Below are 67,431 nucleotides of genomic sequence, written 5' to 3' on the forward strand. Positions count from 1 at the left end.
CTTGTCGAACGTGTCAAAATCTCGTTTAGGGGATTACCGGTAGACACACAAATCAACATATCAATCCGAGCCGAAGCCCTCTCGTCAAAGGTGGTTTTTGATTGGGTCACTTGAACCATCATGGTTGAACCTTTATTTTTTAACACAACTTTTAGTCGATTGAAACTTAGATGCAAACGAGTGTATTTTCAACATTTTCTTGATGAATAATCTATGAAATATTCCCACTGACGTTTTGGATTAATGTTACAAAAATCCTAAACCTTTTATACAAAGCACACGCCACGGACGACCTCACTATGTTATCCGTTCGGAAAACCTTATTCGACTGACCAGGTGCCGGTTTTCGTATGGCGCGCCCGCGAACACGCGGAACCAGAACCTGTTGTGGTCCATCGAATGCACACTGGGAAAGGAGAATGGTAGTGTCATAAAAAGCCCCCCAAACCTCCACACAAACGCACACAAGTAGCACACGTGGATCAGGGGATGAAAAGAAGAGTGAACATTTCGCCAACCAACGGTCGGTGGAATGGTTTTGCATTTTGCACCACTGCTGGCACCCCTTTGCCATTCATCAACCCTCGTTCTCCCTTGCACTACCTCTCCGCCTCAATCCTTGCTGAAAGGGAAAATGGGTAACGGAGTCCACAGGGCATCGGTTTATGTTGACAATCAGCTGTTTCCTTGTGCGACCTGAAGGATGAGATTTATGTACCCCTGGTCTCAACCCCTCCTGAACAATTTGAATTTCAAAATGGACCCGTTTTTCCATACGATAGTACACCGGGGTGCACTAAGAAGCGAACAAGAGAGAAGGTTGGAGACGTGGGGCGTTCGAAAGCGCGCGCCAAAATACTCAATAAACATGGAGATAAACCGTGCGTTGTTTGTGCTACTATTGCGTTTCGGTGTGAGAAAAACCCCCACACCACGGGTAGGGATCAACAAACAGAGTGATCTCTCTTGAAGAGCGACCACCACGACGACGTCGACGACGACGTCGACGACGACGTCGACGACGACGACGTTGGCCATACCGAAGTTCTAGTGTGGCGCCTCCACCATCGGCGAACCGACGACTGGGGTTGGCGGGATGGGCAGACGTCGTCGGAATAATTTGATGATCACTCGCGCTCTGCGCTGCGCTACGTTTGTTGCCCACTCCTTGCCTTCTGAACTCGCTCGCCACCCCTTCCAGCGAATGTCACACGGCGAAGCGGTGGAAAAACGCAGACCAATCGCGGGAGAGGCCGCGATCCATCTGGCGTACGTGGTGGAAAACGAGGGGGAGCCTTTGGGTCGCGCTGGGTTTTAGGGGGTGCCCGAACCGAATTTAGGCTCGGTATAAATATGGCCGGTCGGTTTTGGGAAGTCATCAGTCGGTCCTCGCACCATCAGCCTACCAGTTTTACGCCTAAACAGTTGAAAATGAAGGTGTGTGTTTGGCTTTCCAGAGCAAATATTAGTGGTTTTCTCACCTCTGAACCGTTTCGGTGTCATCCTTGTTCGAAGAGTGCGCTAGTGGATATCGGTCTCGAGAAAACAGTGACAATTAATCGTTTGCTTGATGTGTGATCTTTCTCTTTCTTCCCATTCTATCCGCAACGCAGGGATTCGTAGTGTTTGCGATGGCGCTTGCCCTGGCGGCCAGCAGTCCGGTGGAGAAGAGCGAGAAGGAAGCGTCGGCGGCGGCGGCACCAGCGGCCCCCGAGAGTGAGAAGAAGCAGGAGAAGCGTGGCCTGTTCGATCTCGGCTACGGCTACGAGTCGCACGGTTGGGATGCACCCAAGCTCTCGCACGGCTGGGACTCGCCGAAGCTGTCGCACGGCTGGGAGGAACCGCACCACACCGTTCACGTGAAGAAGGTGCACGTGCCGTACCCGGTTGAGGTGGAGAAGCATGTGGCCGTCCCGGTGAAGGTGCCGTACCCGGTCACCGTCGAGAAGCACGTCCCGGTCGTGGTGGAGAAGAAGGTCCCGGTCTACGTCGAGAAGCATGTCCCGGTGCACGTCGACCGTCCGGTGCCGTACCCGGTGAAGGTCCCGGTTAAGGTGGTCCACAAGGAGTACGTCGAGGTGCCGAAGCCGTACCCGGTGCACGTCGAGAAGCACGTCCCGGTGATCGTGAAGAAGCCGGTCTACGTCGAGAAGCACGTCCCGGTTGTGGTGAAGTCGCACGGCTGGGAGCCTCATTCCCACTCGTACTCCGAGTTCCACTCGTGGTAAACTCATCGGGGAGTGGTAACGGAGTAGGACCGGATAAGTCGTGGGCGCTAGGACGGGCATACTCTCACTCTCCTTCCCCTAGGAGGATTCAACTTCCTGTCTGAAGGCGCAGCCGACTTAGCCGGCCCTCCACTCTTCCTATCATCTTCAACGCACGGATCATACCCGTGCATTGATGTATACTCTCACTATAAACCAGTACTCGATTCGATTGTGATCACTCGGTTTGGCAACACAAGTTCCTCAATCATTCTGATATCTCATCTTCTTCAACGCCGATTTTCTTCCTGCGCATACATGACAATTATGTCCCTCGATCTCTCTCGACACGAACTAGCCCCAGCCACACAACTTTCTGCTTCCCAACTCCCACCTGAAGGCCAGACTACCTTCCGCGCTGCAAAACCGATTACCGCAATCCTGCTCATTTTTTCAACTTGTTGTCAAATGTAAATAAATTATTTTACACTACTTACACCACGCGTGTAAGTGGGCCTGTGGAAGAAACAGCTGTAAACATTACAAAGAATGTAACAAAACATAATAAAAACTATAAAAAATCTGAAACACACCGTTTTCGTTTTTATTGCAACCATATCCTACCGCATGAGATGAGTGGTTTAGCTAATGCAAACGACATCGTAGAGAAGACAAGAAGCTGATGTCCCTACTGGTTGCCACTCTCCAACGTGTACTATAGTCAAGGACGGGCAGCATTGAGTAAGCCACTCATTATGCTGCATTATGTTAATTATGTGCGCCTTCCACCATCTCCCCCGATCATAACGGTGTCCCAGTTTTGGTGCACCCGAATCCGCAGCCTCCCTCCTATGCGTCTCCGGTGACCCCTGACAAATGGTGTGCGAGTGGCTTAGGGGACAGGCACTCGAAGGGTACGCGAAATCGACAGCACAATGCCAAAGATGCCGGCCGAGAGATGGGAGCTCATCATCTGGAGCATCTGATGGATGGTTTCCGATGGTTTCGCTTTGATGCTGGACTGCTGCGTGTCGAGGTCAAGGTAGGGCATAGATGATGGATTTTTTGAAAGTGTATTGCGATGATCTCGCTTGCATACATTATGCCAAGGGCCACCGGATGAAAGGGTGATCGGGTGATGGTTACCGTTGCAACTCACGCTGCTTTCAAGGGTTATTCTAGTTGGTACTGCATCAGGTAAACGGGTTTCTTTTAATAAATCGTGTTTAAAAGTTCAAATCGGTTGATTGTGCTGTGGGAAGTACCGTATTATTAAACATTTACTTCCTGAGTTGAGTAATCTGTGAGTGGTTACTGTCATAAGATATTTACTTCATTATTCTATGGCAACAATCAAATTTCTGCAATCTGTAAGAAAGATAAAAACCTGCAATAAAGTAGTTTTTTTTTCGATAATACATCTATACCGAAAATAATCGAGTTTACTCGACATTTAGAAATATAGTTTTTCAGAGACAAACATTCAAATCCGTTAGTTGTACGAGGAATTATGTGAGTAGCTGTATCAATTGCATACATTTAGGGGCATTTACTTCAGCAAAATTTTAACCGTTATGAAACAAAGTGAAGAATTAATTCCATTCTATTCACTACTTAGAAAAAGTAACATGCCATTTAATTCTTTCTAGGTTGAGAAAGAACATATTACTCATTCATCAAACGTAAAGCACCGCTCCGGCAGATCATCGTTTCTTCGAGGGAAAATTCCCCATTTCGTGTGAACAAATTTTCACCGACGAACACAATGCCCCTTACAACAAAAGACGACCCAGCGGTTTTTTTTTTCATTCATATGTTCCACGAATTTCTAGGGACAAGTACTAACCATTGGTTGAGTCACGTCCATAACTACGTAGTAAAATTAGCATCATGATTATCGTTAAACGGAATCTCCATACGCTCTAATCATCGCAACTAAACGTTCTCTAATCGAGATGTGTATATTTGTTTACTCTTAGATTACACCGACCGATAGGTCTGAAAATAGATAAATGGTTTTATAGATCCGTTTTGAGCGCCGTTTGTTGATGGTGGAACCGATTTATGGTGCTAGCAATGTAAGGTGGTGTAGATCCGTCGATGAAGATAATAGCGTGCAATTATTGCGATTATATGCTTCGCTCTGGTAGGCAGTATGATTTTTTTATCGCTTGATGTTTGCTCATTACGCGGGTAATTAAAATACAAGAATCCGGAAAGTATCAGATAACGGATTTTGGTGGTTTCTAATGATATGTAAAATACCACATATGACTTTCGGTTGCAGTGATCTTTACTGTGATCAGTGTTACTTCACATTGAAGTGATAATACCGGAAGGTTGATGTTGCATAATAAAAATGTTTTTCTTCAATTTGAGGAAATAAATCACGGAAAGCCACACCTTAGGCTACAAGCCTGAGGCAGCATGGAAATGGGATGGAAATCTTTAAATATAAAACTAAAAGGGATAGGCAACTCTTATCAATTATTCATCGATCAATTTTTCCGAAGAGACCGGCCACTGGGCGAGCGTAAGGCTCGCAGCTTAGGAAGAGATTAAAGGTGCACATTATGCGGTTGCATATTATGCAGGTATGTGGACGTCAAACGATTAGTATATCAGTGACAAAGTGCAGTTCCGAACCGGTCTGGAAGTTGGGTCTCGAGGTACCGTAATTAGAGCGAGATTATGGAGAGTCGGTGGCGGAGGCATTTGGATGCGGGATCCTCACCGGGATGCTTGACCCTCGAAGCACGATCGCCGAATGAAGCACGGGGTTAGCGGAAAAACGTGTTTCCCTTTCCTCTGGAGGGCTTGTGATATAAGCTGCACGAACACTCGGCTCGTGGCGCTTCCTTTGTCCGTTGCGTGCCGTAAGGTGCTGGACAGTGGTTTTCAGTGCCGCATATCGATACCGCGACGGAGAGGCATTTTCTTTACCATTCCGATTTTCCCTCATTCCAATGGCCGACTGGCCCCAGGAGGGGTGGGCAAAAGCTGTGTGGCCCAGTTTGTACCCCTTTGCCATTCCGCCAGGACGAGAAGTCGTTGGTGAACAGTCCGGAATTAGCGCTCGTGTCCATATCACCAGTGGCAACAGCCTGATTTTGGATAATGGCTCAAAGGAAAATTCCGACGCCGTGAGGGCCACAAGGTAAAAGGCATCGTACTTTGGCAAAGGGAGTTGGGGTTTGCGCTTGAGTTGGCTGCGTTATCGTCGAGTTGGTCATTGCAAACTATGGTACTTAATTTGTTCAACAAATGTTTTTATAAGACAACGAATAGTTTCAAAGGAGAAAGATAATTAGGCCTTTGGGGAAAAATGTTGCGGTCTGATTGTGAGGTTAATAATTATTTAAACTCAAAAGTTCAAATAACTGTAAAGTCCTTCTTCATATTATGGATCATTTATTCATATTATTATTTGGTCGATATATTAAAGTTAAAGCTAATTGTTGATCATTCAGTCTTCTCCCTTCCATCGAAATCACTGTTTTATGCTAGCAGGCTTATCATGTCCTTTTATTTATTTTAATTTAAAGCCCCCCTTAGCACACATAAATTATTATCCATCTCAGAAAAGTCAACACAAATTCTGGAAAAGACCTAAACTGAGTATGAATTTCTTACACGTTTGGGTCTATTCTATGCTTTAATTTTTTAACAAAACAGATAAAGATTAAATTTCAGTAAGATTGCTAGAAAACATTTGCAGAGGTTTCAATTTCGTTTAAAGCAAGAAAAGTTTCGTCATGTCAAAAGGAAGTATAGGGTTGTATTTTGTTGAGCCATTCCTGTATGTTACATGCAGTTTAAAATACACATTCTAATCAAATGTCGGAAAATCTCCAATTTTTTTCAAACACTCATGAAATTACATAGCTCATAGCTTCGCGTAGCTTGATCTTATCATTCTATAATTAAAATTTATGAAGAATAAACAACAAAACTTTATAGTTTGTAGTGATCGTTTTCCATAGCATCAAAAACTATTCACTTAGGCTAAAAGTGATCAAACTGGATTGAACCATTGTCTGTGATGTAATGTGTTTTCCATTGGAATGTTCTTCCACTGAAAGTGCATTCGACTATTGCTTTTGAAACGATCCACCAGACGTGTAGATTGTCTGTCCAAATCAAATCGATAGCAATTCCATTTCAATCCTTCCCGGTGTGTCTGGCTGTCTTATCAACTTCCCTTTCACGCGTCCGAAAATGTGCAAACCTCGAAACGGGCCACTGCATTTCCGCCTAAAAAAAACCCGTGCCGTTGCGTAATTCGGGGTGATTTTCTGTTCCTTTCGATACGTTCCAATTGCTCTTACTTTCCCGAACCCCCTCCCCTCCCTGGGTTCCCCTTTTCTCCGAGAAGGGGTTGCGCCACGGTTCAACAAGTGGTTCAACAGTGGAGCACGCATTTGGCAAATTCGACCGACGCCAACAAAACTCCGTCCGATATGCGCGAAAACGCGAAACACTCGATCGATCGGGGCAGCAAACGCATTTTCCTTCTCTGCCTCCGTCTTCGTGGCGTGTCCGTAGCGCCAGGAGCGTCTTCCGTGGCATTCTTGCTTCCTCTGCCTCAAGGCGGGCCCGGGGGCTCGCGAACGCGATTCGTTTTGGACGCGCTTCCTGCAAACGCCATCAAACACAACACCAATCAAGGGTGTTTTTTTTTTGCTACCCCAGCCTAACAGCAACAACAAACACCACTGACCGGAGGGTGGCAATTTTCCCTTCGAGGCCCTTCGAAAGGGATGAGGACGTGGTGTCGGAAAATGTACATTGTTACGATGCGCGGGTGGTAGTCGAACAGGGGAAAATGGCACACAAATAGTATAAAAGAAAGTAGCTCCGATCGGCCAATAGACAGTGTGGAGTGTAGTATCGGTTCGAGCGGGTCCTATTGTCTCGACCGAACGCAAGGCTCGGCTGGTGTGACCGGGTGAAAGTGGCAAGTGGAAGTGAACGACCTCTGAACTCTGTGGTGAAGGAAAAGTTTGAAGGACGATTTATGAACTGATCTTCACAGGAATATCTGCTAATTGTGTTTGGCCGCCATCGGACGGTTGTGATTTTTCCCGCTGAAATTCAACGAACCAGTGCCACGTAAAAGGGAACCAGCGGAACACAATGATTAAGTTTGTAAGTGCTTCAAGTGATGTGTTTGTGTGTGTCGTTCTATTAGTGAAATCGTATGACAGTTGGCAGAGCACCAGTAACAAACGCTAGAGTCCAAATAGTGGGCAATTTAATGACTCGGAATTTTCTTTATCGAATACCTCAAAAACAACTCAAACAAGGCATTTGATTGGATCAAAAAATACTTCCAAAAATCATGTTTTGATGCACCAGTTTCAAGAATCAACGGGATCATATCCGAATCTCTTGGAGTTGATAATTTGAGCTATAAATATGAAACTGTTAGTCAAATGTGTGTGTTTTGTTTTTCTTTCTAAGCGTGTTTTTGTGGACAAACTTTTTTTCTTAAGACAATATTTACGTTAGAAGAATTGGATCGGTTCATCAGGAATTCAAATAAGTCAAAAAATAATCAACAAATGTACTACAAGCAGCCGTTTATAGTTCAGAATTCACTTTCAAAATGATAAAACTGTAGCGTTTTGCAAGCGAGATTTAAATTGATCAATCTAAAATCAAAGCAATGTATCGTAGTGTTAAGTGTCACCCTGTTGTCGATCGTTTACTAATTTCTGTCTCTCATTCTACCCCCCCCCTTTCTCTTTCTCTCTCTCTCTTTTGCTCTGCTTACTTGGATCCCGTTTTACCCTGCGATCCTCGTAGGTGTTCGTGGTACTGTGTGCGCTGCTGGTTGGCGGGGCGCTGGGTGATGCAGCGCTCGGTAATTACTACAAGGACGTCGTGCGAGAACAGCACAAAGTGATCAATGAGATGAATCAGAACTTTACTGAGCTCGAGAGGGCCAGCGAGAAGCTGATCGATTTGGGCTTCTACGTCGGCAAGCACACGCTACCGCCGAAGACGGTCAAGATCACCAAGACGGTGGCGGTGAAGGTGCCGGTGCCCTTCCCGGTGAAGGTACCGGAGCCGGTCCCGGTGCCGGTGCCGGTGAGCAAGCCCGTTCCGGTGCCAGTGCCGACGCTAGTCGCGGTACCGGTGACGGCCACCGCACAGACGGCGGCGGTGGTGGTGCAAACGGTGCCCGCCACCAGTGCGACCGCTCCGACGGTCGCCACGACGGTACCGTCGGATGCCGCCCCAGCGTCGTCACTGTTGCACCCGAGCACGGTGCAGGTCCAAGAGTACGTACAATCGTTTCCAATACACTCTGTATACGACGCTGGCGACGATTACAATCCCATGGAAGGAAACCGTCTCGCACTAGCGGAACACACTGCATCCCCTACTGAAACCACGTTCAGTAAACAAAGTCCTTCTTCACTTCAACAGTTGGAAGAATACCAGCAGCGACAGCACCACCACCAACACCAGCAGTATCATCGCCAAAAGTCTGCGCAAGCGGGATCGCATTCGAGCGGCGCGGAACAGTACCACCACCCGTCAGCCGGAGCAGCAACAGCACCAGGACAGTACTACGGTGGTGCTAAAGTTCAAGCCACTCCGCATCCGGCTGCAAAGTTCGGACCTGAGTCGCATGCTGTCCAAGCGACGGCCAAACCGTATGGCCAAACCGGGGTCGGCTACAAACTCCACACGCCCACGTTCGCCCGTTCCCCGGATACGGCGTATCCCGTTGCGTCAGGCTACGCCGGAGCAAAACCTGCGCCGTCTGCGCCGTCGGCTGAAGGGTACCGCTTCGCCGGAGAGCAGCTCCAGCTCCAGCTCCAGCGTGGAGGAGCAGCAGGAGGAGCTGGAGGAGGACAGCAGCAGTTCGGATCCGCTGGATCTAGCTTTGGTCGCGGCGGAACAGGAGGAACTGGAGCGGGAGTCGGAGCAGGAGTCGGAGCAGGAATCGGAGCAGGAATCGGAGGAGCTGACGCGCACCAGTCGTACGCCGTCCACTACGAGGAGGCCGCGGAAGTCCAAGCGACCCACGAAGAAAGCGTACCATCGCACTTCCAAAACCAAGAAACCGAAGCGCTCCAAGCCGTACAAGAAGCCGGGTCGGCTGGGCGCGAAGAAGAAGCGGAAGGCGTCCGGGGGTTCGGGATCCGACAAGCCGGACGACCGGCGGGTAAGGGAAAAGAAGTCAACGAGCTTACGCCACGCCCGTTCCAAACTGTTCGCGAATCGTACCCGCGGTATGAGAAGCCCGATTTTGCGCACTACCATGCGGCCGGTTCGCATACGCACCACCACCACCACCACGACCACCACACCCTACCCGCTGGTGTCGGAGGAGCAGGCGTCGGAGGAGGAAGCGCCACCGCGGAGGAGGGTGATCCTACCGGCAGCCTCCTCGCCGAAGGCTTCGATCATCCGGCATTTAAGCCCCTTCCACAGTCTACCGCCTCCGCCGCCGGAATTGGGGGTACCTCCGCTGGCAGCGGAAGCGCATCGACCGCGGCACACCGTTACCCGGTACCGGGGGGACGCACCCATCACCAGAAAGTATCCACCGCGGGCTACCATCATACGCATCCACGTCATCCGGAGTCATCGGGTGAAGCACATCAAAATCTTCGTCATCAAGCCGACGCCCCAGTCGGAGACCCATTTCCCTTCTACCACGCCACCAAGGACGATCCACACTTTGCTCGGGCAGGCGTCCAATCACATCGAGCAGTCGCTTCTGCCGGTGAATCACCATCCTTCCACCAGCAACGGTACGCCGGCAGTGCCAAGGAGTCCGCGGCGGGCCTCTCGCATCACCACCACCAAGCGAGCGGCTACCACACCTACACCGAGCACCACCCAGTCGCTCAGCAGCAGCACGAGCACTTTGGCCAGAAGTACCCGGGAGGCTACGGACTCTCCGGCGCCAAGCCCACCGTCTTCGGCGTCCCCAGTGATGCCCATCTCTACCCCAACTACACCCCTAGCGGTGCCGGTGGAAACCACCACTCCGACGACGACTCCGGTGGCCAGCACCACGATCACCATCACCACCAGCACAACGACCCCGCTTCCGGCAAGTTCCACTATCACTTCCACAATGTCCACGTCATCGGAGGAGACCACCAGCCAGACGCCAGTGAGCACCACTACTCCGTCCACTCCGGAGCCGATCACCAGCACGACGGAGCAAGCCACGTAACCTCGTACGATCCACCGGCCAGCGGCAACGCCTACCACTACCACGGTTCCGACACCGACGATCTGCTCGCGGGGGCTTCCGACACGCAAGAACAGCTACACCAACCTCCACCGTTCGGGGAGTCTTCCTCGTACGGTGCATCCGACTCACACTTCGAGTCCGGAACCGATCACAAGTGAAGCGCAATGACCGATCGATTCCAACGCACCACGCCCAGCGTAACCGCATCTACTACGTTGATCGACTTCCGGATCGCGGATAGACAGCCACTAATCCTCCCTTTTTTCTGCTGAGTTTGTCTTGTGGTTGACGGCTGAAATTATTTATTTTTTCCTCCCCCCAAAATCAGTCGTGCGCAGGATTGACCACGCGGAGTATCCGGAAAAGCAGGTGTATTTTCGACAACGCCCAATAGGCTCCTGCGCTGTTGGCGTGTTAGTACATGCGTGATTGCACATGGATTACGCATGTTCCTCTACTTGTTTTCCCTTTCTCCCTCGTACCACACCATTCTTCCTCTTCCTACCGATGAAACGATGCTTCCTGTGACAGACAACCCTGCGTAAACACCATTTTCCGGATCGCTAGTGGCGGTAGGAATGACACAAACAACCTGCTAAACATCGCCATAGGACATACTGCCGCTGCGATGGTGTAACTGACGCCGCAGAAAAGGGGAAAACAAATGGCTGAACACCCCAACGGAAGCGCATCGACGTTGTAGCGATCGTTGCGATTTTGATTGTTGCGTCTTCTAGTGTGTTAGCATGTGTTTTTTTAAACTGTTGTTATTGGTTTTTTGTTATTGCGTTTTTATTAACCACCGCACTCGTGAGTCGTGTTGTACCGCGTGTCTTATGTGTTGCCGATTTCACTGCCGTCCGAAGAACCGTACGATACGAGCTTGTGGGTTTTTCCTGATCGGGAAAATACCTGCGAGCAGCACAATACTTCACTAGTTTCGCGTTTTTTGCGCTACATTTACGTAGGTGTAAGCAGCAGTATCGGGTTGTTGAAAATCCGGTCTATATTTGAAATAAAGTTAACATTTTTAGAAACATAACCAAGCAGTGTGTTTTCGTCGCGTACAGGAAGGTGCATGAATAGGCACACAACATGAACTTTTTTTGCAGAAGTGGATGACAATTGTTCAATTGAAGTAATTTATTAATTTAGTAACCTAAATGCTGTGACTTAAAAAATTATGTCCACGTGTTCAAATCGATGGTCACGTGATCGGATAACGTTAAAAAACTGTTGTTTAACACATTGCGCCATTTACAATATTTTTGGTAATAGTTACTTATTTTGGACGGGCAGGCATGACCAAGAGGTCGTTGTGCCAAGAAGAAGAAGAAAAAGACTTATTTTGGTTCTTTCTAACGTCAACTATTCGAAAAAATCTCAATTGGTATTTTATAATATCAGAACTAGATTTTATTTGGTTAAATTACAGCGTTAATTTTATCAGTTTGTGTTTTTGAAACATATGTTTTGTTTCCACACTTTAACGGTTATTATTGGCAGAAACAAATTTAGCAAAAATGAGAGGCCCAGAGGCTTAAGAGTGGATATAATTTGGGCGAAATTAAAGTTGAACTACAGAACGATTTAATAAATGCTTCAACATGTTACAAACGTGTTGCCTAAAATGGATACAAAAAGAACTATATTTAATTAAAGAAAAAAACATCATTGAACATTTTATTTATTAAAAATGGCTAATATCTAGAAGATGGCTATGAGTTATACGAGTGCGAGATATTGCGTCTTCCAACATGAACCTGCTAAAGATGTAGCTATTTGTGTATTTCGGGGATGGGAGATTTGTCGCCACCCTTTGGTAGAGCTGTTTGGAGCCTCGTCGCCAGTCGTTACAGTTTAGCGCGCTTAACTTATCTAAAAAAAGTGTTCGCCCTAGTGATCGCACAACACTCCGGCACTCAGATGGCCCGATCCATAATGTCCCACCCCAGCTCCATAGTGCCCACCATAGTGTCCCGCTCCACCGTACGATCCACTGGCCCCGTAATGCACCCCGCTCCCACCGCTCAGTCCGTATTGATGCCCTCCGAAGTGACCGCCGGCAATACCCCCGTAGTGATGGGCGCCAGCTCCCGCGTACAGTCCAGCGGCACCGGAAGTGTATGCCTTGTACGCCCCACCGGCGGACGCGTAATGGTTGTGCGAGTGGTGCGTCTGGTGTACGCCGTGGTCAGTGACGGAAATGTGTCCGGCGCTGGTTACGATCGGTGTGCTGATAATGGGCGTACTGACGATCGGCGTGCTGACGATGGCCGGCGAGCTCACGAGCGGCGAGTAGGCGACGACGGGTTTAGCCACGACGACCGGGGTGGGGATTTTGACCGGCACCGGATGCGGTACGGATACCGGGTAAGGCTGTGGTACCGGGACGGCGACGTGTTTGGTGATGGGAACGGGCACGGCATGCGGCACCACCACCGGAACGGGCCGATCGATCGGGATGGGGATCGTTTTCTTCACGATCACCGGATACGGAATCGGTTTGTGGATCGGCACGGGTACGGGAATGTTTTTGCGCACAAACACCGGGTACGGTTTGGGGATGGCGATCGGGATGTGCTCCTTAATGGTGGCCGTTACGATCGGTCTGGCGTAGTGTGAGTGAAACCCATGGAAGCCACCGACGGACCCGGCACCATATCCTCCACCGTATCCACCACCGTAACCACCACCGTAACCACCGCCGTACGATCCGTATCCACCGTAGCCCCGGAATCGGCCACTGGTACCATATCCAAAACCTCCTCCGTATCCATAACCACCACCGTAGCCACCTCCATAACTTCCACCGTATCCACCGTAACCACCATCATAGCCAATACCGGAGCCGAGGCCTACTCCAACACTCGACCCGTAACCAACTCCGGCGCTCGATCCGTAACCTACTCCGGCCGAAAACCCGCCGCCATAGCCGTGTCCGAAACCGAACGAAAGATGACGCTTGGCGTTCTTCTTGTCTCCTCCACCCTGCTGAACGCCAACGGGTTCACCGGCCGCCGGTTGACTCTGCTCGACGGCTCGTTCCTGCTCCGTCGCCACCGACTGCTCTCCCGGGGCGCTGCCTTCTCCAGCAATTCCGGTGCAGCCTACGGCAAGCAGCGCCAAGAATATCTGCAGTCGGAGAAAAGGGGGAAACGGTCACTTTACTTTCACGACTTCACGGAACACTCCCGAAAAACGGGCACAAATTCTTTGGTACTCGCAACTTTGCTTACCCTCAGGTAGCTCATTTCGACCATGTTCCACAAGACACTGTGACACGCTGGAACGCACAACTCTTATCACCGACCTCGGCACGACTGATGACCAACTGCTGGCTGGCCGTCTACTTTATACATTCCCGAGACACCATCCGATGCCACACCGTCATCCGCCGTCATCTGTCACCAGGTTGCGGACAAGTAGGTCTGCACGGTCTACCTCTCTTAGTGCATAGGGCTAAGGCCACAGCAAACGCACGACGGGCGCTGGTCTTGACAGATTTGCATATAATTGCATCGATTTAATCAACCCACTCCCCCCGTAGACTCCCGGACCGGTGGATACCGGTGTCTGTCAAATGGCGCACGCACTAGACACGCCGCAGACAAGCCACCCTTCTCATGGGCAGGGCATCTAAGGGATCTGCGTCAGCTGTTCAGCCGGCGGACGGGTAATCGTTTTTCACTTACGCTTTCATGGAGCTCGGCTGGCCTTTGGCAAACGGGGCAGATTATGGTAGAGCCTGGTACGGTTGAAAGTGTATCTCGTCCACACTATTTACCTACTGAGGGTAGATCGGGCGAGCTGCATTAGATGATGACTTGGGACTTCCTACCGATAGCCCGAGGCATTCGGGCCTCATCGATACCCTTGTGCCGGTGTGCCTTCAAGTTGACCGAATATTAATCATATTTTACGCTCAATTTATTGCGTAATACTGGCATGAGTTGGGAAGTTCTGGACATCAGCGCAGACATCTGGGAAATTCCGGAACGATCCCTCGCGCAGGAAATGGCCTCAGAGTCCTGCTGTTGTGCGCTAATTTGGTATGATTACATCCCTTCGGCAAAACGTAAAGAAAAACAAACGAACGCTACGTGAATCCATGTCACTTGTCTGAGCCGGTTTGCAGACATGAGGAGACACGCGAGATCAACACCCATATTGGAATGTGTCGGTTACGTAAGTGATAAGCGGCCTACTAATAGAGGAACAGGATCGATATGCACGAGGCGGCTGGAGGCGCAAGCGCATAGGCAACAATGATGCGGCGCATGTGTTCATGCTCTGGACGGCAATTAATTAATGCATCGCACAATGCAAATTTCTACGTTACGCGTACCGCACGCGAATGCAAGGATAGGTGATAGTTAGATGAAAGTTGTCATACAGCCTCGCCATGAAACGGTAACATCATGCAGCAGCCCGGAAAACTAACACGTGCGGTGAAAGGATAAGGGTTATTATCGAATGAGTGCAAAAATGAACCGCCCTTAGCGAAAGTCTGGATGTTGATCTGTTGAGTCAACGCGATTTGAGTGCTTTAATCTCACTGGAGATTGGTAGTTAGTTTCAATCACATGCAATTTCGAGGTGTTTAAATTGGTTAATTTGACCCATGCGCGATATAGTTTGATGGTTTAAAGAGATAGACATATGTCTGTTACAAGAGATTTTTTAACATTCCATCCGTCCATTTCACAGCAAACAATGTTTTTCTGGAAGCGGTGACTTTTAGGTAGGAAGGTTAAAAGTGAAAAAACATACCCGGAAATGCAATCATGGATATGAAAGTTCATGTTACACTAGTGAAAGAAACGCAACCCGAGCTCGTTAAAGGAACGCGTTTAAATTCTGAAAAAAAAATTAAGAATTATCCAACAACACCAATTGTTTTTAATATAAATCTGGTAGGCCAGATTTGATTTTGAAAAAATTGATTAGGTAAAATGTATTTTAAAAACGATTATAATAATCGGCCACGTGTCCCACCGCTTCACAAACAAACTTGGACGACATTTTGTACATCTGTTATCATGTACATTTCAACAATTTCTTCTGAGCAGCGTTCATCTGAGCACACTGGTCTCCTACGGTGGCATGCAAACTAAACACGATATAAACAGCATGTGCCTTACTATTAAAATAACAACAATTTTTGAAAATAACAATAACTGACGAATTGAATACGTAAACAAAATAGGGAACGATTGTCAAAAATTTCCGTTATTTTTCTAATAAAATCAAGGCGATTTGTTCGAGATGAACCCACCTGGATAGTAGTCACTTTGGTTTGGGGTGCTAGGACTATAATGTTGTATTTTTTCACTCGGGTTAACTACAAAACATTTTAATTTTATTTTTGTTTTAAAACATACGATTTGAGATAGGTACAGCAGAAATAAAAACCATTAAAACTCATTCATTATCAGGATATTTTTAAAGATAATAAAAGCCTTAGCCGTTTCATAAATAAGATAAAATAATTCAGTTTCGCTGCGCAGCCAACAGGGTTAGCTGGCCACTTGACGTTTGATGTAGTTTTTCACCGGGCATTTTGATTAGCTCGTAAACAAAATAAAGAAAAGAAATCATCTCGTAGAGATTAAAACATTTTTACGGTTCTCGTCGTCATTGCGCTGTGACGATAACGGGCAGTTGTGAGGTAGTCTCTGGTAATTCCTGTTGCTGTTCTGAACTGTATTGAAGGTTTGCATTTTCCTACCGAAAATGCATTTCGTATTGTGATAGTCGGTAGCGTTGAGTGTAGTGGCAAAAGAAAACCCGACGCCCTACTGTTGATCAATCAATTAGCCTGGTCGGTGGTTACAAAATTGATCTTTGCCTTCACGGTGAACCCGCGTCAAAAAATGTCGTCGTCCAGACAAGGTCCGCTACAGCAGGAGGCCCCACCAGGCCCGGACGTGTTGTACATGGAGCGTGATTTCTACATCGGGCTGGCGTTAGCTCTGTCCAGCAGCATTTTCATTGGTTCAAGTTTTATCATCAAGAAAATTGGGCTTCTCCGGTTATCGCGCGTTGGTTCGGTGCGTGCCAGTGCCGGCGGGTTTGGCTACCTTCGGGACTGGATTTGGTGGGCAGGCCTTATCTGCAGTAAGTACGGCGGAATGTTGATTTGTTTATTAGTATTTTTACTTTTGTTGCTTCCACCACTAATGAGTCACAGAATCTCGTTTTCATCCCATTAGACGTGCTTGAATCCGACAAATGATTATGGTTTTGATAAGCCGCAGCGCTTGTATTAGCAGAACGAACCAAAACTGTACATCGTTTTTTTTCCTCTTTTGCTCGCTATCGTCTACAGTGGGTGTTGGAGAGGCGGCCAATTTTGCCGCTTATGCCTTCGCACCGGCCTCGCTCGTAACCCCGCTCGGTGCGCTTAGCGTGATCGTTGCGGCGGTGTTGGCCTCGAAGTTTCTCAAAGAGCGTCTGAACCTGCTCGGTAAGCTCGGCTGCTTCCTGTGCATGGTCGGCTCCACCATCATCGTCATCCATTCGCCGAAGGAAGGAGAAGTGGACGACCTGAATCTACTCATGGACATGCTGCAGGATCCCACCTTCATCACGTACGTCGTGCTGATTCTTTCCCTTTCGCTCTTCATCGGTTGCTGCATTGGGCCCCGGTATGGCCATAAGCACGTGGCCGTGTACATTCTGCTCTGCTCAGCCATCGGTAGCCTGACGGTGATGTCCTGCAAGGCGCTTGGGCTTGCGCTGCGCGACACACTTTCCGGCAAGTCGAACGACTTTGGCAACTGGCTCCCGTACTTCCTGATCATCGTGACGGTCGTTTTCGTCGGCATACAGGTGAATTACCTCAACAAGGCGCTGGATATCTTCAACACCAGCATCGTAACGCCGATCTACTACGTCATCTTTACCACGCTCGTCATCACGGCTTCGGCCATCCTGTTCAAAGAGTGGCGCCGCATGCGTGCGGAAGACATCATTGGCGATCTGTGCGGATTCTTCGTCGTTATCGTCGCCGTGATCTTGCTGAACGCGTTCCGGGAGATGGATATCAGTTTGAACGATGTAAAGGGAATTATGCGCCCCAAGCGGGAGCTGCTGCACTCGCACAAGAGCAGTGGTGGATCGTACGAGGACTATCTGAACGAAAATGACGAACGGGGACCGTTGAAACCGCAGTACGGAACAAATTATTTAAACGTGTAGATAGAGCAGGTACGGCGGACGAGCAACCGAACATCACTTTGTGAATAGAATTGAATTTCATTAAATTATAAAACGACCAAAAATTAACACATTTTTTTTAAATAGAGTTACAATACACGTTTATTAGTAATGCAATGCGAATGCGTAGAAACTGGAAAGAACCGGAATACATTTCAGCTTCTTTTTCTTCTCAATTGCACAAGGAATTTCGGGGGTTCAACTTACAATTGAATTGTTGGTGAGTGATTAGTGTTTTATGTACAAATCGGCTGTCCGGCCGGTTGGTTCAATAGTGGTCTTTTCTCACTCGCCCCAACCAGTGGCATCGTTACCTGAAGGATCTTTGTCGTTGTGTCAAAGTGCGCCTCAACCTGAGCGTCGTCGATTCGGTAGTCGACGAACACGTCTAGCAGGTAGCCTTTCTTGCGCGCCTCAAGGAAGATGCGATCTTCGCCAACGTCCAATGTGATTTCACTGGAGGAATTCTATAACACAAAAAGATATAAAACATTTTAATATAGCAGTTGACACCAAAGTGAAAATGGTCATTTCTTACACATTCCGGAAGGTGGAATTCCCCGATGAGCCGCTGCGCCTTTCCTGCCGGCGGTTCGCGGAATAGTTTACTCTCCGGTTTCCTTGAGGTTGCCTGTGAAATCGCTACCTTTGTCGGATCCGGCACGTATGGGACTTCGGCAACGGAGGACGGAGGTGCACCGGACACAACGGACGACCGGGTACTGTTGGTTTCATTCTTGGCCGATTTCATCGTGCCCGCATCGATTTCTTCGATCAACGGTTTCTTCACTGGTTTCGCCGATCGCGATAGCGGCGGTTCCGGATGATCCAACCTGTGATAACTCTCAATCACCTGCTTTACGTCGCGGTTCTGAATGTTGTGCGGAATCAGCTTATCGATGAACTTTTTGTTCTTGAGCTTGCGAAAGTTGCGCTCATCCAGCGTCACGCCGTACTTGTGCTCGATCCCGTCGAATATGACGGTAACGAGAAACTCGTACTTCAAACCGCCGGCCTCGATCTCGCGGAAAAACTTGCTGTTGATCGCGATATCGCACACCTGACAACCTTGGCTGGACTTGTCGAGTGTTTCCCGCGGATGCGTAATGCTGAGCGGGACGCGGAAGTTGCTCATTTCACCATCGTTCAGAATTCGGATCAGCTCGTCCTCCGTGATGTCGCGCGGTGGCGGAATGCCGTCCGTGTGGCAGACATTGATGAAAAACTTTTCCTCCGTGCCCTGTTTGAAGGCTTTGATACAAAAACCTAAAACGAATCGACCGGATGCAATTAATTAGTTTCAGTTTAAGGATATATGAACGTCACTCCTGGTGGAGCTTGTGGGCCGAAAAGCCGTTAATGAATTAAATAATAAAATATTTAAAGAACGTGTGATGGGGAAGTAATGTATAAGCCTTCCACCAACCCAACCATTAAGAACTGGACATTTTTGTCCCTAAAATAACCAAATGAACCCATCAATCAAACTTGGGAAAATGGTCATTTGCTCAAGAAGCGCCCACCATCACAAACCTGCACGAACATGTTCCGGAACGCATGGGGCTATTGTATTCTGACTGTTTGAATCTTTCGATTTCGATGGTGGCAGTGCGCAAAAGCGCCCGATGATGACTGGCGAAAAACGCGCCACAACCGTCGGCAACCATTCGGAGCGGTCTATGACGTTATGCGTAACCACTTTTCCGAAGTCTGCAACGATGACGCTATAATCCGGCGTGGTTGGCCCCCCATCAATCGGTGCAACAATATTAGAGACACCGCGAGCTGCCGAAGATCACGGTCTCGTCATTCCGCGGGACGGAGAATTAGATAAGCTTCGGCCAATGGGAAACGAGAGTCAATCAATGAAGCCGTATAGTACGCGGCCTCGTTGGGGGGCTCCAAAGCGGAAGGGCAAGGTTGTCGGTCCGAGACTGTAACACGAGAGGTTAGACACATTGTTTTGTAGTGGTGTCCAATGGGGTGTTGGGGTTGTATTGTGGATGCTTGTGGTCCGCATATGCTCAAACGAATACAGTCTCATTCGCGCGATTAAATAATTTGTACCGGTCAAAAACACCGGTAATAATTTATCTTTCACTCCAATTCCAGAAAAATCCGGCACCCACGGTTGACATCATTTAGACGGGTGAAATAAAAAAGTAGAAACTTTTTCCTTAAATCCATCGTAGATGGCTGGGAAGTAATCCGAACGGAAACAGAACCATCTATCACGCGACCGAAACAAAAATTTGAAACACACAAGTGTTTCCAGCACATTGGTTAATGTGTGTGTTTCTTCGTGGCCAGCTGGAAAGCATTCGCGGTTCGCGGATCTAATGGTCTTTTAACTGCGGAGCGAAGGTCCTCAGGGCAGTACGAGCGCAAACCAAACCAAGAACCCGCTACATCGTCAGTTCGTTGTGGAACACCGCGCGGTGAACAGCTCAGTTATCGCGAGGTAAAGCGCACTCCGGGAGAAAGCGACCCGCTGACACTGCCACTGGGTGTGCTTCATTATTTTTTGTGCATTTTTCGACCGATTCGAATCTCCATCAGCTGTAAGTAGTAGTCTTCATATCGTGCACCCTGTTATCTACCTCCAACGAACCACGGATTTCTAAGATTGAAGCAACGATTTGAACAAACAGAAATCAAGTTCAGTTTCAATCGACAAACGCGAACCTACAAACGATTGGAGCGTTCGACGGACAGTTTTTTTTTTGGTTCCATCTTATCGTTCAACCATTGTGCGTGTGTTCTGGAAGCCACACGTGTGTGCCATTGTGAGGTTGTATGGTTGGTGTAATGTTTCGATTTAAATCTCGATATTTAAAAAAAATATCACATGTTCCTCGACATACGTAACCGGACGCAATTTGAAACTAGCAAGTGTGCCACCCGTGTTAGTACTTAATCAACGCAAGGGGTTTAGATGCGATCGTCCGGAAAGGTTGCGAGGATGATTGTACGTTGGAACCTTACCTGTGCACGTGTGGCTGTGTGTCTGGCTTTGGCGAATCGTGTTTGTGGACGGAATGTTTCTACGTTTCTAAGCTCCAACGTTGTGCAACCTCGGACACCGAGTTATTGAATGGTATTCGATCAAAAAATCTAATTGTGATTGAAAACATGATGATGGGTTTAAATGATCCAAATGAAAGCGCCTTTGCAACGCGTCTCGGGATGGAGGAGGTAAAACGTCCCCGCCACCGTTAATCGAAATAGATTGCAATTGTTGCCCACCATCGTGAGTCGTGGCGGACCACTAACATGGCTCGTTCGACAATAATCGCCACCGTGTTTACCAATCATTCGATTCCATGTCCGTTATTAAACCTCCTTCCCGTATGATCTTCTACCAGTGGGACCATCTTAACTGCGAGCGCATCATTTGATTTGCATAATGTTTAATGTGAGATAAAAAAGTGATGGCGAAATCGTAGGAAAACAGCATTGAAAATAGCACTCCTCCGGTTTTTTCGATATCTTGCGGTCTCAAATGTCGTTTCTATACAATCCCTAATGGGCAGCATTATATATAGTTTCTGCCCGATCGCCATTTGCATAGTGCTTCGAAATAAAAGCAACAAAAATGTTTAGAAGATACGCCCGTTGGAACAGGTTTGCAGACGAGCTCTCGATGTATTCCTAAAGATTCTCTGATATTTGGTCCCCCCAACGCCGTGCGCGAGCGAACCCATCTCTAATTTGGTCCAACAGTGAAGCTACAAGAAAAAACTGAAAGAAAAATAAACATCCAGTCTAACCAGTACTGCCCCGCCAAGCGAATGTTTGTGGTTGAACCGTGGTTTTACCACACCTGAACTACACACAGTACCAAATGTGTGACCCATCAGTACCCTTCCCCCGCCGTATTTGGTAGGTGAGCACTTAATTTGGTGTACACAAAAAAGAACTCTGTTCCGTAGATTTGGCTTGCGGCAGACGGAAAATGTTCGGTAGTGAGGGTTTGCTGAAAGAGCAGCCTATGGACAAGTGATTTATTAAATTTACGTATGACGGATCATGAACAATGCCGTGCGCGATGCGAGAATAGTGTCCCGGTGTACCAAAGTCAATGGCCACGTTAGGTGCGCGGGTTACATAAAACCACGGACACACACGTACACAGACACACCGCTTCAAAAGGTGTTTCCAGAACCACAGCATCCTCTTGTCTGTTTTTGGATGCTGTAATCCGGAATTCCACTTCGCAGACGATTCATCCGGTGTTGATAGGCACCACATACTTTAGCGACACACGGATGCGCCACATGAAGAAACAGTCAGATTTTTTATCATTTCCTCCTCCCCCAAGGACACCCTTCATTAGGTGCTTTAAATCCATCGCCGGGGTGAAGCATTCCAGCGATCAAGCGCTGCTGATTAGCGACGAGAGCAAACCTTCATGGCACGTTTCGCGGAAGATCAAACGTAGACACGAAAACTGGTTGTAGAAGAAGATTACGGCTAGATCGCTTAGAATGGGCAGGAAAAAGACGCCCGTAATAAAAAAAACATTCAAATTGAACGAAGAGACCACTGTTGGTGGGATCGAAGCATGGCAAATCCGCGATCCTCCAAAACGGAAAAGAGTGGGGCGTCAAAAAGAGCGATGATCGCGATGAAAAGATGACTGGGCAGAATTGGTACGCAACGGCAACGCCAACGGCGAGCATCAAGCCGCGTGGAGCGTTGTGTGCATGCATGTGATTTTTTTCTATTTTGTTTAGTTTTTCTTTCACCCGCAATACCCACTACCGCCCAAGTGCACCTTACGATACCGGATGCTGCTGACCGTTTTCCGGTCATGACAAAGCGCTTTATTGTTAGCTTAGAGGTGGTTCTTACACATGCTCTGAACATGAAACTATTTTCGAGAAACCGCTTTTAGTGCTTTTGTGTACTGCAAAATCGTTGTGGTGTGATAAGAACGTCACAAAGGCATTATCAGGTTGACTGATGGGGTCTCTTTACAGCGCGTGGCTACAACAGTAGCTGCAATTGGGCTGTTATCAACAGTTCTCGAGGAACGTTGTAATGCTAGCGGGTTACAATTTTATGAAAGGTTATTGGAACAGTATCATCAATAAAAAGTAAATATTGTAATTTTTATTGCAATACACTGAGAACGACGAAGTAACGATTATCGTAGTCTGTTCGTACATAAATAGTAAAACAGCCTGCGTCAGATCGGAAGCTGGCGTGTGTTTAAGCACAAAGCAATGGTTTAAGATAACAGTACAAGTCCTTCAGTTAAGCATTTGACCTAGCTAAAGGGTGCGTACCCCCTAATGCAAACTAAGCGCAGCGCTAGACGAGAGTTTGTATTTGTTTGTCACAGATCCACATACGATGCTTGCATTTTCTTGTCCCATATGATGAAATGTGTTGCCGTTTTCTACTATCTATCACCGGCGATAAGACATGTCACAATCAGTCTTATGCGTGTACATCCTTTTCAGATAGTTTCTAGTTTAAGCTTGAATATTTACGAGAATATCAATGATCATTCCCCAGGCTGTTACGGTGAGTCACGTTTCCCACGAGGAAAATAGACAAAAATTAGACCTGTTCCCATTCAATCAATCAACTTGAGCAATGTGAGAAAAAAAAACGTTTTAATCTACTACAGAAAATAAACGAACAATATGCATGAGGTGCATACCGTAAAGAGCACGATCCTTTGCTCACACCTATTTCACAATTGGGATGAAAATAAAAAAGTTTGCACGTTTTTAAGCCATGATCCTCTTATCTTTCTTTTTGTTAAAAGATTGTCTCAACAACAACAGCATCATACTTATCAAAATGTACAGCTGTGTGAGGCAACATTTTTGGCAGTAGCAAACGGAATTCGTTTGTACCCAATGGTTGTGGCCTCCAGTTATCACCAAGGAGATGTTTTATCAATTTGTTGTGTGTTTTGTAAAACAATCCAGAACAATAAACATGCGGACGATAAGCCTATTCGTTCTACCTATGGATTACTACAGGTGCATGTTCGACGGTGCGAAATACACTGTCTATAAATGAGACTTAATCGCATTTCCTGCCATCTTTACTCACCTGGCAATGGTTTGACGATTTTCGATCGCCCGCTGCTAATATCATCAGCAAGTTCTGCTACTGGTGCGAAGAAGTTTTCAAGTTGCTCCTCCTCGTCGTTCTGGTGCACAGAAAGGGGGAGTTAGGATTTAACAGTAATTTACATCGTATTTGTACTGTCGCATGCATACCTGCACTATTCTTAAACTCCTTTCTAGTTCGGATCCATCGAGGAACGGGGTATTCGATGGTCGATTCATGTTTTTGCGGTAATTTAACTGAAAAATGCTTGCTTTGCGAATGAAAACAAACTTTCTGCGGCAAGCGATATTTGACAACTGACTGCTTAACGAAACGTCAAACATTTTCTAGAAAAAGGAACTCACGGGTACTCACACAGCCGGCAATTTTTTTCCATCACGTCCATTTTGAATTAATGCAAATCATCACCGCCTGAAGTATAAAATAAGATGAACTGGTGTTTCCTTTTTTCATGCATACATTAGAATTTTTCGTGTGATTAAATCCTAATTTATTTTCTTTTAGACTTAACAAATCTACCGGCAGAAGGAGGATTGCGACTTGTTGAGCAACTGTCAAACCTTCGCTGCGAGATTTGAGTGTCGCAGTAGTAAAAATGGGGCATCCAATGGATGATTTCTGCGGTTCTAAATTTTGGGTAAGTTTTTAATGTGCAAGCAATAGATTTCAGAATGCCAAAATTGGTTTAAAAAAAACAATGAATGGATGTTCTATACGAGGGCAGTGAAGTTTTAGGCTGAATGCTTGGTTACAATTCAGAAAAATCGATTCAATTTTGTGAAGGTCGAACCTTCCGCCAGCATTGGAATGCTACGGAAGAGAGAAAGAGACAAAAATCACATCTTCATGCGGCAAGATCTCAGAAACCGGTTTGTTTACATCGTATAATATTTCTTTTTTTCTCGGTGAAAACAGGACTTAAACCTTACGTGGTACACGGATGATCCGGACCTGACGCCATGCTTCCAGCAGACCGTTCTAGTGTGGACACCATGCGCATTCCTGTGGGTGTTTTCGATACTGGAGTTGTACTACTTGCGAAAAAGCCTAAACAAGGATGTGCCATGGAGTTTTGTGAATATGTCCAAGCTTTCCCTCACCGGCTTGCTGGTCGTTTTGACTGTTGTGGATCTTGTGAAGGCCCTCACGACTGATGAATCCCATGGATCCAACTACCCGGTGTACTACTACACACCGGCGATAAAAATAGCTACTTTTGTAAGTTGCTTCGGCAGGTGAAATTCCTAAATATTATGTACTAAATCGAATCTTGCCATTCCACAGATATTTGCGAGCGCTCTAGTGTATCTTAATAAGCTCTATGGCATGCGCACATCCGGATTGTTGTTCTTGTTCTGGCTTCTGTTGGCCATCTGCAGCATACCGAGAGTGCGCACAGAAATACGTCAGCACGATGCACGCGAAAATCCTAACGCGTGGGAAGAATATCAGTTTATTAGTTTCATGATTTTCTTTGCAATCACGTGCCTTCTGTTCCTGTTAAACTTTTTCGTCGACAAGGCTCCGCGAGTTTCGAAGTATGAAATAACCAAGAAGGACTGCCCCGAGCTGGCCGCCAGCTTCCCATCGCGAATCTTCTTCGGTTGGTTCGATCGTCTTGCATGGGTTGGCTTCCGGAAGCCGCTCGAGGTGGAAGACCTGTGGAACATGCGCCCCGAGGACTCGTCCAAGGAAGTTTCGCCGGCTTTTCTCGCCAACTGGAACAAAACACTGGAAAAAACTTATCAAGCACGCGACACGAGCAACGATGTGACGTTCAAGAAGCTCGGTGCAAACTCGGCCCGAGTGGATTTCCGTACGACTAAGGCCAAATCTATCGCTTCGATTTTGCCGGCTTTGATTAAAACTTTTGGAGGCACCTTCCTATTCGGATCGTTCCTGAAGCTCGGTCAAGATTTGCTAACGTTCGCCTCGCCGCAGATACTGAAGCTGATCATCGGATTCGTAGGAAGCGATGAGCCAATGTGGAAGGGTCTACTCTACGCCATCACGCTATTCGTCGTGGCCGGAACGCAGACTTTGTTGCTGGGACAGTACTTCAATCGTATGTTCTTCGTCGGTCTGCGCATTCGTACCGCACTGATTAGTGCCATCTACAGAAAGGCGCTGATTATTTCCAACAGTGCCCGCAAAGGATCGACCGTGGGTGAGATTGTGAATCTGATGGCCGTCGACGCTCAACGCTTTATGGATCTGACCACGTACATTAACATGCTGTGGAGTGCACCGCTGCAGATTGCTCTTGCCCTGTACTTCCTGTGGCAACTGTTGGGCCCTTCGGTGTTGGCTGGACTGGCGGTGATGATCATTCTCATTCCCGTGAACGGAGTGATCGCGAACATGATGAAAACGCTCCAGATCAAACAAATGAAAAATAAGGACGAACGAGTGAAGCTTATGAACGAGGTGCTCAGTGGAATTAAAGTTAGTTTCGCTCTTACTAAAAAACTTAATATTTATTGCAAGTAACTTCAATATTCTTTATACTTTTCATTATTCATGCAGGTACTGAAACTTTATGCCTGGGAGCCTAGTTTTGAACAGCAGATTCTTAAAATTCGTGATAAAGAAGTCAAAGTACTTAAGCAAGCCGCTTATCTTAATGCTGGAACATCATTCATCTGGTCCTGTGCTCCGTTCTTGGTAATGTATCACTAAATATTGTTAGCATAATCAGCCCGGCCCGGTTGGCACTTTAAAATAATCATTTATCCTTGCGTTGGTGAAATGATCTTTTGAAAAATCTTAAACTGAACGTGTGCCCTTCCTTGTTGTACCAAAACCATTCTTCCAAGGTTTCAATAATTTCCTTCGCAACGTACGTCCTTTCCGATGACTCGCACAACCTGACACCGGTGAAAGCATTCGTGTGCATCACCCTGTTCGATATTCTGCGCATGCCGCTCGTGATGCTGCCTGTGCTAATCGTTTATATCATACAGGTAACCCTGTCAATTTGGTCACCAACCGATCAACCAACCAACAAATCTCCGGTTTTGTCGGTGTACTGTTCTGTAGAGAGGCGTGTTTTCCCCTGTGCTTCCGTAGTTTGTTTCTAATGAACTTACACTGCTCTCGATGGCTATTTTGGAAAGGCAAATCTTTTCAACATATCTACTCCACGTTTGATCTTCTAATTGCAACCTCTTCTTCCGCAATGGTGTGCCTCAATCGTGTTGAAAGTCATTGTTGTTAACTTTTACCGTGGGCACAGTGTTTGTGGCAGCGCAGCTAAATCGATGTCGTTCTACACCAAAGTGTCACTTTCATCAACGTTTTTATTTATTTCTTTAGTTTTCGTTCCATTTCTCCATTTGATTTTATTCTCTTTTTATTTATCTCTTTTCATGCGTATAACACAAACCAACTGACCAACAACATAATATGATCACTACTCTTACCCACCTACGTTTCCCTTCGATAACGTGTTAACCCACCCCAAAATGATCCCAACTTCATCACCGTGATCTTTTGGACACAACATCAAAACCAAAACCTCACTGACCACCAAACAATAACAAAACACAAACAAAAGGTGTCGTTAGTCACTTTTGCCACCTACGTGCTGGTGGATGAGAAAAACGTACTGAATGCAAGCACCGCTTTCGTTTCACTATCGCTTTTCAACATTCTACGATTTCCTCTGTCAATGTTGCCCATGCTCATCTCTAATATGGTGCAAGTAAGTAAAGTCAATCAAAAACATGAATAAAAATAAATTCATCACTTTTTCTTACAAATTCCTGCTGCACCTATTTGTGCTAGATTGGTGTTATAGAGACAATTTCAAAAATGTATAATGCATGAATCAATTAATACAACAAACGGCAAAACACATTTGTAGTTAGATATTTGTGATTGCATGTTAAAATTACGCCACTGTTAATCCGCTGTTTGCATGAAAACTCACTTGTAAGCTGCAATTTAATTTATGAAATGAGATAATCGCATAAAATTCGCATTCAAAATTGAGTTTTGTATACTGCGTTCAATGAAATTTAACTTAAACAAATTCTATTTTCATTGAACAAAGCTCGTTCAATCCAATATATTGCGGCTTATGTGTGAGAATAACTCTTCATTTGTGTGTTGTGTTTAATATGGTGAAATAAAGATTCAACCGAGGTCTTTCCAATTTTCTGTCCCAAATAGACGAGTGTTTCTGTGAAACGTATTAACAAATTCCTGAATCAGGAAGAACTTGATCCGGACAACGTACAGCATGACGAAAAGGAATGTAAGTATTCAGTATTTGCGAAGCTCCATGAAAAATGTTTCTATGTCTTAAATAACTTCATGTTTCGTATGTCTCGCTTTAGCTTCTCCCCTGTTGATCGAGAATGGAGTGTTCTCGTGGGGCGGCGAAGAAACCACGCTCAAGAATATCAACGTGCGCGTCGAGAAGAATCAGATTGTGGCCGTGGTAGGAACCGTCGGTTCGGGCAAGAGCTCCCTGCTGTCGGCGTTCCTCGGTGAGATGGATCGAATTTCCGGACGCGTAAACACACTCGGACGTATCGCGTACGTGAGCCAGCAGGCATGGATCCAGAATGCCACCCTGAAGGATAACATCCTGTTCGGCAAACCGATGGACCAGCGTAGGTATAACCGTGTCATCGAAGCCTGCGCCCTGAAGCCGGATATCGAGATGCTGCCCGGTGGCGATATGACAGAGATCGGTGAGAAGGGTATTAATCTGTCCGGTGGTCAGAAGCAACGCGTTTCGCTGGCTCGGGCCGTGTACAACGATGCGGATGTGTACTTCCTGGATGACCCACTCAGCGCGGTCGATTCGCACGTTGGCAAACACATCTTTGAGCAGGTTATCGGCTCGAACGGCGGTCTGTTGGCGAACAAGACGCGCGTGCTAGTGACCCACGGTATCACCTACCTGCCGAACACGGACAAGATCTTCGTGCTGCGCGAGGGCGAGATCTCGGAGAGTGGCACCTACCAGGAGTTGATGGATCGAAAGGGTGCGTTTGCCGAATTCCTCATCCAGCACCTGCAGGAGGTGAACGAGGAAGAGGAGGACCTGTCCGAGATCAAACAACAGCTGGAAAACAGTGTTGGTGGTGAGGAACTACTTAATCAACTCAAGCGCACCAACAGCAGACGATCACGCAGCGAAAGCACCTCCGAAACGGGGTGAGTAGATGTCCTTTAAGCATTTTTTTAGCAGCAGAAAATTCAATATTAATTGTCAAATTTATTATTTGGCTATTTTGTGCAGTTCCATTAAGGACATCTCACGTCAGAACTCCACCACGGACAGTAGCTCAAGTTTGCGTCGCCGAACTTCGGAAAAGGCCCCGGATGTACCAAAAACGAAACTCATCGAAACGGAAAAGTCCGAAACAGGAAGCGTAATTATCAATCCTTCTTTCCGAGCTAACAGTACATGGCGAGTATACCCCTTCCCTAATCAAACTAATCGGATTGCAGGTAAAATGGGATGTGTACAAGCATTACCTCAAAAGCATCGGGCTTACGCTGTCGGTCGCGACGGTGATACTGAACATGATATTCCAGGGATTCTCGATCGGCTCAAACCTATGGTTGTCGCGTTGGTCCACGGATGATTCGGCTGAGAATGATACCAGCGTTCGGGACATGTATCTCGGCGTGTACGGTGCATTCGGTGCTGGTCAAGGTAGGAAATGCTCAACGTATAAAAGAATTCATTAAATTGTTCCAGATTCATCCCACCCAATTCGGGTTGGCCCTCTACACCACACATATTTCGTCTAAACACATACACACGTACATACACATATTGATAAATATGAAAACAGATTTTGTTCGATACTTTGGTCGTTCGAAGAATAATACAGTGTTTCGGAACATATTTCTAAATCGATGCTGAACCCCAGGCACCAATATTCAATGATGATACACATTAGGCATGATTTCTATCCTGTTACAAACTTTTCTAGTCCAATGCTTTGGTTCTGTTCTGTTCTTATGTTTATTTCTATCTCTAAATCACTTTTTCTTTTACTAAAACATCTTTCTCTTTACAAATTATTTAACCTTCGCACAACATCTGTTTAACATTCTGCATGGCTCACGCTACATAGTCCATCTTCAACTAACATCCATTCTATTCTAACACACTACTATTTCTGTATAGTTTTGTTCCCCGTAAGTTTTATTTTTATTGTTTTTTTTTACTTTTCCTCCCGCACTACCCGCGGCTGTCCCTATTAACCTACCCTCTATCTATCCAGTGGTGGCAAACTTTATCTCATCGCTAACGTTCGCCCTCGGCGCACTGTACGCGGCCAAGGCGATGCACGAGCTGCTACTCACGTACGTGCTCCGGTGGCCAATGTCATTATTCGACACCACCCCTCTCGGGCGTGTCCTCAACCGCTTCTCCAAGGACGTCGACACCGTGGACAACACGTTGCCGCAGCTGGTTCGCTCCTTTATAGCGCAGTTCTTTTCGGTAATGATACACACACACACCACATACACGAGAGGGGAATAGAATTTATGTGATTAGAAACTATCAACTTGAATGCCTTTTCTGTTAAAGTAATTCAAAGATAAATAATTGTTTTTCTCACTGTCGATAAAGTATACCAAATTTAAGAAATCGCAAACTGATCTGAATGAAAACTAAAATCAACTAATTTCCGGACATAAGAAACGTACGAACCAGCGAAACGAATGCTGCTAGCGAATGAATAGCCACCATTTTCCTACGACACTTTTACTGTACCGTTCTGCTTTTTGCTATTAGTTTTTATGATTTTCCTCGTTACGCACTCCTTATTTTTTTACTTCAACTAATTTTAACTCCACAAGCTGCTGTCGCCCTTCGAATAACATGCATGCACAATTCCTATCAACTATTACTTCAATGCTCTCCGATTATCCCTCCTGATTCTTCTCCTAGTTTCTCCTTGTTAATATCTTTATCAAGACAACTAGCCACCACCCTTTGGTTTATGTTTGTCACGGTAAACCATTTGTTCTGATTGTTATATTTGTGTTTCTTTTTGTTTTTCTCACATTCGCCATACACATCGTGTTCGGTCGAATTTCAATCTGCAATTCAACAAACCAAAAAACCCCCCCTCCACCACCGAACCGCGCCACCTTCCACGCCAGTGATGGCCAGTTTCGCCTGTTCGCTATCGTTTGCGCTGGGTGCGCTGGTCGCAGCCAGGGAGATGCACGTGCTGCTGCTACGGTACGTCCTGCGCTGGCCAATGGAGATGTTCGACACGACCCCGCTCGGGCGAGTGTTGAACCGTTTCTCGAAGGATGTCGACGTGCTCGACAACACGCTGCCGCAGGTTCTGCGCTCCTGCCTGATGATGTTGTTCGGGGTAACTGCCTCTTGACTTTGGGGAACCGTTTTGATTTTCTTTTGCGACCTTTTTTTTGTAGCTGTTCGTTTTTATCAATTGTTAGTGCATCAAAAGTGCATGTAGCTTGTGTGGTTTTTATCTTTTTTTCGATTTAGCTGAAGCATTAAAGTACGGTAGGAACTTGTAGTGTGAGATGGTCTCATACCTAGCTCAGTCATGGGTTGATGCAGTTAGTGCACACTAGTTGATATTCAAAATCAGGATGGCAAAAATATTCTTCTACTTCAAATGGTAGCAAAATTGTGGCAACATTACCTTCTTCTACAATGTTTTATAGTCAGAATTCGGTCTCTTTACCTGTTTCCGTTTGTCTTCGTTGATTGCGTTTGTGATGTGTCGTTCTCTACTGCATGATCAACTTTCTTCCTCTGCATGTCTCTGTTGTGCGTTTATGAAATAAGTTTGTTTATAACTTCTCTTGTCTTCTTCAACTTTCTTCTTCTCTATTTACCGTTGTTTGTCTAATTGTGTATCATATTTTATGTTTAAACCGCGTGTCTTAACTCAGCATAACTGGGTGCATCGTTCACCCGTTTCCTTACGTCTCGACCCTACCACCCCGTTGGATCTTGTCCGACACCTTTTCTGTTTATTTTTCACTTACTATTGTCATGTGTTACAATTAAGTTGTGTTTTTATACCTGTTTTGCTTATTGTTTTTTTCTTCTCCTTTCGCCTGGTCTGTTATCACGCGTGATGTGCTGGTTGGTGTCGATAAACTTGCTCCATGTTTCGGCGGTCTCTTTCTCCCTCCCTCTTCGACTTGAAGTATTGTCCACCTTGCTGGCGACGCTGTTCCTTTACATCGGTGCACTGGAGGCGTCGAAGGCGCTACACAAGACGCTACTTCGACGCGTCATCCGGGCCCCGTTGTCATCCTTTTTCGATGTCACGCCCGTCGGTCGGGTGTTGAACCGGTTCAGCCAGGACGTAGAAACCGTGGACTCCGAACTCCCGTCGACCCTGCGCGCCTGGAGTGCCTGTCTGTTCGGGGTATTCATTCCGTTTTTTTTATTGCTCACCTTCAAACTGACTCCCGTAGCCCTTCGTAGCTGTTGTTTGTTTTGTTTCATCCTATTGCGTAACATGTACACATAAAGTTATTTTTTTATTCTGTTACGCCATGCGTTGTAGTTTCCAACAAAAACCACCACCGACCCCTAACACACTACACACGTGCGCTTTACATTTACTACACACATTTTCACATGAAACAATTAAAACAACATAAACACATCACCCAGCTTTTTTTTTTACTAAGCGGTTTGGTGCTCTTGGGATTAATCCTACCCGTGGCAAATAACACAACAGAATGAATGGATGAAATGTCATGTCTAATGTGGAGCTGTGCAGCAAAATTAATACGGTAGAAATTGGCTAATCTTACGTAGCTACTTTCGCGTATTGTAATAACATTACCATACGGCTGGGAGAAACAACAAGTCTTCCAACAGGTCGATTTCACAACGCGATCTTCCTAACGCGTATATTCAAAATCTCACTTTCATGTCCTCCCTTTTTCTTTCATTAAGCCTCCCCGCACATTGTCCCCATTCCCAAGTTTTACTTTCGTTTCGTTGACCGGGTTTTTCTTCTATTCTTCCATCCGGTTCAGTACTTAGTTTGTATCTTAGCGTGCTAGTGCTGGTGGTGGGCTCGATCCGCGCGACACGCGTCCTCCACCGGGTGCTCCTCGCGGGCGTCCTGCGGAGTGGTATGACCTTTTTCGATACCACACCGAGGGGCCGTATCATCGCACGCTTCTCCAACGACATCAATACCCTCGATTACAGCCTGCCGATGAACATTAAAAACTTTATTCCGACGGTGCTCAGGGTATGTGTTGTGTGCGGCTTTTACTTTTAGCTTTTCTTATTACGTACACTTTTATTAATACCTTCTACGATTGTAACATTGGATCCCGTGCTTTGTTTGGAAGCATTGGAGTGAGACTTTGTAATGTTGTGCTGTCGAGAATGATAGTTTTTCGTTTGTTTGCTGAGTTTCGATAGTTATATCCTAGAATCTAGCTCCCTTTCCGATGCCATTGGATATTTTCTAACCTTCTCGCTTCCTCCGGTCGTATAGGCTAGAAATGTTCCATTAATGCACTTGTTCTCTAAAAAATCCACGCAACTGGACAAATATCGCGTGTTAAATATCTTCTTACAATGGAGGGAAGCGTATATGGAATTATATTGATAATTAATATCAGATACGAGTGTTTGTCGATGAAAGTTACTGCATGATTTTCATTTATTGTTTGTTGAGTAGCAGTTTGTCTAATCTTTGTTTGGCCGTGAAATTTTGAAGTTATCTCAATGTGATATATAAAATAAAAATAATCGTTAGAGTAGGAAGCATAAAACATAAAATTTTATGCTATACAAACGATTTATCATCTGCTGCTCCTTTGTTAGTAACTCTAATATTTTTTTAACTTTTTATGCAATAGTCTCCTTGGTGCCAGCTTGTTTTGTGTTTCTCAAAAACAATTATCGAATATTTTCCTTGAATAATTGTTAATCATGCAACGTGTAGAGATCATCGTAGAAGTAAGTTCTTACTTGAGTAAGACCTATTTGTCAAGGGGACAAAACAGTACAGAAACAAATCAAGAACACACAATCATGCCTGTAAATAATCATTTATTGATGGACAATAATTCCTTTCTCCTTTCTTCTGGAAAAATTGAAAGGAAAAATGTGTAAATTTAACCATCACTCATCGAATCAAGTATATCAAATTGGCGAAAAGAATTGGCATTAAATAGCGAAAACCAAATTGTGAAATTGTCCTTTCAGGAATAGCTCGTGTTGCCTTCGACGTAACGCTATTTCTCGGATGCTGGGCTGCCGCCGTTCGTGTCCACGAGCTACTGCTCTCGAACGTGCTGCACATTCCTATGGATTTTTTCGATACCACGCCAATCGGGCGCATACTACATCGGTTCTCCAAAGACGTGGACGTACTGGACACCAAACTACCGGAGCTTCTATGCGATTGGGTCATTTGTGCCATTGAGGTACGTGTGGAGCACACGTGTGGTGTGGTACCATGCATGGTTCGGGACAGGGAGCAGCAGACGGTGGTCCTCTTTCCGTTCGATAGTTGCCAACTTTAGAGCAGTAGAATAGCTTTCCCGTTCGTTTAAGTTGCAACAGATTAAGGATCCTTATAAGTGTGGTAAAATTACACTCGTGTCTGCGCGATCCTGGTTTCGTAACACAAAAACTCACACACACGCACAAACATGTATACACAAATATGTAAAACAATTGTTATGTGGTTCCGCGGTCTTCATCTCCAACCGTTCGCTCTTCATTGGGTTCCATGACTCATGGTTTCGCGTTTCCAGCAATCATGTCGGGGGTTTACGATTTGGTGGCCATGCTCGGCACCCTTCGTGCCGCACGTCGCATGCATTACCAACTGCTGCGGGCCGTTCTGCGGCTCCCGGCAGCATTTTTCGACATCACCCCCATCGGGCGCATCTTGGGGCGGTTCTCGAAGGATGTCGATGTGGTGGATAACACACTCTACGCCAAGATCAGTGTGCTAACCTATTGTGTTTTCGAGGTAACTTTGACTATTCTCGAATTCTTGATCGCAGCGCGACGTCCGCTTCCCATTGCATTGTCTCTTCCAAATCATTCCCTTAGGCACGTCTGAATATGTTGCTGTATTTTTTCGTTGTGTTGCTTACACTTTTTATTATCTTATTTTATTTAATATCTCATTTCCAAGAAGCACTAACTTCGGGGTCCTTTTTTCATCATCAAGTGGCGTTTTTTTTATTTAAGAAAACGGTGTTATATTCTACCGAAAACAGAGAAGTTCTTTCACACTTTGATCAGTGAACGCATGCTAATAAAAAAAAAAGAAGATAATATTAACACCCAATTTAACCCACCGCCATTTTACGTTCGATAAAAGCACATTGAATTTGGTTTTTCTTGGTCCTGCTCAGCACAAAATGTAGATTCATCTCAGGAATAAACATCCCACCATCATCTGCATCACTTCCTCACGCCACTTGTTTATGGTTTATGTTTCTAGCGATCCTTTCATTCTTTTGCGACTTGTCGCCCCAACTCGGCACCTGGCGTGCCGCGAGGCGGCTGCACATGACTCTACTGCAGGCCGTTCTGCGGCTTCCGCTTGCCTTTTTCGACATCACCCCCACCGGGCGCGTACTGGGGCGGTTCTCAAAGGATGTCGATGTGCTGGATAACACGCTCCCCATTACTGTCAGTGAGCTAAACTATTGCTTCTTCGAGGTAACGTTGGTATCGCCACTGTGGGCTCTCTTTCTCTGCTTCGGTTTTCTCTTATTTTCCTCCCTTCTTTACATTTCTTCGCACATTACTAATGTGTGGCTAGCAGAGCCTTTCTTCATGATTGTTTTATCTTTTTATGTTTGCTCTTCATGAACCGCGCTTTTCATTAAATGTCATTATTAGTTGTGAAACTATGGTCATAATTGTTCGATCTTTTTTCTATCGACCCTCTTATATCCATATACTAATTAAAGTACTTTAAAACCTGTTCAACCTTTTTTTATGTTTGTTGAAACGTTTTTTTAAAATATGTATGTTATTTACACAATTTTTCTGTTGTATCTCTATTTTCTTACTGTGTGTAAAAACATGTCTTCCCTTGGTTGTTTGTTCTTTCGAGAAATTTTGAGATGATTAAAACAAAGCTATTCGTATCTTCATCCTTTCACAAATTTGCTTCACTTGTTGTAGTCATCTTATATCTAACATTAACTGTAGGTTTTCAATGCGTGCCAATGTGGATTGGTACTTTTTTTTACTCAACATCAAAACGAATAGATCTCTAAAAACGGTGCAGTTTTCAAACTTGCATTGATCAATCTGTTTATACATTGGATCAATTATACAATGACGAATATTTCATACGTGTCCTAGTGATTATGCGCGGGCGTTTGTTCTCACACGAAAAATCAAAGCTTTTGCTTGACGTTAGTTTCATAATTGCATGCCACTACTCAGCTGGTTTCTCGCCGAAACCGGTAAAAGTAAAGAATATTTTTGCCATTGCACAACCGTTAAGTTCGCTTTAGCTTAGTCAGAATAAGTAGTAAAAGTTTTCTCGTAGCCGGTAGTTTTGAACGAAAAAGATAACCGTTTGTGCAAGCAGTAGAAGTTGCAATAATCTAACCACAGTTAGAAGAAATCTCAATCAAAACCTGACGGGAATTACTAACGTTTTCATCTTTTTTTCCTTTCTAACCAATCATGAAAAAATATTTTACGCTCATTAAATGAAACCATCGAAGGTGGTCGCCACGTTAGTAGTGATCTGCATTTCGACGCCGGTCTTTGCGGCCGTGATCGTCCCGATCGGAATTCTGTACTACGCGGTGCAGCGCTTCTACGTTGCCACATCCCGGCAGTTGAAACGATTGGAGTCGGTGTCCCGTTCGCCCATCTATTCGCACTTTGGCGAAACCATCCAGGGCGTGCAGACGATTCGGGCGTACAACGTGCAGGAAAGGTAGGTGGAATGTTTGCGAAGAGTGGAAGAAGCCGGATTGTATTGTTGACACTTTGTTTAACCATCGCCTCCTAGATTCATCATGGAATCCGATGAACGCGTCGATTCGAACCAGATCTGCTACTGTCCGAGCATTATTGCCAATCGTTGGCTTGCCGTGCGGCTTGAGATGGTCGGTAACATGATCATCCTGTTTGCTGCCCTGTTCGCCGTGCTCGGGCGCGAATCGATGAACCCTGGACTGGTTGGGTTGTCCGTGTCGTACGCGCTGCAGATCACACAAACGCTCAACTGGCTCGTGCGCATGACGTCCGACGTGGAGACGAACATTGTTGCGGTCGAGCGCATCAAGGAGTACGGTGAGACGAAGCAGGAAGCTGCCTGGGAATTGCCAAACAGTACGCTGCCCCGCGACTGGCCCGAACATGGACAGGTGGAGTTCCGCGACTTTCAGGTGCGCTACCGTGAGGGTCTCGACTTGGTGCTGCGTGGCATTTCGTTCACCGTGAATGGTGGCGAGAAGGTGGGCATCGTGGGACGTACCGGCGCGGGCAAATCCAGCCTGACGCTTGCGTTGTTCCGCATCATCGAGTCGGCCGGAGGGTCGATCAGCATCGATGGGCATGACATCTCCAAGCTCGGGTTGCACGCACTCCGCTCGCGGTTGACGATCATTCCGCAGGATCCGGTGCTGTTCTCGGGCACGCTTCGCATCAATCTCGACCCGTTCAACGCACACTCGGACGACGACATCTGGAAGGCACTGGAGCATGCTCATTTGAAGGCGTTCGTGAAAGGTTCGTATGATAAATAGAAAATACCCTAGCGAAAGGGAACTAATATATTAATTTGCAATTTAACCGCTTTCTGAAATAGGTCTAACGGCAGGCATCAACCATGAGGTAACCGAAGGTGGAGAGAATCTTTCTGTCGGCCAACGGCAACTGATCTGCCTTGCCCGTGCTCTCCTGCGTAAGACGAAGGTACTCATCTTGGACGAAGCCACCGCCGCGGTTGATCTGGAAACTGACGATCTAATTCAGGTAAGGCTCAGCTATGACGCAATCGGCCATAGTGGTTTCATTTTCCTCCGTTTGTTTTAGGCTACGATTCGCAAGGAATTCAGCGACTGCACGGTGCTAACGATCGCCCACCGACTTAACACGATCATGGACTCCGACAAGGTGATCGTGCTCGACAAGGGTCAGATCGTGGAGTTTGCCGCACCGGGCGAGCTGCTGCAGTCGAAAACGTCCGCCTTCTACAGCATGGCGAAGGACGCCGGATTGGTGTAATTATTATTGCTATGCTGTTTCTCGCTTATATCTCGCTACCCTAACCGCCAGTATCATATTTTGAGTTTGTTTTCTCGTTCTCTTTGTTTTAATGTGTTCCCCTCTTCGTTCTTCGTAATGCTCATGTAACGTGATGTGACGACAATTCGTTCATAAGAGGTCTTAAGCTCGCTCCGTTGAGCTTTAACTGGGGACGTTTAAGTTAACTTTTCTTCCTGCCTTTTCCCTTTGGTTTTGTTTATTATCTTAGTTTAATCGTTACGCAACAGCACCAAGAGCGGCTAAATCAACCCTCTGCATGATGGTGCTCCTTTTTCTTTTGATAATTATCCTCGTGTTGTTTGACGTGTGTTTTTTCTTAATTTTTATCCGGCACATTTGCTCGCCTGCCATGGAGAGGTTCACGCTAGCGATATTCAGTCTTTTGAATATACAACTCTCACTGCATGAAACAGTTTCCTGCCTAGAAGTAAGGGCAATTTTTCATTTACTTAATATCATCTAGTAAACACGTTTACTTATATGGGTTAACTCTAAGCCTTCTTCGATACTTACGACATCTATGTTGAGTCGATCAATTCCTTTAAAATTAACAAACAAAAATCACCACATGGTCATGTCTCATGTACTTACAAATTGTAAAAGGTTAATTAAAGAACTCGCAGTATTTCCGATACAGGTTTAAATACATACACTCCTTATACACACATCACAAGCATAGAAGAGACGGTTCTTCTGCGTAAAAGATATATTCAAGAGTATACTTTTAGCGTAAATGGCGAATAAAACTTAATGAGCAACTGTATCTGGCACGTCTGGCTCAAGCGTATCGTTGTGTCATTGTCACGTGAACGTTGAAACAAAAGGTATAGGTCCACTGTTTGTCGGCCAAACGTATTGTGGAACGTTAAAACGAGATTTCGGTATTCTTAAAATTGATCGCAGATCTCTTGATTCTGCCTTGGTAGACTATAAGTCTCGTTAACACTTTAGGAACGAAAAAAACGTTACTATAAAACCTCACATCGCCGGAAACCGGACGCATTTACCGCATAAGCCTACTGAGAGTTACCTACTCGTTTTGGCAGGGAAATAATAGTGCACTATTGAAACTTATGAGGCAATAGCAATAGCAATCACCCGCAACAAGCAGCCCGCTAGGCGATTCAAATATTAACAGAGATTATGTTCCGCACATCGAGCGGGAGGGATGTTGTTCCCTTCCAGCTAGGCGGATTTCGGTGCAATTTACACGAGCCGCTGGGTTGACGTAGAAAATGAGTACAAATCTAAAGGAAAACCCCTCCTGACACGGAACCATCGTTATTTAACTCAATTTTATATGTTTTCTGTGTAGATGAAACGTTTGGTGTGTCACGGCAGTAAATGTGTTCATTAAAGTAACAGATAATCGTAACTACCGTCAGACTGCAAATTCCTTTTTTTTACAAAATTTATTAAAAATTTAATTTGCACTAACAAAAACAAACGACAGACATAACTTACTTCATTTACGATATCTTTTGATACAATTTAGTTTCTCTCGAAAGTGCCTTTCTGTGTAGAGGTGAGAAAATAAGAACTCACATCTTTCGGACAAATGGACAAAAAATAAAGCCTAAACTAATCCTATTCATTTGATTGCGATAACCAAGTCCATTGGGGTAAAATGCATTAAATCCGTTAGTTCGATAGAACGATTTTTTAAGGAAAACCATGAATAAAGAATCTGAACATGTTATTGTAAATGACGCATATTGGGCTAACAGAGATCACAATCGTGTTCAACCGAATCAGGTAATGTTGTTCATTTTCTCACAAATTCATCCGGTAAGCTTAATTATGTTGCGAGTACAACATTGTTTTGCGTTGTTCCTTGCACGACAGATTTCAATGTGACCATCAACTAAAGCTAAAGGTCAGTATTGAAGGTTCATTCCAAAGGTATTAACTCTTGTTACGTTTTGTTTTCACAACTTTATCTCAATTTTTCTATTCCTATTTTTATTTCGTATTAATTACTTTTTTCCATTTTCAGCAAATGGCACTAACTTGGGCAATTTCCGGTACGGACAAACATGGTACCCGCATCTCGGTACCATTTTGATAGAAAGACTGGTTAAGGGACCTTTCTTACGTTAGCCTTTTGTTGTTATTAGTTTTGATATTATTTAGATTGTTTTAAAATTGGAGTGATATACTTTGCTACTAGTATCGTTAACGAAACTAATGTTGTTATTTATTTAAGCTTATTTAACGTTTTATTTAATAAAAAAAAGTTGATAGTGAACGAGAAGCTAAACAAGTGAGCCAGTTGCTTGCAAAGCAAGTTATTTATTTTTTCAGAAGGAACGGCCTGGGCAAAGCAAGTTGAACCCAATCAATTAATTATTAAAAAGAGTTGGTATAGGTTTTCGTCGCACGGTTTTCACATTTTTATTATAGACCAAATTATTTTACAAGTATTTCATTCTTGCATTTCCATCCTATCGATCCATCGGTGATTGAAGAATGGATGACCCCTGTTAAGATTACAGAAGATCAAGGGTATGCACATTCGATTAGTCTGCAATGTCTCAGCGTATCGGGCGTCTTTGCTTTGTATCACCATCCTTTCCGGCAGCGCAATCGAGAGCGCTCTTTCATGGACACATGTCCTCCTCCATCACCTTGCTCATCCACTCCGGTTCCGCCGCTCCAATCTTTTCAATCAGCCCGTTAACCTGATAGCAAAGACTTTGAATCTGCTTGTCCCACTGTGGCAGCACTTCTCGTGCTGAAACGGAAAAGAGAGACGACGTGTAAAACGGGTTCGATTTCTACCAAATAACTTACTGTTGACTTACTTTCAAAGTGAACCACACCATCGATCTGATCGATGTATCCGTTCATCCGCCCTTCGGTTATCATTTGGCTTGCGATGCGTTCCGCCTTTGGTGGTGGAATCTCAAGCAGAGCGCCCAGCTCCTCGAACGTAATGTTATTGTAAAGTTTGCTGGCCGACAGGAGATTGTGCTCGAACACGGCCCGATCGAGGATGGACGAACCATCGAGGGTGCTCGCCTTTTGGTGCAGCTGCAAGAGCGCTTCGAACTCTTGCAACTCCGACCGGCGAATGATTCGATCGAGATACATTTTCTCGAGAATGGAGTAAGCGGGCAGGTGTTGGCAGCGTTCGTCCTTAAAGAGCGTGGCCAGCATGCGTGACCGTTGCTGACCGGCCGAAGCGAGTATCGTGCAGATAAGTGCCTTACGTAACGCCATCATCCTTTCGTCCTCGTCGACGATCGTACGGTAGGAGAGCTCATTATAGCGCTGTGCCGCCTCGATAAACTTCCGACGGTAGTCAAGCACCCGGGCGTAGCACACTTTGTACAGTATCTGTAGCTTTTCATCCTTGGTGTCGGCCTGCAGGATCGAGGCACGGTTGATAAAGGCTTCCGCCTGCACTGGGTCTTCGTCCTCCAGGAACAGTCGCGCTATTTTCAAGTAAGTTTCCAACTTGTAGTCCAACGAGTACGGCCTGCAAATCGATAAGCAACATTTGTAAAACTAAACTTCAAACACGACTAACTCTTATGGTTCGCCTACTTTTGTCCCGTTTCCAAGGGGATTCCACCGAGCACGTTGGCGGCTTCCTTCCAGTTTTGATTGCGTTCATAAATCTGTGCCAGATGCTGCCGAATGCTGGCAACCTGTTCCTCGAATGAAATAACCCTTGGTTGCACCTTGTCTAGCGTAAAGTGTGCCACCGATTTGGAGATTTCGTCCGGAAGTTTGGTAAGATGATTGCTCACATCCGACAGCAGTTGACGCGAGATGACCAGACTTACGTGCTCGTTCAGTACTGAGGAGAATGTTAAAAAAAGCCATGTTTTATATTTTTTCTCGCGTTTGAAAACACACTAAATCAGCGGTAAGTACGTACTAGCTTCGATGAATAGCTTAAGCGTATCGATCATCTCGGTGCCGGTGTTGAGCAGTATCTGTTCCAGTAGCGACCGATACTTATCCGCCTGTTCCTTGTGAATTCCGGACGATCCGGTGAGCAGCACCAGCTGGTTTCTTAATGCGTTCACCGAAATCGACATCGTTTTGAGGCGTTTATTTCGGTCTTTATTTACCACTTTGCAAGTTGTGTAGCGTTTTGTACGAAAGAAAACAAATGTTTAGTCTGAGGTTAACTGTCAGAAATAAGAAACCCCTTCGGAAACGTTCCATTTTGTTGATGGTGAACTAAAAGTATGAGTGGTGAAAAGGGGTAATTTTGAAATGAAATAAAACGTTTTAACAATAAAATGCAGGAGAAATGTTAACTGAATATACATACAGTTGAAAATTTAGATCCTCGAAACAACAAACGATAATTACATAAACGCTACTAAATGTTGAATAATCAAAAGAAGGTGAGAATTCGGTTTACGATAAGGAACACGAAAAACGAACTTTAAAACTTTTGATATTCATACGCTACATTAACCGGTCAATTATGTATTTATTTATCCTTAATGTTCCAACGATTTTTTCGGCAGTAGGTCATTTGTACCTATAAATCTCGAAGTGATACGACATTGGTCTTAGCTTGATGTCCTTCACCATCTCGGGCTAGTGGTAGTGTTTGAGCGTAACGTTAACGATTCATCAAATTGAAGCCAGAGACACTGCAATTGATGCAGCTGTGAATTGCAGAAACGATAGTTGATAGGTTTCCGTCATTCTTTCAATCGAGGGGCATTAAAATAAACCATTCTTTAGAGTTTTGTTGGTTATCTTTAGCGTCAGGTTGGTGGCTCGCCTATGGTACTATAAGTTTACGCAAGCGTTGGAAACCAAGTTTAATTGTGCGTTTAAATAACAGCGGGAGAACTTTCTGAGAATAGTACAACGGAAAACGTGTCCTTCCCTTGCTATATATCTGCTCAATACAGGTGATTAGCTTAAAACATAATGGTTCCGTGTGCCTTGCTGCGAGGAGTGTGGGGCTGTGACTGGTAAAATTTCTTTTGTTTTTATCTCGATTCACAATTTATTTAAACATTAGCATTAGTAGGTATGTACGGATTCCCTCCATCGTTTAATATTTCTTAAAACTCTCTGCAACTACACCCAATACAATTGCAATCTCCCCCGCATTTCAGACCCTCATACGCTTTGCTCCCGGCCAAAAAACAGCTCTTTACGTAGCGGCTTCAGGGGACAGCAACGGAGTGGACGAGAGCCCAAAAGGGGACAAAGAGCGAACACAAATCTTAGCACGCCTTAAGCTTCCAGCTCCAGAGCGACGCCAATCTTGTGGCCGCCAGCGTTGAAATTCTTGCCATCAACGAGCGTGGACAAGGTTAGAGTAATGCCTAAGAAAGAGAGAAACAGATAATTAGCATGGAAAGCACCGTAATCTCATTTCTATATGTTTTCCTCCACAAGATACATACCATCGCGGAGCTTCTGCTGGTAGCCGAGACCAATCTGGCTCTGATTGTTGACCTTGGCCCGGACGGAAGCATCCTTGTCCAAGTCGTACTTGGCGGCCATGCCGAATTTGGTCGCATTCGATCCAGAAGCCCACGACAGCTGGACGGCGGTCTCAAGGCGATCGTTGCATCGCTGATAGATGAGTCCTCCGAACTCACGTCCGTCGTTGCTATAACCGAGAGAAGAGAAAAAAAAAACATAAGGGACATCGAGATATAAAGAAAAGCAGCATGGAAAGCATAAACGGATTTGGGATAACTTACACGTTCGTGTGCAGAACGAAGTCCCCAGCCGAGTAGCCGAGGGCAAAGTTGTTGGCGGTGATTTTCGACTTCTGCGAGTCAAATGCTACCTGGTAACCGGCCAGCCAGCCCTGGTAGCCGGCAACACCGGAAGCGTTGACCAGCGGTCCGCTCAGGTCGACGTTGAAATCGGCATCGACGCGCACGCGGTCGTGCGAGTAGGCAGTCTTGAAGCGTCCCGTTTTGCTTCTGTATGACAAAACGAAAGTAGTATTAGCAGCAGTGTCCTCCGGCACCTTCCGCCGGTACTTGTAAGATATGGCATAGCCGAACGGTGCAACGTACCCGGTGTGCGGCACGAACATGCCGTCGAACGACACCTTCAGCCCCTTGACCAGCTGGTTTTCGACGGAAACCTCCGACGTCAGCGTGTTGTCCGTGTTCCATTTCTCCGAGAAGTTCAGGCCATACTCCTTCACCTTGTACTTTGTTTCGAGCGAGCCGAACACCTTTCCAGTGTCCTGGTTCGAGTGACCGCTCGTGCTGAACTCCACGCCGGAGTTGGTCTTCGTCTTGACGTCCAGCTTCCACAGTCCAAAGTGGTAGCCTTTGTTGAAGACATCGCGGGCCTGCTTGCCGAGATCGGAGTACGCTGGTGGAGCCATCTGTAGGGGAGGAAAAGCATGCCCCGTTGTTCATCAGTGGACATTTATGGTACGAGATACACATAAAGAACTACTAGAACTAGAAAGGAACTTTTTTGTGTTCGTCAAGCATCAAGCTTCAAACAAAGCTCGCCACGATGAAAACCACGTGTTTATCATTTCTACAAACATACTCTGTTCGTTGCCCCCGCACAACTATGCGCTGTGATTTTTCGACAGGAATTACTCGCGTGTTTGGTGTTGTTACATACTATTTTTAGAAATAGATCTCTGTTGCCCTCTGCAAATGCTGCCGATAGTGAAAGCACTTTTCGCCCTGCGCGAAGAGATGCTTAGTGCTGATTGCATTTCATGTACGAGTGTGTTATCCCGTATACAAACTCCGCTAACTGAGTGGTTCCATTAGACAGTACGATTGAGCGAAGCGAGCACGTAAGCGAGATGAAATTTCTACCTTGAGCTTAGATAGCAATAACGAAGGTGAACGAGCGAAGCGAGCGTGAAAGTGAGATGCACAATTTCGACAATTTCTACCTTGAGCTTAGATAGCAATAGCACCGTTGAACGAGCGAAGCGAGCGCCAAAGTGAGATGCACAATTTCGACGTTCCGGTTTTCCCACGCACTGTACGGTTTCCCCACTTGCTGTTATTTTGCTAAGGATACTATGGATGCAGCATGGTAGGGGAAATTTTTCTTGCGCTGGACGAGTTTTTGGTAGTCGATGGTTACTTTGCCCAAATGAAAACGGCAAAGCGTGAACGTGCTACACAGTTTCATTCAAAGTTTGCAGTACGAAGGAAATGAAACGTTTTCGAGATTTTAGGGACAATTTTTTCGAACATTGCATGTATTCTTGGAAAAAGTGGTGCTGCAACGTAATGGAAATAACCAATGCAGAATAAAATTAAGCAGTAAACTACATTCATAAGGTTAGGCCCTGTAAACGGGCCCTGTAACCGGGATCTGTCAACGGGCCGACTTACCGGGCCCTGTGAACTGAGTCCTGTAACCGGGCCGTGTAACCGGGCCCTGTAAATTGGCCGTGTTACCGGGCCCTTTAACTGGGAACATTCAACGTGTCCTGTAAACGGGCCCTGTAAACGGGCACTGTAACTGGGACCCGTGCAATGGGTACTGTAACTGGCCCGTGTAACCGGGCCGTTTTACCTAGTCCCGTATACAAACTCCGCTAACTGAGTGGTTCCATTAGACAGTACGATTGAGCGAAGCGAGCACGTAAGCGAGATGAAATTTCTACCTTGAGCTTAGATAGCAATAACGAAGGTGAACGAGCGAAGCGAGCGTGAAAGTGAGATGCACAATTTCGACAATTTCTACCTTGAGCTTAGATAGCAATAGCACCGTTGAACGAGCGAAGCGAGCGCCAAAGTGAGATGCACAATTTCGACGTTCCGGTTTTCCCACGCACTGTACGGTTTCCCCACTTGCTGTTATTTTGCTAAGGATACTATGGATGCAGCATGGTAGGGGAAATTTTTCTTGCGCTGGACGAGTTTTTGGTAGTCGATGGTTACTTTGCCGAAATGAAAACGGCAAAGCGTGAACGTGCTACACAGTTTCATTCAAAGTTTGCAGTACGAAGGAAATGAAAAGTTTTCGAGATTTTAGGGACAATTTTTTCGAACATTGCATGTATTCTTGGAAAAAGTGGTGCTGCAACGTAATGGAAATAACCAATGCAGAATAAAATTAAGCAGTAAACTACATTCATAAGGTTAGGCCCTGTAAACGGGCCCTGTAACCGGGATCTGTCAACGGGCCGACATACCGGGCCCTGTGAACTGAGTCCTGTAACCGGGCCGTGTAACCGAGCCCTGTAAATTGGCCGTGTTACCGGGCCCTTTAACTGGGAACATTCAACGTGTCCTGTAAACGGGCCCTGTAAACGGGCACTGTAACTGGGACCCGTGCAATGGGTACTGTAACTGGCCCGTGTAACCGGGCCGTTTTACCTAGTTGACATTCAAATCAAAGCAAGCCCTTTTTCTTCTTGCTCCATCCCATTGCCAAGTGTAGCGCAGTTTTTTTCTTGGACGCTGCTAGGTACGCTTACGGAAAGCGGTACGGAAAGTTAAATGAACCCTCGAGACTGACCAGAGCTTGAATAAAGAACAAGTCTCGTACTATTATATCATACGGGCGGTCGAATCTATTTATTGTACTATCTATCCTGAACAAATCAGAGTAGTTGTTTTTATTTTCTCAAACGCTTGGCTTGTTTGTTGTTTACCGACCTTGTGCCACATTATCAGCAAACATTCGTGTTATCATAAGTATATCACGGTGAAGATCATCCACTGATCTCTACAAGTCGACGAGTTGGTGACGTAACCACGCAGATCGCGTGGCCAGAGTCTGTCACTACGCCGATACGCACCTCCGCGCAGAGTTGTCTGCTGTTTGCTCTTTCTGCCATAAGGAATCCCTGAGCCGGAGATAGAGTTGTTCCACACGGTAAAGCCGGCATTTTTTGTACTCCTTCATGAAACTAGCTTATCAAGCAACCGGCGACAGTAAAATGCAGGGTAACGGCGGCTCGACGGCAGTGTGAAAATTGGATGATAAATTAATTTACTGTCACACTGTGACCACTATCCCGTGACCGCAATATTTCCCGGTACAGAGGGATCCCCTCAAATGGGCAGAAGTGCTGTATTTGCGCGTACAACTGTATGTGCGCTGTTGCTGGTCAATTTTGCTCATAATGCATTACATAATTCGAGTATTTTGCGAACCAGATGATACACATCGTGTGTAAAGGACGTCATGGATGCCTACTGGATCACTTGACACACTCGTGAGGCGCCGCCATCCAGGCGCTATAGGATAGCTGTAAGTTTAGATTATCATTCAGATCGAGATCGACGAGCTTCACCATTTCCAGCACATTAGCTGGAATGGATGTCGCTCCCAAATTATACCGTTGCAATAAAATGGTCCACACCCCGATGCTTCTTCATTCTTGTAGCAGTACGAGAATAGAACGAAAAGGTACCAAAAGCCAGCTAGTGCAGCCATATTGATTTTCTGTTCTTTTTTCTGCGCTTCAGCAGGCGAGCCAGCATACCCAGGAAAAAGAATAAATGACCAGTTCAGAGAAATGAACTTTTAAGTTCGGTGTACCTCATCATGTTTCACTTCCTTACATTCAGACGGACATGATCTGGAGAAAACGCTGTTTTTACAAACGAGAGGGCTTGCTTATGAAATTTATCGATTGATTATGTAATCCCGAAACTGCACTTGATGCCGGCAATTTCCCGCTGCGTAACCGAATGTACCATTGTCGGGGCACTTGCTGACGTACGAATGGACAACTGAATCGGGTTTCAGGCGAAAGAATCAAATTCTTCATCGACATCCACCGTTAGGAAATTCAAGGTGGGGCGCTGTCGGGAACAATGCGGCAGGGGGGCATGGCGTTTTTTGGTACCCGGAAGAGATGCTACGCTTAACCACTTTCATTGACCCCGTGAATAATCCTTTTTCCCGAATACGAAAAGCCACTCGCTACTACTTACTATTTAATACCGAGTGTTTTGTTTCACTTTACACCACGAGGAACACGAGAAAATCTCTGCTTTCACTAGAATAAGCGAAAATGCCTAAGAGAAATGGGATGCGCAAAACACCAAGTACGTCGACGGAACTTTCAAGACTGAATTTTTTCATAGAAAATCGTTTCTCGTTCGATGGTCAAGATTCCTTGAAGAATATCGAAGGTTAGCTAATATTTCCACAAAATTGTCAAAAATAGGATTTTAATTATGTACCGACATCAGAATCTATTTCTATATGAGATACAGATACATTTTATGCATTCAGGGAATCGTTTAAAATTGTTAAACTGTAATCTTTATGCTCGAATAACTATCAATATAAATCTGACCAGAATATTTTACCACCAACAATTCCAACTTATCTGTCTTCATAACCTACAAGGTTCGACCTGTTTTACGTACGTATCGTGAAAGCATCGGCAAAGGCGTCAGGGCTGTGTGAAATTATGGCAAACGATTTAAACTCTACAACGGACAAGAAACTGAATAATAAATGTATTTTTGTAGTTTTTAATAACCTAATGGAAGCGACACCATCGGTCATGTATTGTTGACACGTTTAATCTCCAGCACCACGAGTAGATAAATGGCATTAGTTCCGTCGGACCGTCTCAACAAGTTTGGTGCTATCTTTTAACAGTGCAATGGAAGCAATGCAACATTTTAAAATGTTTTTTGATTTTTTCTGTCATCACCGTGTTGATGCCAATGGTGGTCCCAATCCTTTCAAAATAAACACCTTCAAGCAAAGGCTTTGTATCTTAAAAATGATTCTGATTCTCATCATGTGCCTGTTATCGGCGGCCTATGCAGTATCGTTTGCCGACTTGTTCATTCCCAACCACAGCTGCGTCAATCGCCTCGTCAACTGGATGTTCCTCTGTACCTCGTTGGCAGCTTGTTTCGTGGTAACGTGGGAAAAATTGGCTGTCGGCAGAGAAGACGTTCATCTTTGGAACACGTTTAATGAAATTGAAATACAAATTACGGATATTGCTGACAAACGTGTTTTGCAAAAAATATTAACCAAATACAATCGACTGTATAGCGTGTTGTGCTGCATTTTGCTCACAGTGGAATGCTCGATCGTGCTACTGATATCGGCCGATTCCAAAAACACAAAAACATCTACCATTGGTTTCATTATACTATTTCAGATCATGAGCGTTGTAGATATATACAGACAGCTGCAAATGACTATGTATATACGAATTTTAACAAGTTATTTGCGCATTTTAAAGCTTGGAATAAAACAGAGTTGTATACTTATACATAAATTAGGCAATCACGGTTTGTGTATCGGCAACATGGATGTTGAACTACGTAAAGCTTGCTCATGCTATTTTCTATGCATGAAAGCCTTTCTTCAGATTCAAAACCAATTTTCATGGGGTCTTTTCATGATTTGTTTGAAATTTAGTATCGTGTTGTGGAACGAAACATACTGGATTGTTTTCCGCGCATTCATGGAGACCTCTTTTAAAAGTTTGTAACATACTTTGAGCATATTCAACATTTTCTCATACTAAAATATTTCATTATCTATAATTACAGCGTACTGCTTGCATGTGATACCCTACTTTATTGTTTTTCTGTACTTTACCTGGTCTTGTGAATGGCTGTATGCTGAAGTTAATTTCTCGCAACCGCTATATACCACCGATCTTCAAAATGCGCCAAAAGCCACCAGGCTTAGGATAACTCATTTGCAACTGCTACTCGACTACAATGTGTTTTTCTTTCACACTTTTGGGGTGTGTCGGGTTTGCTACAAGCTTGTGGTACAGGTTAGTACAAAGTACGGTGGACATTAAGAACAGTTTGTGAAACCGAATCTTATCTGGGCTCTTTACAGTACATCATTTCTGGAATAACTAGAGTCTCTTTCATTGCAGAAATTTTAGTAGATTATTCTAGGGATAATTAATCAAAGAGATTTAAATGAACATGTTAGCTGTTAATGTAACATTTTTATGTTTAAATAAAATCTTATATAAATGTATGAAATGTAAGGTATGTTTAAAGCTTGAATTATAATGTCGATGATACACATATTGCAAAATTTTAAAGATAAACGGACAAGTTGAAGGAATCAACTCGCATGGTATATCCTTATTTTGAATTTAAAACGTGCTGTCATTGCAGTGGTGAATAAAAAAACACCGCACACCTGGTGTTTATATGCAATAATATTGCCAGATGCAAAGTGATACTCAAGCGTCTACCGTCGGCCGCGGGTGAGTCATACTGATGGATATTCGGGTTTTTCCGAGACATTTGATATTGGTTAAACTAAACAAGTATTGCAACAAGTAACTAGTGTGTTGTTTGATCCATTAGACGAGTTGAAGTGCTTCAAATTTTCTCATCATTTATGCAAAACGGTAACAGTTTAACACTCATATGTTATTATGTTGCGTTTGGAGTGTGTGCAACCGATAATAAGCCCTAAAATTCAATAAATATACTGATTTTTTATTAAATTAGTTCTTAAAAGTGATACAATCGTGTTCCAGTCTTAAAAGCATATTTACGATAGGTGTAGAATGGACAGAAAAAATGGCACAAAGTTAATTCGAGAGCGCGTGATTTCCTTTGTTCATAACGAGATGAATCAGCTGATTAGCATTTTGGATTTTTTCAGCAAAAGCAGCATTACTGAAAATGTTTGGCCGAAAGAAAGACACCACTGATACGAGGCAGATGCCTCGTAGCTTGGCTGGACCGGGCACGTCGCGGACAAATGGAACAACCAACGAGCCAGCGTACGTCATCGAACGGTATGCCGCGTACTATCCCATGAATCACAAGCGCCGCGGGATGGCGTTAATATTTTCGCACAACAAGTACAATGTACCTAATGTTACACTGCCATCGCGAGAAGGAAGCGATGTTGACTGCAAACGACTGAAGGATACGTTAACATCGTTCGGATTCGACGTAAAAATCTATCAGGATTTCAAACTAGAAGAGATTAAAAACGTCATTGACAGCGGTAGGTTACTCAGGATGGAACGTTTTTGAGCTTTTTTTAATTCGTAAATTCTTTTTTATAGTTGCCGCCATGGATCACAAGGACAGCGACTGTTTTCTGGTAGCGGTGCTAACCCATGGAGAAGAAGGGGACTACGTTTATGCACACGATTGTGCCTACCAGCTGTCGTCTATCTGGACCCACTTCACTGCCAAGAATTGTCCGTCGCTGGCGGGACGTCCGAAAATATTCCTCATTCAGGCGTGTCGTGGAAACCAGCTCGACAGTGGGGTGAAGGTGCAGAAGGACGGTGTCGCTCGGTACAGCATTCCGACGCACGCCGATTTCCTTTTCGCTTACGCGACAATCCCCGGCTTCATGGCTTTCCGGAACACCTCCGAGGGCTCGTGGTTCATCAACGAGCTGTGCAAGGAAATGAATGAGAACGGAAACAAATACGATTTCCTCACGCTGCTTACGTTCGTCACCCAGAGGGTGGCCTACGATCACGAATCGATGTCCAACCTTCCGGAGCACAACATGCGCAAACAGACACCCTGTGTCGTTTCGATGCTGACCCGGTTGCTGTTGTTCAATGAGGTGTGATACCACAAAACAAACAACAACAAATGGACTACACTCGCCACTTTCTATCGAGTCGCATTTAGTCGTACCAATTTTGCCCAAGGCATTATACATTTTTTTTAAAATACTACCTCATTTACGAGCAAATTGGGCAACTTTATTTAATAATTTTATTTTACTTTGTATCACAAAACTGTATTGCAGTCGAATAAGGTTCAGTGAGAGTAGGTGTAACAATTGAACAGACATTTTTATAAGAAAATTTGCCCTGAAGATATGGACACCTCCGTAAAACTCCAGTTAAGGCAATTATTGCACGGAAATTTTAGAAAAACATTTTATCTGGTTTTATTCTCCCAAGTAATCTCAACTGTATTAATTGGCAAACGCGAAAACGAATGCTTGTATTCCAAATGTTTTATTTATCGTAGTACGTTTACCACCGTAACGTGTTGTAACAAAATAATAAAATTGGCATGTGGTTTTACAAAGACGAGAAGTATTTTATTCCATATAAATGATACTTTGTAGCGAATTGATCACGTTGAGCTTGCGAGTGGAACATCTTTGAATGATATGCTCCATCAGTGAGTGCGTTTTAACTGGTTTATGTTTTGATTCACGTGTTTCAGAGCCATTCAAAGGTTTGTTTAATCTCGCAGCTCGTGATGGATCGTCGTGCAGGTGCTTTTTTAAAACGCTGCTCTCATGGTTTACGTGCACGTTATTCTCTCTTTTACTGTTCTTCGAAAAAGTGTTCGTTCACGAGCATGTTTGCGCCTTATCGACCTATCACGACTTAGTCTCAAATTTGTTTAAATCTCATTGAAGCTAATTGGTCAGCTCTGTGGAATGCAGGCTAGCGAACGAATGAAGATTTAAATGTTTTTTTTTCAAAATTTTCATTAAAACGTAAGAAAACAGTTCGGTTCATACGCACAGGCACAGGTTTGTAAGAACGCTTGGTTGAGCAACAGTGACTCCCTGTATTTCTCTCGATTTTCCGATTGAACCCAGCGGGCGCATGTTGTGGCTCTCTGGCGGGCACAAACATATTATGCTTCGCGGCATGCATCTCGCTCGCAGCGCGCACTTCGCGGCCATCATTCGGTGGAGGCCGCAGCGCCTGCAGCAGCAGCACTGAGAGACTCATTCCGCACGTAAACGTCAGGTAACGCGCACGACGGACCGTTTTCTCCGGACCGAGGGACCACAGGCCAGGTAACGGGGACAGGTAACAAAAATCCCCATCCCGTGACGGCGTTCGGGTTGTTCCACGTATACAGATTGTAAATCCAATTAGTATTCATCGCGTTCTCGTCCGGGGCGCGTCGGCCGGAAAGCAGGTTTCCCTCGACAGGTTGGCGAGACGATCACCACCTTCATCATCGCCGAGGGTTGTTGTGTATCCAAAGGTTGGCTGCTACAGTCGCTCGACGTGTGCGTGTGAGACCGCGTACCCCGTTTTTTGTGCCTCCTCTCCCGAGTGAGCCCAAAAAGAAGAAGTAGATATCGAAAGAAAAGATGTGCCCGCGTGATCTCACGGATCGTTCCCGCTGACGACGTTGGGGGCTAATCGCGGCTCTGAAAAACGGGGTGCTTGTAGTGCGTCGAGCGAAGCATATCTGCGCCTTCACAACCCTTTACCGAAGCGCGAGGCCAGTGAAGCGAACGCGAGGTGTCGCGTAAGTGAATCGAACGGTATTTGGAATCCACGCAGGCTGTGAGTTTTTTTTCCTCTGGTGTGGTTTTGGTTGTTGCGTATGCGTACACGTGTGTGCCGTTGCGCGTAGAAACAGCCAGCGCCACCGTCCGACCACCGGTGGCCCCTTGTGTGTGCGGTGCGTGTTCGTGGTTCTGTTTGCCTTCCATCGAATGCTTCGGATCGCTTCACCCCAGCGCGTGTGCCACATCGCATCAGCGTTCATCCAGTGCAGTGGCGGGCGCTAGAGGAGGGTGCGTTGGTGGTGCGTTATTTTTCCAGAACAGTTCGCGTGTTTACCTGGCGTGAGTGGACGGGACTTCTTCCCGAAAGGCACATTGTGATAGGGAAAGAAGCCAACACCACCGAAAGCACATCACCATCGAGAGCGCGCGAGAGATGGAGCCATCGGCGAAGGGCAACAGCAACGGAAACGGTGGGGATGTTGGCGAAACGAGTGACCGCAGTGCGTCACCAGCCGCACCAGCGAGCTTGCGGCAGAACAATGCAACCGGAATGGGCACGTCGTCGACGGTCAGCAACGGGACGCCATCGGTTCCCACCGTTGGCGATGGCCTGAAAACCAGCTCCAACTGGGTGAAGTTCGAGGAGGAAGGAGAGCCAGCGACGGTAAGCATCGAGTGGGGGAAGGGTGTGCTGGTGTGGGGCAGAATGGAATTTGGGCTGGGACAACATCATTATTTGCTGCCGCTACTCTAGCCGTTGGGGTGGAAACTCCGAAAGCTCGAACGCTCTTCTTCATAGACGCAATGGCTGTAAGCGACGAACCCTTTATTTTATTTTCCGCTTGTTGTTTAGGGTATGGCTGGGTTTTTTTCTAAGCGCTACTAAAGGTTTTTTTCGTCGTGACACAATTGATTAAACAAATCCGACACCTTTCTCAAACCGCCAATGAGGAAAATCGGGGCCGCGACACGATGGGCTCCAGATCGAAGAGAGCAGACAGAAAAGTTCGTCATTTCGTGGGGATGAGCATTCTCTATGTCTCCGCGGCGCGCGAGAACCGGCCCCGACTGGATGTTGTCGTTGTGGAACCAACGATTCGACTTTTCGATACAGTGAAGTACCGTTTTAGGCTCTGTCCATTCTGGTGATGCAAAATTCTCATAAAATCGCATTTTTGGGTTGCTCCACAACATACTTTCGATTAGTATGCAAACGAGCGAATTGAAACGTTGGAATTGAAAAGAAAACGAGTTAAACCTGTTGCGCCAGGTCATTTTATTTTCTTCAAGTTTCAATCAGTTTTTTTTATTCTTTTCTCCTAGTGGTTGTTACCAAAAGTAGCTATTGAAATAACTTTTTTCGCGTTTATAAAATAACCCTTTAAAATAACACCTAGGTATTTTAGATTAGTTTTACTCAAAACAAGTTTTTGATGTCCAATGTTTTCACATTTTTTTTCATAATTTTTGCAACTTTTTGTGTCTTGTGTTTCATGCTAAAAAAACTAATTTAATATTCTTCTACAAATGGTGGTCGTATTTGGAAATGCATGACTTGGTACAGTAAAAAAACAATACAATTTGTTCTCGTGTATGACACTATTCCTACTTTTCGAAGCTCCAATCATGAATGAAAATGATAACGTTATATTTACAAGCATAAATACAGTAATCGGCTCTCAATTTGACTATGATGTTAATAAAAGGTTCAGTTTTAAGTTTATTTTTATAAAATCACTCTCCTGTTTTTGAATCAGTTTCTTTGAGCTCCAGCTGAAACATATAAATAATATTTTTTTCTAAATCCTTAACCGTCTTGAACAATACAAAATTATGCGCTTTACACAGAGCTATACATTTTAATGGGGCTGCACTGTGGAACACGTGTTCGGCTTGCGTTATTCATGTTCGTTTCGTTCGTGTCTCTTCGTGAATGGACGGGGGAATGGTTGGACGGGTCGACGAGCTTGCCCATGGGGCTCAGAACGATATCCGGTTTGTTGTGCCATCGTTGTTGTCGCTGGTGACGGCGGCGGCATTCCAGTGCGACAAACACGTCTTGCCCTCGTCCGCCCTTTTTTGCGTTGCCCCTCGTTTCCTCGCAGGCCCTTTGAAGCGGGCGTCCCCCGGTTAGTAGGTCATTTCTTTGTCGCAGATTCCGCGTGGGCTTTTTTTTGTTTTGGCTCACGCTGCTTTTGCTCGTGCCAGCAGACACAGTGCCATGCATTGATATCATATCGCCATTGGTTTGTGCCGGTCGCGAAGTCACGTGTTTCACGGACCGACCGATGCTCCCGATGAAATGGAAACTTCATCTCGGAAGGTTTGAATTCGAAACCGATGTGAAATGCGTGACCCGGAAAAGTGTTTCGGTTTAACCGCTAAGAACAGTGCAACCAACCATCGTGACAAACACATTTTCCTATGTAGCTACAACACACTGGGTGACAACATGCGTGACCTATACGACCTATTCATATGGTATCAAGTAACATGTTTGGAGGCTACCGCTTGCAACCTGCATGTCGGTGCCCACGTCGTTCCGCCACCAAATTGGACATGTATTGAATTTCTTTTCGTCCAAACAACCCCTCCCCATGGGGAGGGTATTTGTACAGCCATCGGTGGAAAGAGCTGATGTCACATTTCGCAACGGTGATCTAATATTTATTACCGAGGAGCTGAGGCTTTCCATATATTGAACACCAACGAACCTCCACGGCCACGGCCGGTATGTGGTGATTAGTTTAGCGACCACATTTGGTGCACGTGGATTGAGGAAAAGACAAATAAGACAGCCGTTCAGCGAGAAAAAAAGCGATTATGCTGGCGACGGGGTTTCCAGCGGTGACAAACACATAACGTTAAGTGGAAAAACAATTAGTGGGAAAGGTCTAATGGGGCAGCAACATGAACAGTTTTGTGTTTTTCCTTTATTAGATGGATGTGTCTGATAGTTTTCTTCATTACTAGTTACGAACGGAAAAACTGAGGGATTTATCGTTACGCCGATGGATTAAGATTTTCTTAAACAATTAATAGTGTCTGGTTCTTTTGGAGATAATGTTCAGCTCGATGACTGAGACAAAAACAGTAAGCCACTTCAGCCGTTTAATGATGTCCACCTTAAAAAAAGACCACCAACAATGATTATTTCACAACCCCACTTGTAGAGAAAACACAATTCAATTCAGGAAAAATCTTTTTTTATCATTTTTTTTTTCCTGCCACGGTGACATATTTTCATTTCCCTGCTACAGGAGGAAAAAAACAAAACTCCATGGAATCACTTGAAATGAAACCTCGGCAGTTATGGTTACAATAAAACGATTGTTTCACATCGAATCAACCATAAGCATTGACACAGCGCCCTTGGCAACGTACGGGACATATAAATTGTTTTCTTTTTCCCGCTTTTAGATATCGGCATGCAGTTGAGTCTGTGGAATGAATCATCCCGTGTCAAGTTGTTTTGCACAACCACACGTTCTTGTTTTGAACGGGGGGGGATGGTAGCTGGCGTAGATGATTGGGGACAGTGTTTCTTTTTTACACCTTTTTTTGCCGCGCCACAATCACATGTTTCTTGGATACTTATGGAAATCGTTGCGAGATTGCCAAGGATTGACACTACTTTGCATGCGAGTAATGGATACATTTCGAATGGGCAAGAATACGCTAAGGCAATGGCGGGCGCAATTACAACTTGGTTTTTGAAAAAGCTTGTTCATTTTTTCATATGTTACATGAAATTGTATCTAAAGATTAACAAGCAAATAGCAAGCATATTAGTTAGTAGATAAGGTTAGTCTATTTTCATATGTTTCATAGTCTCCTTAAGTAATTTTTTCGAGTTGTACTCTAATTTTGTGGAACTACTTTTTACACTTTTTTACTTACAGTTTTTCTAATTTACAAAACAGTTATCATGCTTTTGATTCATTAAAGAAAAGTACGAAAATAATCTTTAAAAAAATAAAAAATAAAAGTTAAATAGACCTAAATAAATCAATCGTTTTATTGAATAAATTCAACCTTATGATCAAGAACAAGTGTGCTATGTCAGGAATCGGCAATTGAATTTTGAATTCCCAATAGCATATGCAATATTAATCGATCTCTAATTAATAATTAACTTTTAGCAAATACTGTTGCTGAATGTGCTGAATTTACGTCACGCAATCAAGCGATATTGCAACCAGTTGCGATGATTAAAAATTCCTTCCTTCTTGCAGTCACCCTCAACATCACTACCGCCCCCACCCTCAACCGGTAAGCATCACCCCGGGACAGGAAATATCCGCCAATCAACCACAACATCACCGGACACGGCGCCACCGGCCGTTCTGCCGACGGAAACGGTTCACGTGCACCTTGACACGCGATCCCCGAGCACACCAAAGCAACCGCAGTCACAAACCCTACCCCAATCTACCACATCACCCGCCGCGTCCACCAGCAAGTCCAGCGGCAAGATCGGCGGCCCAGCATCGGGTAGCCAAGGCGCCCCCGTGACGAGTGGCCTTAGCAAAACGTCCCAACCGGCCGTGATAGACATTCCGAAGCAGTCGGTCAATGTGGTGCAACCGATACAGTCGATGCGCACGATCGAACTGTCCACTGGACGCGTGCGTGAAGGTTTCGGTGAGTAGTTTGAGGAACCCTGCGCTCAAGGGCCGGTACACGTGATGGCCGTTTTCTTTTGTCTTGGTTGCAGCAAATGGAGATGTTATTGTTACCCTGCTGCCGACGAACACCCGGTGGCCATGGATTACACCGGCCGTATTCCGTCCAGAGCTCGTCCCGGAGGAATTGATGGCCCAAGGACTTACGGTAAGGATCGAAGATCGCGAAGGCAGTGTTTTGAAACTAACTAGTTTTACCCGGTTTTTAGCTGACAGTTGAAGAGTATGTCCACGCGATGGAAACATTGGTCAACGACTACCGGTTCACGCTGTACAACATCTGCTACAAGCGCGTCCTGGTCGTGTGGATCCTGTTCGCGTTCTTCGTGCTGCTCGGACTGTTGTTCTCCGGAATCTACGGCATCACGCTGTTTTCGCTCGGAGTCGCCTGGCTCTTCCTGAACGCTGCCGCCATCTTCCTGTGCATGTGGGTCAAGCTGAAGTTGGCCCGGGGGCTCGAGCGATGCATGGCACGCGTTAACAAGCAGCTAATCCGCCACAAGATTCTGCTGGCGTTGGACGATCGTGGGCACATTTCGTGCCACAAGGTGAACCTCTGCTTCCTGTACTTTGAACCGTCGCAGTGCATTAGCTATTTGAACGAGTTTATCGAGCGGAGCGAACAGAACGGTAACACGATCGAACCGGGCTGGGAAGGACGGTTGGACGTGACGACGAACGATATCGTCATACAAGGTGCGAACACGACGCGGCTGTCCAGGAAGCAGGTAGGTCTCAGACACAGAAGATCATCTCTCAATTTCCTCTGTAGGTAGATCGTTTGTGTGTTTCACGATCCTTTCCGATTCGGTGTCTTCTACTTCCGGAAAGAGCGATGACAAACGAGTGTTGATCCTTTTAGCTAAGGTGGTTGTGGGTTCTCTCTCTCTCCCGATAAGAAATCCTCTTACCTTCCGGTGTAGCGTAGCGTGTACAGTTTTACATTTTTCACGATTTGTTGTGTGCGTTGTGTTCTTTCGTTTCCTATCTTTTTCCCTATCGCGGCGGTGGCCCTTGTTTTCTTTTTTATCGTGTGTGTGCGCGCGTCTGTGTTGCGTGCGAACGGCGCCATCAACTCCACCATGCTACCAGGGACGAGCGGAAGGCATTTTCCTGCGGTATCTGCAGCGCTGGGGCAAGGACTATCTGCGCCGACGGCTGGACTGGACGATCGAGGAAAACGCCATCGTGTCCGCCCCTCGCCACCTGCCGACGGCCTACTGCCCGTGCCAGTACGCGGAAGAAGTGTTGCTGCAGAAGAAACCGAAGGAGGATCCACGCTTGTGCTGCGCCACCCTGCGGCAGCTGATGGCGCGCGTTGGCTTTCAGTTTTGAGGTTTAGGTGTGGATTCAGTCGAATCTAGGAAAAGAGTAGAAAAGAACAAAGCAAAAAAGCAGAAAGTTTAATTCAGGACACCACAGGGTGCAGACTTCAGTGTGCCTTTTTCTCATGTGCAAAGTAGGTTCAAAGCGTGGCCAAACATGTGGAGTGGGTGGAGACCTTAGTGGAACGGTTTTAGTAGGATTTTATTGTTTTACTTGGCGTCCCGGCTTTAGCGAGAGCACTCTAGTTTTTATACAAAACCAATTTTAATCGGTGACGGGAAGGGTAGATTTAGTACAACACGGATCGATGCCTTAATAGTAGAGTGGATGCTTTTGTCCAAAAATTGCCTAGAATGTCTGCGAGAATACGAAATGATCGCTTGTAGATATGCACGTGTACAACATTCGTTTTCGATATCAATTTTCAACTTCATCTTCTTACAACCAGCACCAGAGGGTCCGGTTCTTCTCTTTGTATCATGTAGCGGCTTTCTTACTCCTTCTCACATAAATTCGGATGGCATAGTCGGATCGTTTTTCGGGCTCCTCCAACCCCTTTCCTTCTTTTAAACCAACCTCTGCCAACCTTTTCTGCTTCATCATTCTGTCTTCGACCACCCACCTTCCGTTGCAGGAACGAGGAATGCTGCTGCTGCTGCGTTACGCGTCCCGCTGGGGAAACGAGGCGATACGTGGCCTCATCGACGTTACGCAGCACGAGCCGGCCCGACACTGTCCGCCGTACCAGTGCCCGTGTCAGTACGTGGAGCACCATTTGAAGTGCAAACCGCGAGGCAAGTTACGCATTTTCAGTATGTTCTATTGGTTGACGGCTTCGGAACGGTATGGCTAACGCCCCCTTTCTCGGTTGGGATCACTTCTTCCCCCCCCCCCCCTTTCATCTTATTACCTGACTTTTATCTCTCTTTCCTTCTGTTTTCCCCTTCCCTTTAGCTGAGAATAATTCCTAAAGGGACTGGTTGCTTCCTCCGTAGCACAGTTGACGCTAGTTGATAATGCTATCATGGGTTTATTTGACTAACCTGTTGACAATAAGCGGGGGGCTCATTAACAACACACGCGCCGCCTAGTGCTCTCTGGGGGTTGGTACTTGGTAATTGGGGTGGTTGGTTGGGTCGACAGCTATCGAATGCCTTCCCGGGCCTTCTTGACTAATCCCATTTCCACGCTCCGGCACGCTAGAGTCTAGAGGCGAGGCCTTTTAAGTAGGAACAGGGAGGAAAACGAGTGAAAATTAAACAACCACGAAATGTGTACATTTATTTTGTCGAATCGTTGTACAAACCATCGCAGGCAAACAAGAAGCGATGTATGAAGTTATCATAATGTGTCTCCAACTGTTATCTAGTGAGAGTAAGATTCCTTTTATCCGTCCATTTGAGCCGAACCTTCTTAGTTCGTTTTAGTGAATGCTTTGTGTTAACCTGCACCTAACGTTGAGTTTGCAAGATTCAGATTTTATAATAAGGGACCAAGAGGACCCTAACCGGGTATAACAGTTCAAGAAGGATTTTAAACTAGTTTAAAGAGGTTTGCCTTGTGACTCATCGAATAAGAGATGTGTGAATGTAATCTCATGTTTTAGCCCATTGCCGGAATGCGGCCGTCATTCCCAGGCAATGTTTGAATGTTTTTAAATAAAAGAATACTGTTCAGGTCAGCTGGGGCATTGTAACGAATTGTTAGGAGCATTTGGGGGCTGTTTTTAAGCATGGCTAGCTAAGTTCAATGTGCTTGATAACAGGTGCAGTGCATAAACTATCCGAAAACAAATTTCAACCAACCCACTTGACCATAGAATAGTGCCACTTGGCCATACTTTAACGTACTAATCGATGGGAACATAATTGATCAGATTTGGCTAGTTCGTAAGCTAGTGTAGTTTCTATCCATGGGTTCCGTTTAAACTCATCTTTGCGCGTGTGGACTGGACAATGGTAAGTAAAGCAACTACTAACAAAATGGGCTAGATTTAGAAGATGTTTGGTGTTTTGTTTTGTGGTGTGATACGTTTAACAACATTTACTCAATTTACAACGTCCTCCCCGGCTGCAAATCGGGTGCTGATACTTTGGAAAACCGTTTTCTCGTTCCATTTCGTAGGATTGCGCACACTTTCTCCTGTCAATTCTTATCCCCATTACTAGGACGACCTGTGGGAACTGTAAGCTTAATATAAACTTTTTAAATGTAATACATTTGATCGATGTTTGGCATATCGAGGCACGATTTTTAGACTAATCCATGGCATTACATTGCACGCAGTTTAAATGACTGTAAAGGATTTTGTTTTATTTAAATTAAAATATAAACAAATTGGTTTGATTTTTCGGTTGTATTAAAAAGATAAATTAATGCAATGTTTGTCATACCTAACGTATTAACTTGAATGAGTCAATGTTGTAACCTGTCGAAATTAATGTTCTATATTTTTCCCGGGCCTATTGCTATCGATATTTTAGCGTTCCTGAGTAACAAACTCACAAGTTTTATTATCATTCACTTCTTCGTAGGATATCCGTGCAGTTGTTTAGCATTAATATCTGATCCACATTATCAGTACAGCTACTGAGAATGCATGCAGCATCCACGGGTCTTACCATGAGCACCTGGTTCAATCAGAAACACTACTCGTCTTCGAGGGACACAATGTATCTGTGCGTGTTTTTTGTGTATTGTGTGTGTCCTGTCTATTGGGCAGGTATTACCGTGTTACTAATGGATTGGATATTGGGGGCTTTAGTGTGGGAACTGGGTGGTAGAGCGTAGTGAAAAAATTGAACGCAAAGGCTGAGGGTAATAAAACCGCAATATTCCCAATCACCCTACACAGGCTACCCGTGGAAGTGGCTATCGCCGATCTGTGGACAAGTGTACCCGAACAACTAAAGACAATCGAAAACGTATATACTACCAGTACGTCCTGATGTACCAAGAAACGCAATAAACTCTGATTACCATTTGAAGGTGTGTTTTTATTCCGTAACCAACAACACCATAAACTATGTCAAGTTGTATTGTGTGTTTCAAACAACCTTTATAAAATGACGTATATCACAAATCACATACATTACTTTAAATAAAGGACATCATCCTAGATTCATTCTTCCGGTTTATTCCATAGATGGATATTTCATTTCACACAGCTTGAACCGGATGTGAAGACGATCAATTTTCTCTCATGGTTTGGCGTAGCTTTTCCAAGTCTCCGTCGATTTGGTCTTGGATTTCCTTACACGATGCCTGCAGTTCACTGCGCGTTTCTTGTAGCATACTCTTTAACTCTTCAATACCTATTTTCATTCCACGAAATTGTTGATGATTTTCCAGAGAAGCTTCGAAAACTTTCCACCAATCTTCGGTGCTGGATTCGTTGGATAGCTCTGCAATATTTTCAGTTGAGACTGCCGCTGGCGTTGGTCTTGACTCGAAGAACAATTGCAGGTCCTCTACCATTTGCGCTTCAGTGGGTGGCTTCGGTAGAGGAGTGGAATTTTGTTTCGATTTTCTAAACATTGTGAACTCGTAAAGATTGAACTTCCTTCGAAACCATTTGTTTTTGTTGCCATTTGCCACACAGCTGATATGTCAAACATTGTGCAAATGTCTACACTGCACGATCGAGAGATTCACCACTGTGTAAATTGTGCTGGAGGGGAGTTTTGAACTTGCCCGTATAAACTAATGGTGATTTTAAAAAACGTGGATTTAAAATAAAAAGTTCGTTTTGGTGCTTGCTTTCTTTATTGACAAACTTAATTCCACTAATATTGCACAAATGAATGGTGTATTATCGGACGTACACAGTTAGCTACATCCGGATAGTCGCAGTAGTCCTGCTCAATGTTCCAGTGCAAGTTTTCGGGGCAATCCATTTCGATTTTTTCACCGTTCAAGCACTTGTAGAATTTGGTACACTCGGTTTCGTGCGGAATGTGCACTGGATTGAAAATATCATCTCTCTCTGGGCATGTTCTTTCCGCCGCATGGGCCGTTACTACTGCACACAGCAAAACGAAGAAAATAATAGCTGCAGAAAGTAGAGAAGGTACATATAGACTTATTATGATTGACTAGCAAACCTGCAGATGTAGAATTACCTTTCATGATTGTTGGAGAGCGAATGTGGTCTTATTCGAAGAACGTTTGATTGTTGAATGCCCGAACGGAGACCGCTTTATATATGTATCACATCATCATACTATGTCGTTTCAACAAGATAAGGAAGTGAAAGTTAATAGTACAATCGTACACTTATCTATTGACCACTTAAGTGAAGTTTTCTTCGAAATCTTTCCATGTTAAAGATCATTTAATCACATCGAAGAAATCGCTTTTTTATCGATACTTGACACGTTTTTGAAGCGTTGAGCTAGAAAACGTGTCAGTACACCTCAATTGTTCACCACTTTACCTTATCCAATGAGTCACGAGTGCTATTGAACAATAGTAGCTTTTAACAGGTGCGAGGCATACATTTAAATGTTTGAAAATACATGTAGTTTGAATTGAGATTACACTGCTGTTGAAAATAATTTAGCACGGACTGCACAGAAAATTTTAAAAAGCGTATGTACCTTGAAGGAAGAATAATTAAACTGAAACTACTGCAAATGGTAGAAAACATCTTTCGCAAGGATACAAACGCAGTTGGTAAAACTCGTTCGTACGACTTTTTTATTCGATTCTTTTTGGCTCTTTATCACCCCATCTTTTCTTTTACTGTCAGTGGGTTTCTTGGTGAGATAAGATGTTAGGTTTTCGGTAGCTGAACACTTGAATCACTTCCGGAATGTTTCGCGGATGAAGGAAATTGGCCACCGTTTTGACTGAGGGTGGAATATTTGGATAAAATGTAAAAGAGGGAAGGAGATATAATAAAAAAAACTGTGAACAGGAAGGTTAAGGAACATGGGACAAAACGGGATGTTGCAGGAACCGGTGCCACTATGAAGCACGCTATAAACAAGTTAGTTAGTCAACATACACACATTTTGCATAACAGCGTCGGAGCAGACGGATCGCACGCTCGGAGACTCGCCAGATTTGGCATCTGCATAAAATTTTATGCAAATTATTCTCACCGAACGGGGATGGGTGAAAAGGGCTGACCCGGGGCCGACAAAGCGGCGGTAAAACACGAGGGATGGGAACTTTTACTTGGAGGAAAACTCGTTAGAAGTAGATCCGCCGTTCCGCTCGGTGCGTTCGTTGGGCCATGTTTTCACGCGAACTCTTGGATGAAAAGTTTCCAACAACACAGTTGACGCTCGGTAAGGATCATCCCGTGGTGTCCTTGTGTCCTTGTGTTGCGCCCTTCTGCCGTGTAGGAGAGGGTATCCTGCCTGTGGGCAGCCCGCTGGGAGATCCGTGAATTAAGCTATCGAATCGGCGGTTAAGTTTAGGCAAATACTGCTACGACGGCTTGGTTCTGCGAAAGGCAAGTCTTTCCGGGCCAGCGCAACTGTACCGTGGTGGATTCACGTTTTCCAGGTTTTAACCAGCTGAAAGCAAAATTTCCGGAAAAAGTGATGTGCGTGGGGCATTGGGAGGGGAAGATATGATTGTGAAATTTAGCGAGTTCTTGTTCATGCACTGGTAGCCCGAGTGTTTCACTAATGGACGGGAGACGGAAAGCAAACGACCGAAGTGCATTTTCCGGCAAAAGTTAACCTTACCTCAACCGGGCGTATCGGTGAAGCTTAAGCCAGGAAGCTTATGGGTAAGCTATGGGAAAACAATAGATCGTCCTTTGGGGGATCGTCGGAAAATCGAGTCATTGTACGGAGTAATGGTTCTAACAACCCTTCTAAACATAAATTTAGGGCTGTTATAATTTGAAAGGCGATACGCTGAGTTGAGATATTGTTCGATGAAATTTAAATACTTGTAAAACCAATTTAGATTAGATAACGATCTTACTACAATTCCCAATTTGGCTAGAGAGAACTGTAAATATAGTTGATTACATTTATTTTTGTTCATGATATTACAATTAAAAAGCATTCACATTAATTTATCTTTTGCATTTCTCAGTTGGTAGACCCACGGATAATCCAACCACCGACGTTTCATAATCGACGTTCCACTGTATCATTATTATTTTTCATAAATTTTTGATGATGAACACTATAAAAATCCTGAAAATAGTGCAAACTTTTACATTGGTGTTTACTTTTGGTATAATTTTGTAGTGTTTCTTCTTCATCTTCATCTTCTTCTTTTTTCTTCTTCTTCTTATTCATCTTCTTCTTCTTTTTCTTCTTCTTTTTCCTCTTCTTCATGGTGTAACGACCTTGTTGTTGGTCAAGCCTGTCCGTTAAAGGGCTTTCGAGACTTTTACCCTTAGTGTACGTGGATAATTCTCTCGTACGGATGGTCCGGTGTCGGTTGGGATTCGAACCCACGTCGTCGTGGTGGTGAGCCCCGGCGCACATGGTTTTTTAACCGGTGCTACCGCTCGGCTGTCGCGGACCCGCAGGTAATTAAAAATATGCCTATTGATCTGGTTTACTTCACCAGTTATCGTTCTGTGTTAAATTTGTATAAAATAACTTATCTTACACCCTTCGATGTCTATTCTGTTTCAGGGAGTTGTTTCTGGAAGTAATGCTCAAAGAAACAGTCAATGAATGACGCGAAGAACGTACAACTCACCATCTGGATGTCAGCAAACCACTTATCAGCTTAGCAATGAATCCCCGAATCTGCTTCACAGCTTTCTCCCCTCGCAGCAAGCAAACAGGAACCCCAAGTTGGGTTCGTTTCGTCCGAAGGAAAGTACGGGTAGGCGATGTTTTGGTTTCAAGCTCAAACCATCGCCGAAACCGGTACAACGAAGATGTACGATCGCCCAGAACCGATATGTTTGCACGTCGGTGTGTTTATGTGTGTACTACTAAAGTAAAGGGGTTGCATGTTTGACTATCCGTAAAACTTCCCACAAATCGTCCCCAGGCTTAAAACGTAAACCACACACATCGAAGCTAGCGGCAAAAAGGCACCGGGAAAGCATCCAATGGTGCAGGATTTTAGAACGGTTGTTTGTGTGGAGACAAAAAAAAACGGACGAAAGAGTGTGAGAAAGCACGATGCTCGAACTGACCGCAAGGCGATGAAGAGGAGAATGAGCAGAAAGTTTCGATAAAAAGTAGCATCTGTGCACCGGCGACGATGGAGGCGCCTGGTCTGTTTCAGAACTCACTTTTCATCTCTCGCTTTCCTCTTCTTTCTCATTTCATTTCCGAACGCTACCTACGGTGTGCCACCGATGGCACGATTTCAGCACGAAAGTTGAGTTGGTCAGTTTGCCCGTGCCACATGTGCCGATGGTCCGATATATGTATATTGTATGTTTGTTGCTTTTAATGCTGTGTGTGCTTTATGTGATGGAGATAAATTTCCACTCACTCGTTTCCTTGCGATATGCATGCCTTTCGAAACTCCGCGTCGTGCTTCTTTGTTGAAGATGCCAATTTTTCCCAAAACATTTGGGTTTTGGTCCACTCCGTTGACCGTTACCTCTGGCCAACAGCGATGCCGACCGATGGGGAGGAAATTGCAAGAGGGCAGGGCCGAAAATTTACACCGTGCACACTTCCGCCCGATCGACCATTATGTAAATTTCAGGCTCTGCCTTCGGCACCGTCGGCATTCGAGCGATATTGGATTTATTAAATAGCGTCCGATTATTCACAAAGCCGGTGGGCAAGTTTACGAATATTTACACTCGATTCCTCCGACCGGGTTTTCCGGTGCCTTTCGAAGGCACAGCTACAACATCTGGGAAATATTCACGCTCATGAATGTGATTTTCCCATTAGAAAAGGGAATATCGAAACGACAGCTGGTACAAACTTATCTGAAACGTACGAGCACATGACAGCTTGAAATATGCGTCAAAGGGACCCGAAAAGTGAGTGGACAGATTATTTTGTATTGCAAATGATTTTTACGGAAATTCTACTGTACCTTCGATTGCTTTGGGCCTAGTGAAAACTTCTTTGGTTCACTTTGCTAGTGGTCAAAATTGAAAAACAACATTTCCGAACGGAATATGTTCCCACAAGGACCTTCCATCACTCGAAAGCGATGTGTGCGCAACACATGGCACCAGAGATGGACAAAATCTATAACAAACATCCATTTATCAACTTTTTTACTATTTCCAGCATAGACGTTTTCTAGCGTAGAATTCGGGGAAAAAGAATATACAAGCAGGGAAAAAGATGCTGCCTTCCATCA

At 45.1% G+C, this 67,431-nt stretch overlaps 12 protein-coding genes across 16 annotated transcripts; 7 read left to right on the top strand and 5 right to left on the bottom strand.

Annotated features, from left to right (window-relative positions):
* The first annotated feature begins 1,353 nt into the window (after positions 1-1,353).
* On the top strand, positions 1,354-2,228 carry LOC131264034 (uncharacterized). Its single transcript, XM_058266324.1, has 2 exons — positions 1,354-1,437; positions 1,614-2,228. The coding sequence occupies exons 1-2, from the start codon at positions 1,354-1,356 to the stop codon at positions 2,226-2,228; spliced, it is 699 nt and encodes a 232-aa protein (XP_058122307.1).
* A 937-nt stretch (positions 2,229-3,165) lies between these two features.
* On the top strand, positions 3,166-10,589 carry LOC131264035 (hornerin-like). The gene is made up of 2 exons (XM_058266325.1): positions 3,166-3,249; positions 8,016-10,589. Exons 1-2 carry the CDS (start codon positions 3,166-3,168, stop codon positions 10,587-10,589), a joined length of 2,658 nt encoding a protein of 885 aa, XP_058122308.1.
* Positions 10,590-12,327: 1,738 nt separating this feature from the next.
* LOC131265867 (colicin-E2-like) lies at positions 12,328-13,694 on the bottom strand. Its single transcript, XM_058268205.1, has 2 exons — positions 13,671-13,694; positions 12,328-13,566 (listed from the first exon to the last, which is right to left on the bottom strand). Exons 1-2 carry the CDS (start codon positions 13,692-13,694, stop codon positions 12,328-12,330), a joined length of 1,263 nt encoding a protein of 420 aa, XP_058124188.1.
* A 2,317-nt stretch (positions 13,695-16,011) lies between these two features.
* On the top strand, positions 16,012-17,824 carry LOC131266035 (magnesium transporter NIPA2). Its single transcript, XM_058268376.1, has 2 exons — positions 16,012-16,551; positions 16,763-17,824. Exons 1-2 carry the CDS (start codon positions 16,308-16,310, stop codon positions 17,632-17,634), a joined length of 1,116 nt encoding a protein of 371 aa, XP_058124359.1. The 5' UTR covers positions 16,012-16,307; the 3' UTR covers positions 17,635-17,824.
* Positions 17,737-24,029, bottom strand: LOC131266034 (PIH1 domain-containing protein 1). The gene is made up of 4 exons (XM_058268375.1): positions 23,895-24,029; positions 23,725-23,824; positions 18,191-18,918; positions 17,737-18,119 (listed from the first exon to the last, which is right to left on the bottom strand). Exons 1-4 carry the CDS (start codon positions 23,961-23,963, stop codon positions 17,889-17,891), a joined length of 1,128 nt encoding a protein of 375 aa, XP_058124358.1. The 5' UTR covers positions 23,964-24,029; the 3' UTR covers positions 17,737-17,888.
* LOC131266033 (multidrug resistance-associated protein 1) lies at positions 20,108-40,093 on the top strand. 3 transcript variants are annotated; one of them, XM_058268374.1, is made up of 16 exons: positions 20,108-20,213; positions 24,250-24,382; positions 24,661-24,963; positions 25,030-26,190; positions 26,272-26,409; positions 27,302-27,448; positions 27,919-28,003; positions 28,086-28,914; positions 29,000-29,132; positions 29,212-29,419; positions 29,997-30,217; positions 36,454-36,671; positions 36,747-37,468; positions 37,548-37,714; positions 37,775-37,962; positions 40,005-40,093. In XM_058268374.1, exons 2-16 carry the CDS (start codon positions 24,341-24,343, stop codon positions 40,015-40,017), a joined length of 4,575 nt encoding a protein of 1,524 aa, XP_058124357.1. In that variant the 5' UTR covers positions 20,108-20,213; positions 24,250-24,340; the 3' UTR covers positions 40,018-40,093. The 3 variants fall into 3 exon arrangements, with proteins under 3 accessions (XP_058124357.1, XP_058124355.1, XP_058124356.1); XM_058268372.1 differs by lacking the exon at positions 29,997-30,217 and adding an exon at positions 30,886-31,106; XM_058268373.1 differs by lacking the exons at positions 29,997-30,217; positions 40,005-40,093 and adding an exon at positions 30,886-31,106 and having other exon boundaries at positions 37,775-38,790.
* A 286-nt stretch (positions 40,094-40,379) lies between these two features.
* LOC131263126 (COP9 signalosome complex subunit 4) lies at positions 40,380-42,105 on the bottom strand. The gene is made up of 4 exons (XM_058265282.1): positions 41,895-42,105; positions 41,558-41,813; positions 40,813-41,489; positions 40,380-40,742 (listed from the first exon to the last, which is right to left on the bottom strand). Exons 1-4 carry the CDS (start codon positions 42,055-42,057, stop codon positions 40,609-40,611), a joined length of 1,230 nt encoding a protein of 409 aa, XP_058121265.1. The 5' UTR covers positions 42,058-42,105; the 3' UTR covers positions 40,380-40,608.
* Positions 42,106-42,444: 339 nt separating this feature from the next.
* On the bottom strand, positions 42,445-48,030 carry LOC131266417 (voltage-dependent anion-selective channel-like). 2 transcript variants are annotated; one of them, XM_058268932.1, is made up of 5 exons: positions 47,890-48,030; positions 44,026-44,345; positions 43,702-43,929; positions 43,399-43,607; positions 42,449-43,317 (listed from the first exon to the last, which is right to left on the bottom strand). In XM_058268932.1, exons 2-5 carry the CDS (start codon positions 44,343-44,345, stop codon positions 43,226-43,228), a joined length of 849 nt encoding a protein of 282 aa, XP_058124915.1. In that variant the 5' UTR covers positions 47,890-48,030; the 3' UTR covers positions 42,449-43,225. The 2 variants fall into 2 exon arrangements, with proteins under 2 accessions (XP_058124914.1, XP_058124915.1); XM_058268931.1 differs by having other exon boundaries at positions 42,445-43,317; positions 43,702-44,345.
* Positions 48,031-48,572: 542 nt separating this feature from the next.
* On the top strand, positions 48,573-49,855 carry LOC131264036 (uncharacterized). The gene is made up of 3 exons (XM_058266326.1): positions 48,573-49,413; positions 49,483-49,715; positions 49,784-49,855. The coding sequence occupies exons 1-3, from the start codon at positions 48,573-48,575 to the stop codon at positions 49,853-49,855; spliced, it is 1,146 nt and encodes a 381-aa protein (XP_058122309.1).
* A 284-nt stretch (positions 49,856-50,139) lies between these two features.
* LOC131262921 (caspase-like) lies at positions 50,140-51,969 on the top strand. 2 transcript variants are annotated; one of them, XM_058265020.1, is made up of 3 exons: positions 50,140-50,165; positions 50,573-50,923; positions 50,985-51,969. In XM_058265020.1, the coding sequence occupies exons 2-3, from the start codon at positions 50,593-50,595 to the stop codon at positions 51,506-51,508; spliced, it is 855 nt and encodes a 284-aa protein (XP_058121003.1). In that variant the 5' UTR covers positions 50,140-50,165; positions 50,573-50,592; the 3' UTR covers positions 51,509-51,969. The 2 variants fall into 2 exon arrangements, with proteins under 2 accessions (XP_058121003.1, XP_058121002.1); XM_058265019.1 differs by lacking the exon at positions 50,140-50,165 and adding an exon at positions 50,188-50,312.
* Positions 51,970-53,588: 1,619 nt separating this feature from the next.
* LOC131264037 (uncharacterized) lies at positions 53,589-59,175 on the top strand. Its single transcript, XM_058266327.1, has 5 exons — positions 53,589-53,819; positions 57,391-57,799; positions 57,873-57,988; positions 58,050-58,568; positions 58,933-59,175. Exons 1-5 carry the CDS (start codon positions 53,589-53,591, stop codon positions 59,173-59,175), a joined length of 1,518 nt encoding a protein of 505 aa, XP_058122310.1.
* Positions 59,176-62,922: 3,747 nt separating this feature from the next.
* LOC131265847 (peritrophin-1-like) lies at positions 62,923-63,335 on the bottom strand. The gene is made up of 2 exons (XM_058268177.1): positions 63,288-63,335; positions 62,923-63,217 (listed from the first exon to the last, which is right to left on the bottom strand). The coding sequence occupies exons 1-2, from the start codon at positions 63,292-63,294 to the stop codon at positions 62,952-62,954; spliced, it is 273 nt and encodes a 90-aa protein (XP_058124160.1). The 5' UTR covers positions 63,295-63,335; the 3' UTR covers positions 62,923-62,951.
* Positions 63,336-67,431: the final 4,096 nt, after the last annotated feature.

This window comes from Anopheles coustani, chromosome 2, assembly GCF_943734705.1.
Source record: "Anopheles coustani chromosome 2, idAnoCousDA_361_x.2, whole genome shotgun sequence".
Classification (NCBI taxonomy): domain Eukaryota; kingdom Metazoa; phylum Arthropoda; class Insecta; order Diptera; family Culicidae; genus Anopheles; species Anopheles coustani.

Bases quoted from the DNA above. Each gene is read 5' to 3' on its own strand.
- LOC131264034 (XM_058266324.1), top strand. From the start codon at position 1,354: ATGGCCGGTCGGTTTTGGGAAGTCATCAGTCGGTCCTCGCACCATCAG. The intron at 1,438-1,613 runs GTGTGTGTTTGG...TCCGCAACGCAG, and splicing joins CTAAACAGTTGAAAATGAAG to GGATTCGTAGTGTTTGCGAT.
- LOC131264035 (XM_058266325.1), top strand. From the start codon at position 3,166: ATGGGAGCTCATCATCTGGAGCATCTGATGGATGGTTTCCGATGGTTT. The intron at 3,250-8,015 runs GTAGGGCATAGA...CGATCCTCGTAG, and splicing joins TGCTGCGTGTCGAGGTCAAG to GTGTTCGTGGTACTGTGTGC.
- LOC131265867 (XM_058268205.1), bottom strand. From the start codon at position 13,694: ATGGTCGAAATGAGCTACCTGAGG. The intron at 13,567-13,670 runs GTAAGCAAAGTT...CTCCGACTGCAG, and splicing joins TCGAAATGAGCTACCTGAGG to ATATTCTTGGCGCTGCTTGC.
- LOC131266035 (XM_058268376.1), top strand. From the start codon at position 16,308: ATGTCGTCGTCCAGACAAGGTCCGCTACAGCAGGAGGCCCCACCAGGC. The intron at 16,552-16,762 runs GTAAGTACGGCG...TATCGTCTACAG, and splicing joins GTGGGCAGGCCTTATCTGCA to TGGGTGTTGGAGAGGCGGCC.
- LOC131266034 (XM_058268375.1), bottom strand. From the start codon at position 23,963: ATGAATCGACCATCGAATACCCCGTTCCTCGATGGATCCGAACTAGAA. The intron at 23,825-23,894 runs GTATGCATGCGA...TCTGTGCACCAG, and splicing joins GGAGTTTAAGAATAGTGCAG to AACGACGAGGAGGAGCAACT. The intron at 18,919-23,724 runs GTGAGTAAAGAT...GATTCGTTTTAG, and splicing joins AATCGTCAAACCATTGCCAG to GTTTTTGTATCAAAGCCTTC.
- LOC131266033 (XM_058268374.1), top strand. From the start codon at position 24,341: ATGGGGCATCCAATGGATGATTTCTGCGGTTCTAAATTTTGG. The intron at 37,469-37,547 runs GTTCGTATGATA...TTTCTGAAATAG, and splicing joins TTTGAAGGCGTTCGTGAAAG to GTCTAACGGCAGGCATCAAC. The intron at 37,715-37,774 runs GTAAGGCTCAGC...CGTTTGTTTTAG, and splicing joins AAACTGACGATCTAATTCAG to GCTACGATTCGCAAGGAATT.
- LOC131263126 (XM_058265282.1), bottom strand. From the start codon at position 42,057: ATGTCGATTTCGGTGAACGCATTAAGAAACCAGCTGGTGCTGCTCACC. The intron at 41,814-41,894 runs GTACGTACTTAC...CATTCTCCTCAG, and splicing joins TAAGCTATTCATCGAAGCTA to TACTGAACGAGCACGTAAGT. The intron at 40,743-40,812 runs GTAAGTCAACAG...TTTCCGTTTCAG, and splicing joins TGGTGTGGTTCACTTTGAAA to CACGAGAAGTGCTGCCACAG.
- LOC131266417 (XM_058268931.1), bottom strand. From the start codon at position 44,345: ATGGCTCCACCAGCGTACTCCGATCTCGGCAAGCAGGCCCGCGATGTC. The intron at 43,608-43,701 runs GTAAGTTATCCC...TCTCGGTTATAG, and splicing joins TTCGTTCTGCACACGAACGT to CAACGACGGACGTGAGTTCG. The intron at 43,318-43,398 runs GTATGTATCTTG...TCTCTTTCTTAG, and splicing joins CCAGCAGAAGCTCCGCGATG to GCATTACTCTAACCTTGTCC.
- LOC131264036 (XM_058266326.1), top strand. From the start codon at position 48,573: ATGGAAGCAATGCAACATTTTAAAATGTTTTTTGATTTTTTCTGTCAT. The intron at 49,414-49,482 runs GTTTGTAACATA...CTATAATTACAG, and splicing joins CATGGAGACCTCTTTTAAAA to CGTACTGCTTGCATGTGATA. The intron at 49,716-49,783 runs GTTAGTACAAAG...GGCTCTTTACAG, and splicing joins GCTACAAGCTTGTGGTACAG to TACATCATTTCTGGAATAAC.
- LOC131262921 (XM_058265019.1), top strand. The intron at 50,924-50,984 runs GTAGGTTACTCA...TCTTTTTTATAG, and splicing joins TAAAAACGTCATTGACAGCG to TTGCCGCCATGGATCACAAG.
- LOC131264037 (XM_058266327.1), top strand. From the start codon at position 53,589: ATGGAGCCATCGGCGAAGGGCAACAGCAACGGAAACGGTGGGGATGTT. The intron at 53,820-57,390 runs GTAAGCATCGAG...TCCTTCTTGCAG, and splicing joins AGGAAGGAGAGCCAGCGACG to TCACCCTCAACATCACTACC. The intron at 57,800-57,872 runs GTGAGTAGTTTG...TCTTGGTTGCAG, and splicing joins ACGCGTGCGTGAAGGTTTCG to CAAATGGAGATGTTATTGTT.